At 38.6% G+C, this 60,948-nt stretch overlaps 1 protein-coding gene and 1 pseudogene across 1 annotated transcript; both read left to right on the forward strand.

The window, feature by feature from the left end:
* Window positions 1-598, forward strand: part of LOC101409050 (aldo-keto reductase family 1 member C23-like protein) — a 13,462-nt pseudogene extending 12,864 nt beyond the window's left edge.
* Window positions 599-27,377: 26,779 nt separating this feature from the next.
* LOC147912995 (aldo-keto reductase family 1 member C23-like protein) lies at window positions 27,378-41,247 on the forward strand. The gene is made up of 9 exons (XM_087420915.1): window positions 27,378-27,461; window positions 29,437-29,604; window positions 30,454-30,570; window positions 31,878-31,955; window positions 32,410-32,532; window positions 35,569-35,678; window positions 36,587-36,752; window positions 39,462-39,544; window positions 41,205-41,247. Exons 1-9 carry the CDS (start codon window positions 27,378-27,380, stop codon window positions 41,245-41,247), a joined length of 972 nt encoding a protein of 323 aa, XP_087277041.1.
* Window positions 41,248-60,948: the final 19,701 nt, after the last annotated feature.

Below are 60,948 nucleotides of genomic sequence, written 5' to 3' on the forward strand. Positions count from 1 at the left end.
TAAGCTCCTTGGACATGGGACTCAATTTTTATATGACATTCTTTCCATTCCAGGATCTAACTGGATATGGTGTATGTGGTAGGCAATTAGTGTATAAATAATAAATTTAGAAAATGGAAGTGAAATTGCCTTCAGTAACCTGTATCACCCTAAAGTACTTATTAGTGCCAAGCATGTGGCTGGATTTGTCCAGCTCAAAACAAGGCAGAATCAGTCTCTTCTTCCTCTGAGGATTTGACATAAGAAAGGACAGGGTCTCTTGTTGCTTTATAGACAGATGTACCTAGGGAGAGGAACATATTTGAATATTTGACTCTGCATCTTATGTGCATTAAGTTCTGGGCAGAGAACACAATTTTGATAATTTAATTGTTGTTACTACTTTTTGATTGTCATAAATTCATGGTTGTGAAAGAAACAAAGGCAGACTTCACACTCAGTCAGGAAATAAAATGTTCAACTTTACCCTAATGACAGCTCCATAGAAATCACTTTTCTACCACTCTAGAAACAGAGTCATTGAACACATATGTGCATTGTTCTTTCTCATTTTAGTGCTGCTGACCACCCTGAGTATCCATTTTCTGATGAATATTAACAAGGATACCTTTGTCCTGACTTCTACCAGAAGCTCCACATGTGGATAATGAGGTGGGAAATGTCTCAGATGTTGATGATCAGACAAGTCAGCATGGGTTCTATCCATGCTGGTTAGGAACTCGTACTCAGCTAGACTTAAGTCCACAGCTCAGGAGGAAAGGCACTCCATTTTTGTCACTTTTGGTAAAAATTAAAGATTTTTTCCCCTATAAGTCTCTTACATACTCCAGTCTGTTTTGTATATTTTCTTTCTTTCTGACTCATGAGAGCCAAACACTGATTTGCATAGAGTTTGGGGTAGTGACGGTGGGAGGGGATACAATAACACCAATTTTATAGACATTTCTGTAGTGGGGTGGGTAAAGTTTTCAGACTCTAGGGATGTACTAGTTATCAGGTATTTATCAGTCAGTGTTACTTCAACCCTTCGAGGAACAAGAACACACACTGCATTTGTCAGCAAGGAGAGGCACCTATCACAAGGATGACCAGCAGTGCAAACACTCCTTTCCATCAAAGCTCCAGGAAATCCCGGAATGAAGTACTCATATGCCAGGGCTGGCCCAGGAGGTGGGAGGGGAAGTAGCCTGGAAGGATAATTAGGACTCAGACATACAGATGGTTTAGGAGGAGGAAGTTGAGCTCATATCTGTTTGGGAAACTTTGGAAAATGAATCTTTGCTATTTCTCTCCTGCACATTAAAAAAAAAAAAAAAAAACTTTCCACAGCATTTTACCAAAGGGCCAGAGCTGAGAGTCAGGACTAGACTGCCACATGTGCCCAGGAAACAGTAATGACCTAGTTGGGTTGTAGTTGGACAGGAATTCAAAGAAACAACTGACTGATCAAATCACCCTGAATGTTAACTCCAGGTCTATCAAATTTTCTGAAGTTAAAAAGAGATATTACTTTAGTATAGTTGATCCTTTTATATGTTTCAAACACAAAGCAAGGTACACTCACAAATGCAAAACACAAAATATTCCTAACTGATTAAATATTTTCTGTGAAGCCAATATTAGTATGGCAAATGCATTCAGTAATTCATATTCTCTCAAATTTTCAAACACCCTTTGAAAATATATACACACAAAATAGCACAACATCATTTAACTTTTAGGAACATCATTTATAAAAAAATATACCTTCATTTTCTATAATTTTAGTGGTACAAATTTGGTCATGTGATCATAGAGAAATGAATTTTTATCAGGTCACTTTGGAAAAATAAGGCACTGTCATGGACCAAACAGGGACAATCAAAGAGCTTTGAGACTGACAGTTGTTCTGGACCTGGGTATACATTCTAACACCTGTACCTGCATCTATTGCTTCCTCTCATGAGCACATTAACCTGTCATAACCACAGGGCTTTCTAAAGCCATACTCTTCAGCTAGGAGCAAACCGAAAAGCTGTGTCACCCACAGTCTTTCCTAAAATGATACATCCTTTGAATTAGAGGAGGTCATATATGTTCTCAGATTTTAGTTCACATTTGTATCGCTATAGCAAACCTTATGTTGTTAAGACCTAGTTCATAATCATTGGGATTGAATTCTTTCAACGGGCTGAAATTGCACCCCTTTTTTTTATCATTCCTCCCTGGACTTTTTTTTTATTCAATTGATTAAAATTCAACTTGAATGGTTGCTATTCTTGGAAGATCAGTTTATATGACAAATGTAGCCAAGCGAACTTCCTTAGTCTGCTTCAGTCAGGAAAAAGATAAGAAGACGCAATGGCTCAAGAAACTATATTGTCTAATTCAGAACTGTTCACAAAGGAGGGCCAAATATTAATAATTTTGAAAAAGCTAGACGTCCAGTTTCCAGTCTCAAAGGTAAAGACCTCGGAAGTCAAGTCTTCCACCCTCATAAAAAGAAAAAAGATAAACAAACTAAGAATAAACAACTCTCTTTATATACATCAGAAAATTGAAGTGACGGCAAATTGCAGACCTTAAAATTGGACAGACAGGTGGATACAGAGAATTGTGACTTACTTGGAGCAGGAGAATAATGAACTGAGTGGACTGACATTACTCAATTTCAAGGCTCACTAGAAAGTTTCAGCAATCAAGACAGTGTGTTATTGGTGAAACTGATCAAAGGAACCAAATACAGAGCCCAGAAATAGACCCACTGAAGTAGAGTTAACTGATCTTTGAGAAAAGAGAGAAGGCAATGCAGTGAGGAAAGAAAAGTCTTTTCAGCAAACGGTGCTGGAACAGCTAGACATCCACATGCAAAAAATAAATCTAGATTCAGATCTTACACCTTTCTCCACAGTTAACTCGAAATAGATTATTGACCTAAATATAAAATGCAAGAGTATAAAACTCTATAAGATAACATAGGTGAAAATCTAGGTGATCTTGGGCATTGTGGTGACTTTTTACATACAACCTCAAACACCCAATACATATAAGAAAAAAATTGTTAGACTTCATTAAAAAAAAAATCTGCTCTGTGAAAGACACTGTAAAGGGAATGAAAATACAAACCACAGACTATGAAAAAATACCTATAAAATTCTCTGTAGTAGGATCAATATCTAAATATACAACGAACACATAATACTCCATATTAAGAAAACAAACAACCCAATTTGAAAATGAGCAAAGATCTGTACAGACGCATCATCCAAGAAAATATAGAGATGGCAAATAAGAATATGAAAATTTGCTCAACATCATTTGTTATTATGGAATTGCAAATTAAAAAAAAAGAGAGAGAGAGAGATACCACTACACATCTATTAGATCGCCCAAAATCCAAAACAGTGACAACACCAAATGCCAGTGAGAATGTAGATAACAGGAATTCTCCTTCATTGCAGGTGGGAATACAAAATGGCACAGCCCCTTTAGAAGACAGTTTGGCAGTTTACTACAAAACTAAAAATACTTTAACTATATGGTCCAGCAATTGTTCGCCCTGGTATTTACCCAAAGAAATTGAAAAGTTGTGTCCACGCAAAAGCCTTTACACAGAATTGTATAACAGCTTTTAATACCTGTCAAATTATGTATGGAAGATCTTTGGATATGGATACATAATTGTATCCATTCAGTAGAACCTTATTCAGTGATAAGAAGAAACGAACTATCAAGCCATGAAAAAATATGGAGGAAACTTCAATGCATATTACTAAGTGAAAAAAGCCAGTCTTAAAAGGCTACATACTGTATGATTCCAACTATATCACATTCTGGAAAAAGAAAAACTAGGAGACAGCAGAAAGATCAAGGTTGCCAGGGGTTTGGAGGAAGAGAGAAAGGGAAGGATGGGTAAATGGAGCACAGAGGATTTTTAGGGTGATGAATCTATTCTGTATGTAGACAGTAATGGTGAATACACATCAATATGCATTTTTCAATATTCATAGAGCTGTACAATGCAGAGGAATCCTAATGTAAACCATTGACCTTAATTGATAGTGATATATCAATATTGGCTCATCAGTTGTCACATATCTCTGAGTAGTGGCATGTTTCTAACAATAGGAAAAATGAGGGAGAGGAGACAGGAGGTCAGATGAGAACTCTCCGTACTTCATTTGAAATTTTCTGTAAATCCAAAAATACTCTAAAACACAAAGTCTATTAATAAACATAAAAAATGTCTGGTCCCAATTTTTATTCCTTCTAATAGTTTATTCCCATTAATTAAAAAAAGTTTTTAGGACCTGCTAAGAGTCTGATTTTGTGACTGTCTCATGACACAACCGTTAAAGGATCTGATACTCATGTAGTCAAGATGTCGATGTTTCTGATAATTCTGAGGTCTGTGAAGGTAAACTGGAATAGGAGGTGGGATCATTCTCTGGTAATCACATACATCTTAGTAAACTAGGTTATCAGGTTGCCACTCTTAATCACCTGAGATCATGTGGAGTAGTTTTCATGAAACTGGTGTCCAAGGGGGTATTTCCCTCATAAGGGAAGTAGAATAGACCTCAAGGGACCACCTACCTCTGTGAGTCGGCCTGCTTATCTCTGCAGCTTTGTGACAGCTCTCCTAAGCTAGACATTTCCTGCCTGCACAGCATTTAGAGATGCCAAAATTATTTCATATCCTACACATTAAAGTAATGATTTCATTCCATAATGGCTTGCAGTAACACAAAAGTAAACAGCAGATATTCCCTGGGCCTATGTGAAGATTCAGAGATCAAGCTTGAAACAACGTGGTCTCTGAATGGCACCTATGTCCAAGGTAGACTGCAAAAACAGACTTGTAGTTGTATAACTGAGCCAAGTGGGCAAAGTTCCTAGGTTGGTGATAATTTCTGCATTATATTCTGTGGAATTAAAGCTGTAAGAAATAATCCTTGCCAGTAAAAGTCCATGGGAATTGCAATTCAAAATGCAAAGGAGTTGATAAATCATGGAAGCCCTTGCAGAGATTCAGCTAAGATGCTCCAAGTAAAAGGCCAAAGAGTTATATTAATATTCTTCTATTTGGAATCCAAGTCAGGAAACTTGACACTCAGAAGGAAGGCAACAATTATACTGAATCCTAACCTAAGACCTGGAACCGTGAGAGTTACCACAAGACCCAAAGACATGCAGGAACATGATTATTTCTCAAATCAAAAATAACAAAGCAAACAAGGACATCTACTACCATGAAAAAGAACCAATAGACCCCCAAAATAGGAAAAAAATCACACAAGAATAAATAAAATAATGGAGTCATCTGAGCATGACATGAAAATAATTTGGTTTAGCACTCTTAAAGGAATTAAGAAGGGAAAATCATTTATGAAAGGAGAAGGAAACAAAGCCAGAAAAGACAGATGGGAGAAAGAAATAATTGGAAGTCTTATAAAAATTAATTATTTGAATAAAAAGAGGAAAGGCTCAATGGATGCAAAATAACAGGAGACTAGACACAACAGCTATGAGTTTTTATTTAAATTAGTGATTGCTTTCAGAACCTACTTGATTTCTCTTTATCTACTAAAGCCGAAGACGAAAGTATATTCTGATGACGTCCATATAAAAGAGAATAATTCGTGCTTGTTTCCCAGCAAAAATTATTTTGCTTTTAAAGCTTTTTGGTGTTTGCATTTAATTGTTAAACCGTATTTACAAATATTTAGACCTCACTCTTTGCATAACTGTTTTCAATCTTCATTTCCACACTGTATGCATGGCTACCACTCTCGGCTCCTTCTTCTTCCTGACCCTCCTTCATGAGCCTCCGTTTCTGTTCCATAGTGGAAAGCTGAATCAGTCCAATTCAATTTTAACCAGCTAATTCAGTGATTCAGTCACTTCAGGCTTAAAATTTATCTTTTTCAGGAACATTCCCATTAACAAATTTATTTGAGGGCATCTGCATGCCCCCTCACTCCGTTCTTTACTGGCTCTCTTGTTCTGACCAGAAGATGATGGCAGTCCACAGCCTCTGTTTTTTTCTCACAGGTCACTTTTGTGTTCCCGTCAGAACCCACGGGAACCTTCACTTGTCATGTTCTCACCTGGAATAAGATCAAATCGCTGGCATTGTTGTTGGGACTCATAAAATGGGAGCCTGTGGAAATGCTTCCACCAGAAAAATTGTTAATATGTTCCAATGCCATCTGAGACAAGTTATAGAGGAACAATGTTCCATTATTAATGATCTCCTTGCTAGAAATGTTAAAATTCAAACAATAATTCTCCATTTAATAACCCCCTATGGCCAGTTTTAAAGGCAGACAAAATTGAGTGGTGACTCTCAGTTGACTATTGTAACTTAAATGTGGTTGTCCTGCCAAATATTATTGAAGTCGTCAAGGACATCCAAAGGACTCCAGGTGACTACTTTGCTGACATCAATTTGATTACCCTGTTTTAATCGATACCAAGTTTTCCCTCATGTATGAAGTCACTCAATTGACATTCTCCCAGCCTCCTGTGGGTACCTCAGCCCAGCCGTGTCACACAACCTCTGCCATGAGGACTGAAACACTTAAATATGTCACATTTGGGCATATGCATGAATGATGTCTTTTTGTGTGACCCTGCTTTAGAACAGGTGACCCAAGATCTTAAGTTCTCACAGGTTATTTACAAAATATAGGCTGGGCTATTGCCCCTGATGAGATTCAAGGGCCTGCCAAATCAGTTAGATTCTTTGGTTAAGGTTATGTGGTCCTATGAAAGGCAAACAATTCCTGAGACCACCAAGCAAGTTTTGTTGTTTAGGCCCCCTGGAACCTGAAAACAGGCCCAACACCTGCTGGGTTTGTACACCTTCAGAGACAACATGTATCCTTCTTTTCGATTTTACCACACCAATTTCTCAAATTACTAGAGTCTGCTTCCTTTCAGTTTGGGGACTGCAAAAACAGGCCTTGCTTGTTAATATACTGAAGGAAGTAAATTATATTAAAAATTTAAAAATTAATACCTTAGAGACAGGCACCTCCACACCCTAAGGATTCCTGGTATAAGGGGGAAAGTTTATCGATCCTGACTGACTCTATTCATAGAAGACTCGCCCTAAACTGTTCGGGGAAAATTGAGAACAAGAGAGTGCTCCAGAGGGATAAGTTTGGGAGGGTCGGGGTGGAGGGGGTCCAGATGGGGACGCGTGTGTGTAACCTGATAATTGCTTCGCGCCATAGCAATTCGCGCCATAAAATGTAACTGTTTAAATGTTTTAAATTAGCCAATCATGTAAGACCGCGCCAACCTTTTCCCGCTTTATGCTTCCGAATCCTATAAAAGAGCTTGCCCTTAAGGTTCGGGTTGACCCTCTGTCTCCTGCGAGAGATACGTGTCGACCCGAGCTCCGCTTAATAAAACCTCGTGCATTTGCATCAAGCTCGGTCTCCTGTGTCTGTGGGTCCGCGCCTTCCCGAGACTGGAGTTGGATTTCCTTTTTGGAATCCTACATTTGGGGGCTCGTCCGGGATCTGCGCGGTCACCCCAGACTCCGAAGACCCCTTGGAGGTAAGCCTGAGTGACTGGGTGTGCGAGTGTGTGCGGCGCCGAGAAGCATTGCTTTGGTCTCGGTATCTGGGCAGCCGCCGCTTCGGGCCGAGAGGGCCCAGCGGCTGCAGTGGCAGACGTGCTGGGAACTGCAGGCTGCAACCCTGGGGGACGCCCCAAGGGACAAGGGGAGTCAGGAAAGCCTGACTACCCCCTTTCAGGTAGAAAAAGAAACGGCACTCTTTTTCCCAGGGAGGACACGAAAACCCCTCGCGTCTGAAACTGCCTTCGGTTGGCTTGTACAGACACCAACCGGGCAAAGTTGTTTTTGTCTTGCTGTGTTTTTGATGTTCATTGTTCTGTTTTTGTTGGTTACGTGGACCTCATTTGACGGGATGGGACAGACTATGACGACCCCCCTCTCTTTGACCTTAGACCACTGGACTGAAGTGAGAGCGAGAGCGCACGATTTGTCGGTAGAAATAAAAAAAGGGCGTTGGCAGACTTTTTGCACCTCTGAGTGGCCCTCCCTCAATGTGGGTTGGCCCCCTGAGGGGACGTTTAATCTAACTGTTATCCTCGCGGTGAGGGCTATTGTTTTCCAGGAGAGATCGGGGTCCCATCCTGACCAACGACCATATATTACAGTGTGGCAGGATCTGGTGCAGAACCCACTCCCGTGGGTTAAGCCATGGGTAAAAGCAGAAAAACTAAGCCCCCGAGTCCTGGCACTGCAGGATGCGGAGACACGGCAAAAATCGAAATCAACTCGAACAGCGGAGTCGGAGACCCCTTCGGCCCCGGGTCTACCCTGAGATTGAGCCTCCTCCCAAATGGCCCCCTTTCTCGCCTCCCCTTACCCCTCCCCGCTCCAGGATCGCAATCAGGACGGAGGGCGACTGGCTCGGGTCCCTCCGCTGGAACCCGGCCGCCGCGAGCCACTCCGGACGGGCCTGATACCACGGTGGCGCTCCCGCTAAGAGAGTATGGAGCTCCTGCGAGGCCCAACCAGCTGTCACCCCTCCAGTACTGGCCTTTCTCTTCCTCAGACCTGTATAACTGGAAAAATAACCATCCCCCCTTTTCAGAAAACCCCGCCGGATTAACCGCCCTGATAGAGTCCCTAATGTTTTCCCATCAGCCCACTTGGGATGACTGTCAACAGCTCTTACAGGCACTCTTCACCACGGAGGAGAGAGAAAGAATCACACAGGAAGCAAGAAAGAATATCCGAGGCACCAACGGGCAGCCGGCAACGATAGCTGAGGCGGAAGAAGGGTTTCTGCACAACCGACCCAACTGGGACTATAACACGGCTGAAGGTAGGGGGTCGCTGTCCGCTTACCGCCGGGCTCTAGTGGCGGGTCTCCGGGGAGCCGCAAGGCGGCCCACCAATTTGGCTAAGGTAAGAGAGATTCAGCAAGGACCCACTGAACCCCCCTCCGTTTTTCTAGAACGATTGATGGAGGCTTACCGCAGGTACACACCCTTTGATCCGTCCTCGGAAGGGCAGAAGGCCTCTGTCATTATGGCCTTTATTGGACAGTCAGCCCCAGATATAAAGAGGAGATTACAAAGGCTAGAGGGGCTGCAGGACTACGACCTGCGGGACGTAATAAAGGAGGCTGAAAAGGTGTATCATAAAAGGGAGAGTGAAGAGGAAAAGCGAGAGAGAGAGAGAAGGGAGGCTGAGGAGAGGGAAGACAGGAGAGACAGGAGACGAGAAAAAAAACTAACTAAAATACTGGCCGCAGTGATAAAAGCGACAGGGCCAGATCACAGACAGTCAGGGAACCTGGGCAACGCCCCACGACCAGGCTCACGCAGACGGCAACCCTTGGACAAGGACCAATGTGCCTATTGTAAGGAGAGAGGACACTGGGCAAGGGAATGCCCCAAGAAAAGGGCCACACCCAAGGTGTTGTCTTTAGGAGAGGACGAAGAATAGCGGGACGGGGCTCGGGCCCTCCCGAGCCTAGGGTAACCCTAACTGTTGAGGGACCCCTATGAGTTTTCTGATTGATACTGGGGCTGAATATTCAGTACTGAAGCAACCTTTGGGGAAATTAAAAACTAAAAAGACTCTGGTTGTTGGAGCCACTGGGCAGAAACAATACTCATGGACTACTTCCCGGACAGTGGACTTGGGGAAAGGAAGGGTGTCCCATTCCTTCCTAGTGATTCCTGAATGCCCGACCCGTTGCTAGGTCGAGACCTTTTAACCAAACTGAAAGCTCAAATAGATTTTGCTCAACCTCGGCCTACAGTATCCTGGTCCGCACCTACCACCATGATATTGGCCCTGGAGCTAGAGGAAGAATATCGGCTCCATCAGCAGCCTAAGCCTAGAGCTCGGCTCAATACCGATAAGTGGCTGATCGAATTTCCAACGGCATGGGCTGAAACCGGGGACTAGGGACGGCTACGAGAATTCCCCCAGTCGTGATAGATCTTAAGGCCGGAGCCCTCCCGATAAGGGTGCGTCAATACCCAATAAGCAAAGAGGCCAGAGAAGGAATCCGCCCCCATATCCAGAGGCTGCTCCAACAAGGAATCCTGGTTCCTTGCCAGTCTCCTTGGAACACCCCCTCCTGCCTGTAAAAAAGCCTGGAACTAATGATTATAGGCCGGTCCAGGATTTGAGAGAAGTAAATAAGAGAGTGCAGGATTTACACCCTACCGTGCCAAACCCATATAACCTACTCAGCTCCCTCCCCCCATCACGAAAATGGTACACTGTCTTGGACCTGAAAGATGCATTTTTCTGTCTACGGCTTCACCCAAAAAGCCAATTACTTTTTGCTTTCGAGTGGCGCGACCCTGATATGGGGATCGTTGGACAACTGACTTGGACGAGACTACCTCAAGGTTTTAAAAACTCCCCTACCCTTTTTGATGAAGCCCTCCACAGGGACTTGACTGATTATAGGGTTAAAAATCCTCAAGTGACTCTTTTACAGTATGTAGATGATCTACTGTTGGCGGCGGAAACCCCGGGAGACTGTGAAGAAGGGACCAAGCGCCTCCTGGCCGAGTTGGGTGAGTTGGGATACCGGGCGTCGAAAAAAAAGGCACAGTTGTGCCAGGAAAAAGTAGTCTACTTAGGCTACACACTAAAGGACGGCCAAAGGTGGTTAACTGACGCACGGAAAAAGACTGTGACCCAGATTCCGGCCCCAACCTCCGCTCGCCAGGTAAGGGAATTCCTGGGGACAGCCGGCTTGTGCCGATTGTGGATCCCTGGGTTTGCTACCCTGGCTGCTCCACTGTACCCATTGACTAAGGAAAGTGGGAACTTTGTCTGGACTTTAGAGCACCAGAAGGCTTTTGAGACTCTAAAACGGGCATTATTAGAGGCACCCGCGTTGGCCCTACCAGATTTGACCAAGCCCTTCACCTTGTATGTAGATGAAAGAAAGGGAATCGCCCGGGGAGTCCTAACTCAAGCCCTTGGGCCCTGGAAGCGCCCAGTCGCATATCTATCAAAAAAACTCTATCCGGTAGCCAGTGGATGGCCCTCCTGCTTAAGGGCAATCGCCGCCACTGCCCAGCTGGTAAAAGATGCAGATAAGTTAACTCTGGGCCAACAGATAACCGTAGTAGCCCCCCATGCCTTAGAAAGCATTATCAGACAGCCTCCAGATCGATGGATGACTAACGCCCGGATGACTCACTACCAAAGTCTGCTCCTAACTGAGAGAATTACCTTCGCCCCACCGGCCATCTTAAACCCGGCCACACTACTGCCCGAAGCAGATGATAAAATACCTGTTCACCAATGCGGCGACATCTTGGCATCAGAAACGGGGACCCGACCCGATCTGCCGGATGAGCCATGGGCTGGGGCCCCTAATTGGTACACCGACGGCAGCAGCTTTATGGCAGAAGGTAAGAGGATGGCTGGGGCTGCTGTGGTAGACGGGAAAAAGACTCTGTGGGCAAGCAGCTTGCCGGAAGGGACTTCTGCACAAAAGGCTGAGCTTATCGCCCTGACACAGGCGTTAAGGTTAGCTGAAAATAAGACTGTGTATATATACACGGACAGCAGGTATGCCTTTGCTACTGCCCATGTTCATGGGGCTATTTATAAACAAAGAGGGCTGCTTACCTCGGCCGGAAAAGATATCAAAAATAAAAAAGAGATTCTGGGCCTCCTAGAGGCTATACATTTGCCTAAAAAGGTGGCAATCATCCATTGCCCAGGTCATCAGAAAGGCACCGACCCCATAGCTCAAGGGAACCGCTTAGCAGATTTGGAAGCCAAGCGGGCGGCACTAGGACCTATGGTCCTGACTCTCCAGGGAGCTAAGGTCAACAAAACTGTCTCCGGTGGGGAACTAACTAAAGAAGAGAAAGTCCTTTCCGTTGCAGAAGGGCGAGAATATCTATCACATCTACACCGGCTAACCCACTTGAGCCCTCAGAAACTAATTAAAATTATTGAGGCCTCCCCGTACCAGGTACCAGATTTGAGAAAGGCGGCTGAGGAAATTTATAAGGATTGTAGAGCTTGCGCTCTCACAAATGCTGCAGTTACCAAATACCGCACTGGACATAGACTCCGGGGAGATAGGCCCGGAACCTTTTGGGAGATAGACTTTACTGAAATCAAACCGGCCCGGTATGGAAATAAATATCTTCTAGTATTTGTAGATACCTTCTCGGGATGGGTAGAGGCTTTCCCCACCCGAAAAGAGACTGCCTCTGTAGTAGCCAAGAAGATATTGGAAGAAATCCTCCCGAGATTCGGGATCCCAAAGGTAATTGGATCTGACAACGGTCCTGCATTCGTTGCCCAGGTAAGTCAGGGACTGGCCAGTCAACTGGGGATCAATTGGAAATTACATTGTGCTTATAGACCCCAGAGCTCAGGCCAGGTAGAAAGGATGAATAGAACAATTAAAGAGACCCTAACTAAATTGTCCATAGAGACCGGCGATAGTGATTGGACAGCCCTCCTGCCCTTTGCCCTGTTCCGCGCCCGGAACACCCCACAGGGACCCTTAAAACTTACACCCTTTGAAATCCTCTATGGAACCCCTCCCCCTTTGGCACAAATAGGGATACATGACCCTGACATTATACCTTCTATACCTTTGTCAGCCCGCTTGAAAGCACTCGAGGCCGTCAGGCGCGACATCTGGAACCAGCTAAAAGAGGCCTACCAGCCTGGTGATCTGCTCATCCCGCACCAATTCCAGGTTGGGGACTCTGTCCTTGTGAGACGACATCGGATGGGGTCATTAGAGCCACGTTGGAAGGGGCCCTACGTGGTGCTCCTCACTACGCCCACAGCAGTCAAGGTGGACGGTATAACCTCTTGGGTTCACGCCACACACGTAAAGAAGGCACCCCAGAATGCAGCAGATCTCTGGAAGGTGGAAAAGACTGATAACCCTCTTAAGCTGCGTTTGCGTCATGGGAAGGGCGAGCAGCTCGGCCAATCCTTATCCCCACGCTCCTCACCTGCTCACGTGGCAAGTCGCCTCCCAGGTAGGAGATATAACCTGGTCAATCCAAAAAACTGCTTCCCCTTGGACATGGTGGCCAGACTTACACCCTGACCTTTGTAAACTGGCTATAGGAACCCCCGACTGGGATTTCATGGGTCGACGAAGGGGGGCAAAACAAGCCGGAGGATGCCACTCCCCCCATCGCAAGGGTAAACTAAAGGCATACCCCTTTTACGTGTGCCCCGGTCACCACAGACCTCGTTCAATTGACTCCTGGTGCGGGGGCAAAGAAGACTTCTACTGTAAAAACTGGGGATGTGAAACCAGTGGGACTACTTATTGGGAACCCTCCTCTTCTTGGGATTTAATCAGGGTTAGGGCAAATTATAGCCACCAGATGAGTCGGGGCTCAGAATGCAATACCTGGTGCCACCCCTTAACCATTCAGTTCACAGGGAAGGGAAAAACAATTAAAACCTGGATCGGGAATGGTCATTCATGGGGAATAAGATTGTACAAAGAACGGTACGATGATGGCCTGACCTTCTCTATTAGATTAAAAATAGAACCCCCCGCCAGCAGACCAATAGGGCCAAACGGGATCCTAGCCGATCAGAGACGCCCTCTGTCCCAAAAATCCCCCGCCAGCAGACCGATAGGGTTAAATAGCCCCAAACCCCCCCAGGTAAAATCCATAACCCTAAATGGGGCCGTAGATATGGTCACCAGATCTGCTCTGCGACCACCATCTACGCCACCTCCCGCAGTACCTACTGAGCAAAGATGGCACAGACTGTTTAACTTAGTATGGGGAGCTTACTACGCCTTGAATGATTCCAACCCTGAAATGACTGAATCATGCTGGCTATGCCTAGCGGTCAGCCCCCCTTATTATGAAGGAATTGCCACCATGGGGGTCTATAATAACACCCCAGACGACACGACTTGTCTTTGGGGCAAAGAAGGGCGGCTAACCCTAACGGATGTGTCGGGGACCGGTTCAGGACTATGCTTAGGAAAAATTCCCCCAGGCTACCAGGCTCTATGTAATAAGATTGAAGTCAGCCTTCCGACTACTCCTGGTCATTTTTTGGTACCAGGACCCAATAGGTGGTGGGCCTGCACCACGGGCCTAACCCCCTGCATCTCAACTAGCGTATTCAATTCGTCACAAGATTTTTGCGTGCTTGTGCAGTTGGTACCTAGAATTTATTATCATACTGCCAATAGTTTCGAGGATGAATTTGACCAGAGATCCAGATTATGGAAAAGAGAACCAGTATCCCTCACCCTGGCTGTACTCCTGGGACTGGGAGTTGCCGCGGGCGTAGGGACTGGCACTACGGCCTTAGTCACAGGAGAAAGGGGATTAACTGCCTTGAGCAATGCTATAGATGAAGACCTCAGGACTTTAGAACAGTCCATCTCTAAATTAGAAGAGTCCCTCACCTCCCTGTCTGAAGTAGTGCTCCAGAATAGAAGAGGATTAGACCTGCTGTTTTTAAGAGAGGGAGGACTTTGTGCGGCCCTTAAAGAAGACTGCTGTTTCTATGCAGATCACACAGGGGTAGTCCGAGATTCAATGCAAAGATTAAAGAAAAGATTAGACATGAGGCAGCAAAGCAGGGAGGCGCAACAGAGCTGGTTTGAATCCTGGTTCACTAAGTCCCCCTGGATGACGACCTTACTCTCCTCCCTAGCAGGACCCTTGCTGATTCTTTGTCTACTTTTGGTCTTCGGACCGTGTGTTTTCAATAGAATTACTGCTTTCATAAGAAAAAGGGTCAATGCAGTGCATGCTATGATGCTCCAACGCCATTACCAAGCTCTCCCACACAATGAGCCACTGATAGTAGACACCGAAAACTAAGTTCTAAGATTAGAACTAGGGACAAAAGAAGAAGTGGGGAATGAAGGAAGTAAATTATATTAAAAATTTAAAAATTAATACCTTAGAGACAGGCACCTCCACACCCTAAGGATTCCTGGTATAAGGGGGAACGTTTATCGATCCTGACTGACTCTATTCATAGAAGACTCGCCCTAAACTGTTCAGGGAAAATTGAGAACAAGAGAGTGCTCCAGAGGGATAAGTTTGGGAGGGTCGGGGTGGAGGGGGTCCAGATGGGGACGCGTGTGTGTAACCTGATAATTGCTTCGCGCCATAGCAATTCGCGCCATAAAATGTAACTGTTTAAATGTTTTAAATTAGCCAATCATGTAAGACCGCGCCAACCTTTTCCCGCTTTATGCTTCCGAATCCTATAAAAGAGCTTGCCCCTTAAGGTTCGGGGTCGACCCCTCTGTCTCCCAAGTAGAGATACGTGTCGACCCGGAGCTCCGCTTAATAAAACCTCGTGCATTTGCATCAAGCTCGGTCTCCTGTGTCTGTGGGTCCGCGCCTTCCCGAGACTGGAGTTGGATTTCCTTTTTGGAATCCTACAATACAAGCTGTCCGATAAGCCTGGTCTCTGGTCCTGGGTCCCAAATTTCCAGTGAGGCTCCGGCTACCACACACTATGCCTCTGGGAGCTTATGGACCAAGCATGGCCCCAGGGGCCATCCATGGGTTTTGGGATCAAATGGCTGTTACAAGGCACCTTGCAAAAAAGCCTTACAAAGTCAGATACTTGAGCCTTCTGTCTTGCAGGCTGAAGTTCTGGGCCCCCGTCTGTGGCCTAAGGACTCAGATTCCTCCCCGCCATGAATGAGAGATCTTTCACATGGGCAGCTGGGCCCGGACACAAAGTCTCCTTGGTTACATGGCAATAGCTCCTTCAGGACAGGGCCAAAGTCCAGGAGGATAACTAAGCCTATGCTCACTCCTCACCTGCCTCTGCCTGCCCCCTTGGCAAAATGAGGACCCCTTTGGGATGATGGCAGCGACACCATTGAAACCAAGAACAAAGTAGTTAAAATCTTTCCCAGAGTCAAAACTTCTAGATAAGGTTTGCTAGCTGCAGCTGTGCATGCTCAGCATAATAAACTGTTGATTAAAAGTACCCAGGTCTTTCTGTTCCTCCTCAGTATAGGAGTCAGCTGTTCTTCCCAGGACGTGCAGGTCCAGAATCAAGATTTAGCCTCACAAGTCCAAACGCGGGCTAAAGATGAAAACTAACAAGAAAAGTGCAGACAACCAAGGGAAAAGAAATTCAGTCTTCAAGGCTAAACGTAGGCTTCTGGGAAGATGCCAGCCAGCACGAGCACATGCTCCCCCTCCCATACTTAAGACCCCAGCACATGCTCCCCCTCCCCTACCATAAACCCCAGCACAGGCTTCCCCTCCCCTTCATAAAACCCCAAATAAAGACCTCTACCTTTTTTCACTTCCCTTCAAACAGGCAGTTTTGAATTTTAACTCACTTCTTATTTGGCGACCTTTTTATAATGAACCTCTTTCCTTGCCACAAGTCTGGCATTCTGGTAATTGGCCCTCCGGTGTAGTGGGTAAACAATCCAGTGTTTGTGTTCAGTAACAATTTGGTGAGCCGCCCTGGAGGCTCTTTGCCCAGGGCTCTGTAGCCCTGGATGACTGGGATTTCCTGGGAATTAGTCCAACAGCTGCCTAGGCAATTTGCCTTAGGCACTGTTCACTGTACTTTCCATCAGACCTGGAGACACTGGCACTAAGACCATTTTTCTTTTGGCAAGAAAACGGGCCTTAGATTTTTTATTTGCTTGTTTCTTTCTTTTTGCTTCTGGTTTGGAACGGAATCCTTCTGGTGAGTTTCTTCATTAAAACTGATAGAGTGTTATTTTTCCTTTCATTTACTTGCGTCTGCTTCAAGAGTTTTGTTCCAGGTTGTTGGAGTTTGGTCAGGGCGGGCTCTGATTTTGTTGCAAGGTCTAGATATCTTGCTCAGAGAGAAAACTCTGGGCCCCATTTGTTTTGGTTGAGTTGCCTCATTAAGACTGACTGAGTCTTCTTTCCCTTTTCATTTGTTTGCCCCTGCTTCAGGGGTTCTGTTCTGGGTTGCTGGATTTTGGTCGGTGGGCGGCAATTTTGTTGAAAGGACTAGAGACCTCACTCAGAGAGGACTAACTCTGGGCTCCATTTGCTTTGATACTTGAGTGTGTGTATGTGAATGTAGAGAATGTGCGCGTGGAGGAGACGCCGTGATGGGAAAGTCAGATTTAGTTCTCAGGGGCAGCCCTCTGGGTTACGTATTGCAAAATTGGAATGTTTTTAGGTTAAAACCTATGAAAAAGAAAAAGACGAAATAATCCGATTTGGGGGCTCAACTTCCTCTCATGCTCTTAGAGATCCCAATGAAAACATTAAGTTAACAAAAAATAAAGAGAAGCTGAGAAAAAAATTAAAGGGACTCTTCTCGACAAGGTGAAAAATTTTAAAGGGTTTTTTAGGAAATAAGACAGTGGGTTAAATAAAATAAATACTGAAAAGAGGAAAACCAAAGAGGAATCAGAAAGGGAAGAGTCAAAGGACTCATCCCAGCAGGATGGAAAACTTTAGCTAGTTGTTAAAAAGAAAAATGAAATAAATAAAACAGACAATAATGCGGTTAAAACAGGGTTTTATCAACACAGCCAAAGGTTGGACAGGCTACAGGGACCCCCCACAGGTCCCCCAACTTTAAAGGACCTGAAACAAGCTTGTTGTATTCACCCCACTTTGGGGAAAAAAAGAAATTTAAGCCAGAAAGCAGAAATCACAATGAGAAACCTGACCAACAATTGCTTGGGGCAACAGTTAGGCGGCTAAGGTTGCTAAGATTATAAAAAGTAAGATGTTTGAGCTAATATTATACGAAGAATTCATGTCAACTTTGCCTGAATGTTTTTTGGGAATGGATGTTATGTTTGGCTGGGAATGCATCCCCTGCACAGTATTGTAAAACTGAGACTTGTTGATGGAATTATAATGCAAATTATGATTAGACATATAAGAATTGATAAAATTAAGATGAAATTTTGTATGAAAAAAATGGTATACTTAAATGGACTTTATCTGAAATGATGCCAACTCTTTTGCCTGATTGTATTATAGATTATGTTGTAGGGATAAACATTTTGTTTCACTGGAGAATGTTTCCTCTGCCTGATATTGTAAGACCATATAAATCGACTCTTCAAGAAATTTTAATTAAACATGCTAAAGGAGATCTCACTTTAAAATGGCCAAAATGGGGCAATTTCAGTTTACCCAAACTTGTGTATTTGCATATGTAATTGGAAAAAGCTGGCTATAAAATTAAACAACCAATGGGAAGCCTATTTTATTTGTTTGAGGCTTCCAAATGAAATCAGGGATACCTTACTGCCTCTTTAAAAGGAAATAATTAAATAAAAAACATGTCAGATTCGAGGCTGTCAGCTACCCAGTGGCCTTGATGGGGAAATGAAACCAAATCTGCTGCTCCTCTCTCCTCTCTCGCTGAGCTCCCACACTTCAACTCCCTCAAAACTCCTGATTTAAAACTACTAAACTTAAAAGTTTACTAAGTAAACTTTTGAAATAACTTGGAATTATAATGGACACTCTGGGGAACCTCTGTTTCTGATGAGTCCAACATAGGCTTTTCCTTCAAAGAAAGGATTCAAAACCTCTCAGGGACAATGGAATGCAGTCTTTGATTAATATGTAAAAGCTTCTAAAAGACTAAATGATTTCCAAAACAGCTCTGAAATTGATCCCCTTACAACAAAAAGAAAAGAATCTTAAAAAAAATCTTTGGCAATCTGAACAGGTCCATCTGCCAGAAAAACAGTTTGGATCCAACTATTCTTTTGAGTTTTGTACCTGAGACCTGGTTAAAATGTTGAAGATCTCTGTTTGCGTCCTTCCTTCTCTATATGTATTTACCTGCCTCTGGATGGTATAATTTCTCAAGGAACTCTATATAATTGGCTTATATAAGTAAGTCATTATATAAAGTAATTTTAAATGTGATATAAACCAACCCAAATGTTTTTCAAGTTAACATGATATAAAATGACATTTGGTAAGTGAAAGCTTAAGTTTGTTGATTTGATTAAAATAAATATGTTTTCATAGTTATCAACATTGGATATGATACAGACATGTTATCTCTGTTACAAAACTTGTCAGTAAAAAATAATAACTTAGAGGGCACTGACCCCATGGCCTAGTGGTTAAGTTCAGTGCCCTCCACTTTGGCAGCCAGGGTTCAGTTCCTGGGTAGGAACCTACTCTACTTGTCAGTGGCCATACCATGGTGGTGACCCATACACAAAATACAGGAAGATTGACACAGATGTTAGCTCAGGGCAAATATTCCTCAAGCAAAAATGAGGAAGATTAGCAATACCTGTTAGCTGATGGTGAATCTTCCTCAGAAAATAATAATAATAAAGTAACTTAGAATAATAGCAGATTTTGTTTGATGTCTCACAAGGATTTTGTAGGCAATATAAATATAATTATTGGGAACAGGTAAACTAAATAGATCTGAAAAGGTTAAAGGCTTTTGGGGGAACTTTTTAAAAAGAATTATGTGTTATTCTGTGTGTACTTAAAACAACTTAAGATGATAGCAAACTGCTTTAATGTCACAGACAGTTTTTGTGCGTAATCTAAGCATTATTGTTGGGAAAAAATAATTTGGATAGATAAAAATGGGTAAGAGTATTTGAGTGCAATAATTATGTTTTATTGTATGTTTGCTTACAGGATAGTTTCCAAAATCTATCTGGTAACTTAAAACTTTAGATTTTTGATAAGTAAGATTAAATGATGAAATTTAATTTAATATCAGGAACATTTTCCAAATAAGATAAAACATTAAAAATTTATTACTCAGAATAGATTTGTCTATCTTGGCTTTTTATTTCAGAGTAACTGAAAAATGCTTGAGTTTGTTGATAAACATGTTCTGGATATGCTGAGAAATTTTCTATGAGAAAGCATATATTTCAAGAAAGTCTGTATACAAGGAAAATAAAATGTATATTTTCAGTAAAAAAGGTATAAAAATAGAGGTACTTTTGCAAACAGTTGTTGTTTTACTCTGATGATTTGCAAATAAGTTTGCTCTTCAGAGACATTCATGGAAAGGACTCTGACACATGTGTAAAATACAGGTTTCTGATAAACATTCAGATTATAAAACTGAGCTGGGAAAGAAATTAAAGAACTCTAATGGAGAAACCAATAGTCTCATAAAACTGCTAACAAAAGATAAAAAACTGATTAAATAGGATTAAAGAAATTGATGAGGATAATTATAATTTTTATGACTTTTCATTTAAAATGTAGTTAATTTTTTTGATGTTTTGTTTTTCCAGATTTAAGGAAACTTTTTTCTCTTTTCTCTTATGCTGACTATGACTTATAACAATTTGTAAGCAGAATTGAAGCATTTATTTTTTTCTCCCTACTTGATCCCACCAGAATTTCAAAATTTTTGATGAGTGAGTATTCTTATTTTCATGGCAATATAGTTTTTTGCATAAGTTCAATAAAAATCTGTTCAACTTATGGCAGGACACAATTGGGAACTCTGGTTATATTACCAAGACTTTGAATGGATTGTCATATCAAAGAAACATACATAATTTCAGATATGACCACAGCTTTAAGGAACAAGGATTGAATTTATGGAAGAAATAAAGCCACCTGCATATATTGGCCTCATGCCTTGCTTACACGGTTCCCATCAACCTTACCAGTTGAATAAAGATCACTTCAATACTACTACAATAATGGCCATGCACAGTGTATCTTGCTGTCCACACCTGGTATCCCAACATTTTTTAAAATAAAGCTAAATTAGTTCCATACCTCTGACCCTGACCTTGACTTTTTACAGCATTAGGTAGCTAGACTGGTCTTTGCTCCCATTTCTGAAGATTGAGGAATGATAATAAGACAGTGGGTATTGATATTGAGAATGAAGGAGTTAAAATTTAACTTAGAGCAAATACTTTGAGGTAAGCTTGTTGAACTGCAGCTGTGCATACTCAACATGATCAATTATTGTTAAAAATTAACCATGTCTTTCTGTCCCTTCTTAGTATATGAGTGAATTGTTTGTCCCAGGAAATTAGGTCCAGACAGAAAGATTCAGCCTCATAAGGACAAATGCAAGCTGAAGACGAAATCTAACCAGAAAAGTCCAGATAGTCAAAGAAAAGAAATTCATTCTTTTTTTTTTTTTAATTTTTTGTTTATTGCAGTAACATTGGTTTATAACATTGTAAAAATTTCAGGTGTACATCATTGTACTTCTATTTCTGCATGGACTACATCATGTTCTTGAAGACCAAATACAGGTTGGTGGGAAGGTGCCAACCAACAAGGACACATGCTCCCCCTCTCCTACATAAAGACTTTGTGCATGCTCCTCGTCATCTACCTAAAGCCCCAGAAAAAAATGCCTACTTTTTCCCTTCGAGGATGTGGTTTTGAGTTTTAAATTCCATCTCCTTGTTTGGCTGCCTTTTGATAATAAGCCTCCTTCCTTGCCATGAGCCTGATGTTCCAGTTATTGGACCTCCTGTGTTTATGTTCAATAACACCATTACACAGAATAGAGCTCATAGGCCAGTGGTGGCATTCCACCTACCTCTAACACATCCCTGATCATGATGGGTTATAGGGTTCTTTTAGGTTAGCAGGGTTGAAAGCTGTCCGTTTGGCCCTCCTAAGATGCCCTGAAGAGAGACATACCTGAGGTCCTTGTCTTTATCTATATGTGGGAGGCTGCTAATGGACTTGCCACGTGGCTTGGAAAATGGAAAAGCATATATATATATATATATATATATATATATATATATATATATAATTTCATGTTAAACCTCTTGGGCTGTCCATATTTGGCAGGAATTAGTGGATTTTCTGCTCCCACTTGGGTTGCCCTTCTCTCAGCTCTCACCCTGTATGGTTTGTATAAGGACAGACCAAGAGCTGTAAGAGCCAGGGAGTCTTCCCCAACAACAAAGCTTTTTAAAGGAAAAATGTAGAGAGAGTGAGTGAAACCTTATTTCACTTCAATTTAATTTATTACTTAACCTAATTTGAATATGTAAACTTCTCTGGGAACTGAAAGGATGAAAAGGAAAAAAGAAAGCTCAGTGATTTCAATTCTTGATGAATCAATAACTTGATGGGTTGAAGCATAGTTGGAACCATAGATCAGGGTAGAATGTGTTATTAAAATTAAGACTTCAGAGATGATGCAATTCTAAGAAGTAATTGCGGGAGTAGTGTAGTGTAGGTACAAGTAGAAACTGAGGAATTGAGAATGTCAAAACACTGAGAAACTTGAGTTGCCTCCACGAACAAGGAAGATGTCAACAAATCCTGGGAAGGAAGTATAATCTTCATAAACATATAAATATTGACAATGAAGGGAGTGTGGGGAGATGTGGGTAAGACAGTAGGGTCAAGATGATGTCAGCATTAAAAGAACAGTCATGTGCTTCTCTCTTTCCAAGGATTTAACTTTCCTGTGCAATGGGCTATTGGCTGACCATTCCCTGTCGTAAATTTTGCACCAGTTGCATTGCATTCTGCATATTAGGTTCTTAATAAACATAGGAATGAAACATTGGTTGGGATGAGGTCCTAATCCCACCAATGCAGAACATGATTCTGTAGCAGTGGTGTGTACAGGGTGGGTGAGGGTGCTTTGCCTAATAGGTACAGGCCATGTGTGTCTGACATTGGCATTGACAATGAGAATGGCAGAGCAGCTTCATACTAGTTCCCCCAAAGCCACATCTGTTCTCTTTAAGAGGTTGTCATTTAGGCAATTGAATTTATTTCTTCATCATCATTAATCAGAAATTCTCTCTATCCTAGCCTATTAGAAATTATACCTAATACTATTCTATGATAACTCTTCCAGATAGTTAACTGATATTCATTATTTATAAGGCAGTCCTAAAATATCCTGCTATCATTGTTTAATTGCAGAATCCCACTTATCAATATTGCTAACTTAGAGAAAATCTGCTCTATGCACCCTATAATTCCAGAGAAAATAAAGAAATTAGAAACTTTGATCTTTCTTTCTTTTCAGAAATTAATTAAAAGAACAATCACATCCCTTACTTAAGCATGGAAAACTGACAATGATTCAGATCTTGAAGGAGTAGAGAAAGATAGAAATAATCTTAATATTAATCCAGACACGTTCAATGTATATATTTCAACATTATAATATGTATAGTGTTCATCACATTAGGACTTCATCCCAACCAGCACTCCCTTCCCATGTTTATTCAGAAACTAATACTCAGAATGCAGCGTGACCAGAGCAAAAGTTAAAACAGGGTTATGGTTAAACAGTAACCCCTTCCATTGGAGGATGTTGAATTTCTTAAAAAGGAGAAACAGGTAACCCCAAACTGCTGCGAGTAAAACTATATTTCCCCTTGAGGGTGTCTGGATATTAAAATTTAACAACTTTCTGAAAGGATACGTCATTTGAATGAGTGACTTCAATAGCACTAATGGCAGGAGAGTTGAAGAATCAGAGGGCTGACTAAGGAAGAAAATACAATAGATGAAATTCAAAAAATGTCCACAATCAGTGAGGGCACAATGGAAGGTCACATGGTGAAATTCCAACTAGTATATTCTTGATCTCAGTGTCATCAATTGATGGTCTCTACAATTGAGATCCTGGGGCAAATCCTGAACATCCTCGATTTGAGGTAGTCACCGGGGCCACCTAATTCTGTATAACCTCCTCACTGATAGCTACTTATCCTTGGAATTTCTAACGTAGTGGCTCTCAGTATGCTTATTACATGCAGGTACAAGAGATCCACCGTGAGAAAAGAGGTGATGTACACGGCATTGAGGTATATAAGGAATCCATTGAATCTATAAATTACTTCGGCAAATATTTCCCTCCAAATATGAAGTCTTTCATGTATGAACATCATTGTCTTTCCATATATCGGTGTCTTCTATAATTTCTCTAAGCAATTTTTTATGATTTTGATTGTACAAATCTTTTGCCTCCTTAGTTAAGTTATTCCTGAGTATTTTATTCATTTTCGTGCTATTATAAATGGAATTGATTCCATAAATTTCCTTCTCAGATTGTTCACTGTAAGTGTACATAAATGTAATTGTTTTTTCTGTGTTGCTTTTGTATCCTGCACCTTTACTGAAATTGTTTATTAGTTCCAATAGTTTGTTGTTTGATCTTTAGGGTTTTCTACATCAAAGATCATGTCATCTTGAAACAGACATAACTTTACATTTTCTTTCCCATTTTGGAAGCATAAAATTTATTTTTCTTGTCTTATTACTGTAACTGGAACTTCCCACACCACGCTGACTATGAGAGGCAAAATTAGGCAAATTTTTCATATTATTGACCTTAAGGGGAAATGCTTTCAGTCTTTCAATATCAAATATGATGTTAGTTGTGGGTTTTTCCCTATATGGGCTTCATTATGTTGAGAAAGATTCTTTCTTTGTCTAGATTGTTGAGTGTTTTTTTTAATCGTGAAAGTGTGTTGAGGTGTGTTGCGTTTTGTGAAGTGCTTTCTCACATCAACTGAGATGATCAAGCAGTTTTTACTTTATCCTCTTAATGTGGTGTATTGCATTTACTAATTCTTGTATGTTGAACAACTCTTATATTCCAGGGATGAACCCCACTTGGTCATGGTGTAAAATTTTTTATATTCCTTTTGTTGTATGTCCTTTCATCGAAGCTGAATGACTCCTTTACATTTATTGTAGGGCAGTTCTAGTGAAAATGAACTCTTTAAGCTTTTGTTTATCTGAATTTGTCTTAATTACTCTCTCATTTATAAGGGACAATTTTGCCTGATATAAATTTTTTTTTATAATTTTATTTATTTTCCCCCCAAAGCCTCAGTAGATAGTTGTATGACATAGTTGCACATCCTTCTAGTTGCTGATGTATGTGGGACATGGCCTCACCATGGCCGGAGAAGCAGTACGTCAGTGTGCACCCGGGATCCGAACCCTGGCCACGAGTAGCGGAGTGCGCTCACTCAACCGCTAAGCCACGGGGCTGGCCCTGATATAAAATTCCTGATTGACAGGTTTTTTCTTTTTATTTTTCTTCAGCACTTGAAACATATAATCACAATGTCTTAGGTCCTCCAACGTTTCTGATGAGAAATCTCCTGATATTCTTATCTAAGATCTCTTATCCCTGATGCATCATGTTTCCTTTGCTGATTCAAGATTGTCTCTTGTCTTTGTTTTTCAACAGTTTGAATACACTATATGTGGGTGTGGATATTGTAGAATTTATCCTACTGATAATTCTTTGAATTTCTTGGATTTGTTGATTATTCATGTCTTACATCCAGTTTGGGGAGTTTTTGTTCACTATTTCTTCAGATAATCTCTCTGTCACATTCTCTCTCTCTTCTCCTTCTGGAACTCCAATTAAGTGTCTATTAGTCCACATAATGGTGTCCTATAAGTCCTTTAGGGTCTGTTCACATTGCTTCATATTGTCCTTTCTGTTCCTTCGGATCCATAATTTCTATATCTTTTTTGATATTATCATTTTATTCTTCTAGGTTTACCAGACTTCCTTTAGTTCTTTGTCAAGTTTTTGCTTTAGCAATTTCAGCATATATACGAGAGTTGTTTTAAAACTCTTTGTCTACTAAATCCAATGCCTATGCTTCTTCAGGAACAGTTTAGGCAATTTTTTTTCTTTTTAGTCTATAGTGGTTTGGGGATTTTTTCTGTATGTCTTTGTGGGTGTTTAACTGTGCATTAGAAAAAACAGCCACCTCTCCCACTCTTTGCATATTTGTTCTGTGCACTGATAATCCTTCACTTATTATCTTGACATGCTCCTAATCTTAACATCAGCCCAACATGAAAACTAAAAGTCTATTCAGTTATTTTCTGAGAATGCATCTTGCCTTGTCTGTGTGTGGCTTTTTTAATTACCCCAAATATATGGCTGCTTTTTGAATTTTTTAATACCCCAAAAATACACACCCTAGCTTCTCCTCAGAGGATTATGTGTGCTATTGTATGTCTTCACTTTTAATCTCTTGCCTCTGGCATCTATGCATCTATAGTCTCCCACAGCTACAATGAGCTATTTCAGCTACGTTTCAGTTCAAGCTTAGAGTTAGGCAAAACAGACAACATTGATTCAGGCAGAGCCCAAATACTTTAGAACATTGTAAATAATATCTTCTATGATGGCTTTGGTTTGAGAGAGGTAATTGTGAACCGGGCTGATACCTCCTGCAGACCATGCCTGCCCTGTGCCAGGCAGGAGGTGGGGCAAGTGTAAGTAAAAACATGATGAAATTTCCTACCATTTTGAATATGGCTTTCTCCTAACTGTGTGTTCACTTTGTTGCTGTAGATCTCTGTTTGATTGTTTTCTAGAGCTCCTATAGGGTTATTTCAGCTAGTTTCTGGTTGTTTCCACGGGAGAACTCAGAGCTTGTCAGTCCACCATTCTGCTGACATCGCTCTATGTGTTCAATTTGCAATGGCTTTGTAATACTCCATTATAACAATGCATCATAATTTCCCTAATGTTTCCCAAGTTTATTGAAATTTAAGTTGTTTCCAGATTTTTTGTTCATGAATACTGTTAAAGATAATAAATTATATATAATATTCAACAGTTTCTGGTAGTTACATCATAATAGTTTTCTAATCATTATAACTGAGTGAAAGTTATATACACTCTAAAATTCTGTTTTCAAACTGCAAATGACATCTCAAAACTGTTCAAAATTAATACTCCAATAAACACCTTGGAAAATGTCTCTTCTGAGCATCTATTTCAGCATTGCACCCTTTTAGGGTGAGATATTCATTTTACAAAGCAAAGAAAAAAGAAACAAAAATAATTTTGCTGATTACAAACGTATAAAGGCAAATTTTCTATTTTCTTTTGATTTGAAATTTGAATTCTTTAGGGTCAAATTTTGAAAAACATACATTAATAATTCTTCTAAATTTTATCTTTGTGTGTGTGTGTATTTGTGTGTTTGTACTGTGTAAGATAGTTTATTGTTTCAAATGATGTATGATCAAGAAGGGGCTTCATTATAGCAAAAACAGAAAAACAGATTAATATCTGGAGGTTTCTAGTCTAACATATGGTCAATAATTGCTCAGAAAATCTCTTGTAACAATTTACTATTGTACATGGATCATGAATGAAAAATTTACTATGCAAGAAACTAATGATTTCTTTATCATTATATAATAGTTTATTAAGTTTCTTCTTTGGTAAAACCAAACCAACAAGTAAACTGATTTCCCTTCTCTTCTCACTCTATGGCTTACTACTTTAACCTTGCTCCTCCTACAGTCTGTTTGATAACAGCTGGACTGTGGACCTGGGCATTACCCTGCTGTTATTACCACGTAACCTGTGAGGGTAGAAGAATAAATCAGAGTCTGCTTAGAGAGAGAAGCAACAGGCAATGGATCCCAAAGTCTGGCGTTTGGAACTAAATGATGGCCACTTCATTCCTGTACTGGGATTTGGAACCTATGCACTTGAAGAGGTAAAAATTGCGGTCGTGGGTTAGAGTATTCAAAAGAAAACAGACCTAACATGAGTGGAGGCTGACTTGGGTTGTCAAGACATTGAGTTTCTGTGTGATTCTTAGAGACTCACTTGGTTGTGGTAACCAGGCTAGAACAATTCCTTATACAAAGAGACAAAGTAGTCAGTGTTCACTCTGCATCAGGGTCTGACTGAGTGGTCGCCTACAGAATATTGTGGGGTTTCCTACAGTTTACATCTATTTCCCAGGTTGACAAAAGAAATGAAACTCAGTAGTCAAGAACACTGACTATCAACTGTCTTGCTTTGCAGATGATTACATAGGAGTGGTTTCTTGTTATATGTTTTGCATTCAAAAATTGTTTTCTGCCACAAACAAGACATGATATAGAGAATTATTTGTGGTAAAAGGTCCTGGGGATGAAGTGAATGACAAATGATGGGAGAGAGTTGCTGTTCTGCTGGTTGCCAAGCAATAAATACTCCAGCTGTGGTTTCCCTTGTACTTCTCCTCCTGCTTGGGAATTCTTCTCAAATGGAAAATATAATATCATTTGAGTGAATAATCTACAGTCCTCCAGGGCAAGGTTTCAATTCTCAGTCCTTGTTAATGTATTTTTGAATGAAGCAAATAGGTAGAGTTGGACTTTGGACATAAGAGGGAGCAAAGAGTAAAAGTCACTAGACAGGAAGCCAAAAGTTTGCCTGCCAATTTTGTCTTTAGACTAGTTGTATGACAAGGGAGTAATCCTTAAGCTTTGAGTTTCACTTTCTTATCAATAAAATAGAAAGAAATATTCAAAGAGACATTTTGGAGACAGATGACAGGACTTGTTTACTTTGTGGTGCAATGTGGGATAAAGGGGAGGGAAAGCTCATGGATACCACTGAAGATTCAGCTTCCATAACCCCCTGGATGCCCATGCACTAAGGAAAGAGCATGACCAGCAGAGGGCAGTTAGACCAAATATCTAGCTCCCAGCAACACCACTGAATAAAGAAACTTCTGAAATTCTTAAAAAGAAATGGAATATTATTCAGCCTTAAAACAGAAGGAAATCCTACCATTTGTAGCCATATTGATGAATTTGGAGGACATTATGCTAAGTGAAATAAGCCAGACACAGAAAGACAAATTTTGCATGATCCTACTTATATACGGAATCTAAAAATCTCAAACTCATAGAAGCAGAGAATAGAGTAGTTGTGACCAGTGACTGGAGAAGCCGGCAATGGGAAAAAAATGGGGAGATATTGGTCAAAGGATACAAACTGTCGGTTATAAGATGAATCAGTTCTGGAGAACTAATGTACAGCCTGTGGACTATAGTTAATAATAATGTATTATATTCTTGAGATTTGCTGAGAGTAAATCTTTAGTGTTCTCACAACACGCACAAAGAAGATAGCTATGTGGTGTGATAGGTATTTTAATTAGCTTCGTTGTGGTAATCATTTCACAATGTATACATATATGAAAAGATAACATTGTACAACTTAAACATATAAGTTCTAAATTTATATAAAATTTTTATTTAGCATGATCTGTGTAACTACACTGGTAGACGATTCTGAGGACCTATCACCTTGTTTCTTTAGATTTCCTTCCATGTACCTTTTCCCTTTGTTGATTTTGCTTAGGAACCTCTCACAATATAAATCATATCCATGTCTACAACTTTCTGCTGAATCCTGAGAGTTCTTTCAGCAAATCAGTGAAACTGGGGATGGTCTTGGGACCTTCAATGCTAGTGATGAAACAGTGATTGTCCAGGATTGAAGGGGTCCCTGAAACGCCCCACTTTTATTACTTACCGGGGGATACCAAGACAAACTGCCATGGGTTCCTCATCACACATGCAGAACTAACCTCACACATGAGGAAAAGTTGATTCTTGGGGAGGTCAAAGTTGTGCCTTAGCTCTCTCTCAATCATGTGTATATCCAACTACTACCTTTTGTTGATCATCTAGGTTCCTAAGAGCAAAGCTTTGGAGGACACTAAATTAGGTATAGATGCTGGGTTCCGCCATATCGATTGTGCTCATGTATACGGTAATGAAAAGGAAGTTGGTCTCGCTATCCGAAGTAAAATTGAAGATGGCACTGTGAAGAGGGAAGACATATTCTGCAATTCAAAGGTGCTGTGTATGTGGTGTGTGTGTGTGCACATGTGGGAACATGATTGTGTGGAGTTGAAAATTATATGGTGGGACCAGTAGTTGGTCTGTGAATTGTCCTTATTGGTAAAACTTTTGTCAAACATGATTGTGTGCTAAATTTAGTGTCAAAAAATGATGATAGCTTTCTCAGCAATGCCTTGTTCAAATTTTATGATGTTAAAATAAAGTCAATTTTCTTTTCTGAGCTTCACACCACATCAGTGTGATTTTGCGTGGACTACTGAATGAGGCAGAACTGTGATTAGATTATTGTTTTTCTTATCATCTTGGTGACTTATTAAAATTTCTTAACATTCTGAATCTCACTTCTCACCTCCGTCAATAGGAGACAGCAATATAAGAGGCACTATGTTTATTAAACAAGGTATAGCAATCGTGTCTTGTGTCCAGCAAATATTAATATGTTCAAAGCACTTTTTCCTTACAGTTATCTAAATAAAAGGAATATTACTTATACCCCATAGGATTGACTGTTTGATAGAGTTAGGCTATGTTTGTGAACTGCTTTGTAAACTGCATCAAACAGACTTCAGATGATGGGCATGGTTATTTTTTGATAACACGTTTTATCTCTTGGGTCATTTCCTTCCACTGTTAGTAGATGCACCAATGATAAATCCAAATAAATAATAGCATTTCTATGGGTAAGTCAGATTAATAGAGGACCCGAGAAGGAAAAAAGTATTTTTCCTCTGTGGTCATCAGTTTCCAACCAGTAGAAAAATGTCTAATTCTTAGGTGAAATAAGGGAAACAAAACGGACTGAAGTAGTAATCAAACACAACTTGCATTCTTTATCTTCTGCAGCTTTGGGTAACATTCCTTCAACCAGAGTTGGTCCGACCAGCCTTGGAACAGTCTCTGAAAAATCTTCAACTGGACTATGTCGATCTCTATATCATTCATTATCCAACAGCTCTGAAGGTTAGCAATTTGTATGGTCACACCTCTTTCACTTCTTGTGTCAGAATGTCCGTGAACTTTCATGGATGCCTGAATTAAGATTTTCCTTAAAAGTACGTAGGGATTATTACACTAGAGAATAATCCCCAAAATAATATTTCCTGATTATCTTTTTTATGTACTTTTTTCAATCCTTAATTTCCTTCCCACGCCTCCAGGAGAAGAATTCAACAATCTCAAGTCCTCTGTCTCAAAAACTTGAGGAAATGAAAGGAGGCATGTTCAACATGCAGCCCTGTCTATAATTCTTGAGTCTCTTGGGGATGTCACAAACACAGAGTTTCATACAGCTGTGATGAGCAATGAATCTGCCTTACACTTGCATGTAATGAATAGAGCACCTATCTAACCATTTCAAGTTGAAAGCAGATATAATGGTGTTCCCTCTGGGTGGGTCTAAATCTAGCAGCCTTCATAGAGACTTGCAAAACCTTGCCTATACTATTGGCTAGTTTCACAATGGAATTTTGTAGACTGCACTTAGCTATTAATGATTTTGTTATGTAGAATTCTTGATTTTCAGTTATAGAAAGCTACTCAAGCTATCCTATGCAAAAGAGTTTATTAGCCTATGTAAATGGGAAGTTTACATGGATAGCAATGGATAGGTTTAAGGATTTGGAATAGTCTTCAGAAATATCTCCTTTTCCCTATCCCTTAACTTTGCACTACTATTGGTTTGCTTTATTTTTGTTGCAACATTTTCTGTTGGTGGCAAACATGGCCTCGGGGCTGTTCAAGGGTCCTGGTCATGAACACTTCAGAGTGTCTCTGGATCTTCCAGCATCCATATTAACCAGGAAGAAAACCTTGACTCACTCCGTTTAGTTCATGTGTTTGCCCTTGGACCATCGAATGTTTAGAGAGATAAAGAATAGTGATTGTCCAGCTTGGGTCAAGATTTCAATAGTTGTTCTGGATATAAGTCTGTGTCACTTACTGTCATTCTCAGTGCAAGGGAGGCCTTTTGCAAGAAGAAAATATAGAGGGAAGACAAGGGTAACAGAAGTCACTATTAGTCACCTTTAGGACCTAGGAAAATGGTGTTTATAAAAATTTATAATAAGTGTTAGAGATTAGAGGAAGCTTGTTTCCTCAAGACACACTGTACAAATCCTTATGCAAATCTTTTTGCAAATACTCATGTAGAATGTTATACAACCTAACTCATGATGGTTTAATGTCTTGGCCCTAGAATTCCCTGGCAGCCTGACTAAGTATGGAGAAACTATTTTGTGACATCACTAAAATGGCTGCTTCTCTTCCAGCCAGGGGAGGAACTTTTTCCAGAAGATGAACATGGAAAAGCAATATTTGACACAGTGGATATCTGTGCCACGTGGGAGGTGAGTGCCCGAAGGAGAGACCACAGAGGATAAAGACAGAAGAAGAGGCTTTGGTTCATTTCTTCCACCTGTGAGAATGGGATATCTACCTTCACATTCAGCAATTCATAAACTTTAAAAGAACACGTATGCTGTAGTGGTGTGGAGGAAAACATTACTGAAATGTTTATAGAGAGGAGCCGAGGAGAAAAATTTGGCACAATGAAGATTGGCATCTCTTTCCTTCAATATATAATACTCTCTTATGTTTTTCTAAGGAGAAGACAGTAATTCTTATTCTTCTTGTCAATACATTCTTTCTCTGTTTAATTTACTACTTTTTCTCTTCTTGATAATCATGCCAATTGGCTTCATTGTCATTTCCTGACAGTCCATTTTAAGAGATTTTTCTTGCATTAATTCTTGATCTCTAGCCAACTGCACAAATGATTCTTCACCACCCCTTCCTCCCCAGGCCATGGAGAAGTGTAAGGATGCAGGACTGACCAAGTCCATTGGGGTGTCCAACTTTAACCGCAGGCAGCTGGAAAAGATCCTGAACAAGCCAGGGCTCAAGTACAAGCCCGTCTGCAACCAGGTGAGCCTCCTTGGCCTCCTCTCCTTTCTGTTCTTCATCTCCTCCTTCTTGCACTACTGCCAGATGTCTATTTGGCCTCCCCTACTGTTCATCCTTTTTTTATGGAATAGGTGATTCTAGAGAGCAGAGCCTCTGCCTAGATGGGTGTAAATAGAACCCATAATTGTGTCTCTGCTGTGTAAAGTCAGTGAAAAAAGTGGCAATATCTTAGTATTTACTTGTGCATATAAATTTAGGGAAAGTAGAAAAGGTGATAGAGGCCTGGATTTTTTAGCGGACCTTAGAGGAAAGGTGACATTCCCCTGAGCTCTAGAAGATGTCCAAAGAAGGGACAGTTGAAAGTGATTTGGATGGAATTATGTACAGAAAGGAAGGACATGAAAATGTGGAATGATTAGTAAATAAAGAAGGATTGAAAATAAGATGAAGTAGGTGTCAGGCGTTGGTGTGTGGTTTGGATGCCTGAATCCTTTGTCTTGGTATCTCTGCTCTCAGAGGTCTTTAAATAGGAAGCATAGATACAAGAGAAACGAACTGGAGAAGGGAAAGTCATCCAGGCTAGAGGGATGTTTTATGGTGATACTAATAGTGGGCAAAATCATCACTCAGGAACGTTTAGCAGACCTTGTGATTTACTCAGTCTGTTTCTTCTTGATTTCTACTCTTAAATTAACTCTTTAGACACATTATACTGTGTCTGATTCTGTGCTCTTACATTTTTTCGTTTTATTTTTATTTTATTATGGTAAGAAAACTTAATGTGAGATCTACCCTCTTAACAAATGTTTAAGTATACAATACAGTTGTTAACTATGGGGACAATGTTGTACAGCAGATCTCTAGAACTTATTCATCTTGCAGAATTGAGACTTCATGACCACAATTAACAACTCCTGATTTCTCCCTGCTTCCAGCCCCTGGCAACCACCATTCTGCTTTCTGATTCTATGAGTTTGACTATTTTAGATTCCTCATAAAACCAGTATCATGTAGTACTTGTCCTTCTGTGAATGTCTTATTTCATTTACCATAATGTCCTCAAGATATAATTTGGAGTCAAGGAGTAAGCATCTTTGATTGGAAATTGTGGCTAATAATATTCAAGAATTTGACATATAGTGTTCTAGCACTATTGATTTCCAATTATACATATTAAAACATTCATGTGATTCTACTATTAGTTTTACTCTCAATTTTCATGAAAATTTTCAGACATTCAGAGAAGGTAAGACGGTGATAGAGAACATATATGTTTTCTCTCATATATTCAAAATTTCTCACATTTTGCCACGTTGTCAAATATATGTTTTATATATAGATCTATCAGAATACACATATGTAATATTTTGCTGACCATCTTCAAAGTAAGCTGTAGACATAACAATTTACCCTTACAGAAGTCAGAAAGCTTATGGTCTAGTATCCAATCCACATTCAATCCTCAGTATGGTTTTCCCAATCCCTTTTATAGATCTTCTTTTGTAGTAAGGAACTGACTGTGCCCCACATATTACGTTCAGTTGTGTGTCTTAAGCTTTCTTAACCTAAAATGGTCACTCAACCCTTTTTTTGCCATGACATCCAGACAGATTTTTGTTGAGTATTCTGGGTTTACCCAATGATTATCTTGTGATGTTAATTAACTTGTTTCTCTATTCCTAGTTTCTGTAAATTAGAAGTTAAATATGAATACCTTATTATATTAAGGTTAAACATTTTTGGCAAGAAAATGTCCTTTGCGTGCTGTGCTCCTCAAATTGCACTCCAGTAGGAAGCCTGTCATGACAAGTTGTCCCACTACGGAAGAAGTTAGTTTTCCTCCTGGTTAAGCTAATGGTAGCCATGTCTTTTCTTTGTAAATGTGTATTTTCCCCTTTGAAATTACCTAACAATCTGTTAGGTGATAATTGTCATCAGGGGAAGTCACATTGTCCCCAAGTTCTCATGATGGTTGAGTAGCCATCAATGATTTAACCCTGATTCAGTAATGTCATTGGGATTTGTAAATAATTATTTTAATTTTAAACACTCTCTTATATTGTTTTTACCTGACATTTATTGTAAACAGAAAATTCCCTCATCAACTCAGGATAAAATACAATTATTCCTATAAGGCAGGGTAAAAAATTAATTCTTTCCCTTTAATTATCAATGTTCTGAAAGAGCAGTTACTGTAATAATCTCCCCCACTCTCTCACATCACTATGAACTATGAACTTGTGGATTTTTATTGACTCTATGTGTTACAATTGCTTTTAGCTAGTATTCCCTTTGATGCTCAAATCTAACCAATGTCACCAGTGGGATCCCATCACACTGGTTATTTTGTCCTTCAGAGGTCCCTTCATGAGTCTTCGAGTAATTTCTTCCTTTCTGACTCAAATTGATGTCCAAGGCTCAAACAGTTCTTTTTTTTTTTGTCTCAGGTCTGGAATTAGCCGTGTCTCATTATAGTGTACAATGGTATTGAGTAACCACGATCCGGTCCGTAGAGTCTCTTGTTCTCAGGAATGTCATTTTTTTTTTCCTTTTTTTACTCTCTTAGGGAACACACATATATTTTTTTTAAAAAATCATTACCTAATGTTTCTATTTCCAGTTTAGATGTAATGTTATACAGTTTTTTTTTTTTTTTTTGAGGAAGATCAGCCCTGAGCTAACATCCATGGTAATCCTCCTCTTTTTGCTGAGGAAGACCGGCCCTGAACTAACATCTTTTGCCAATCCTCCTCCTTTTTTTCCCTTTTTCTCCCCAAAGCCCCAGTAGATAGTTGTGTGTTGTAGTTGCACATCCTTCTAGTTGCTGTATGTGGGACGCCACCTCAGCATGGCCGGAGAAGCAGTGCGATGGTGTGTGCCCAGGATCCAAACCCAGGCTGCCAGTAGCAGAGCACACACTCTTAACCACTAAGCCACGGGGCCAGCCCCCATTATACAGTTTTTTTATTCAACTTTTTTTTTCCTTTTAAACTTTCTCTTTCATATAATACTACTATTTCATTTAATCTGACACTTTTCTATCTTGGCATTCTACAGGTGGAATGTCATCCTTATCTCAACCAAAGCAAACTGTTGGATTTCTGCAAATCAAAAGATATCGTCCTAGTTGCCTATGGTGCCTTGGGAACCCAACGTCCAAAACAATGGTAATTAAGACAGCAGGCAGTTTAAGTAAAACAATCTTTTTGATATAATATTTCTAATAATACCATTCTCACTTTTCTGGAATTAACTCTCAACTGGCTTGGAGAGAGAGGGGAGGGATGGATGAAATCCTTCCACTTTATCATTCCATCACACAGCCTATGCTTTTACATTATATGTGTTGGGTTTTAGATTAATCAATAACAAATGTCTGCATTAAAATATATGCAATCCAAAAGTTGAGGCAAAAGATGTAAGCTTAAGTCATGATTTAGATATTTATTAACTAACACATTTCTATTAATAGACTCTCTAAGCCTTATTTAATTTATGTCTAAACTCAGGATAATATTATTTAATTCTCAGATTTATCATGATAGAAAAAATTACAATCTGAAACATTTTTGTAAACTTCTATAGAAATATTGCACACTATAAGTAATGATAAAATGAATAGTTCTCTTTTGGGGACTACTCAATATTTATTAATATCTTAGAAAAGTTAAAATAAAAGGTATCCATGTTTTCCCATTCTCTTTCTTCTCTCGTACTCTGGTTCTTACTTTGAGGGCTATGATCAGAAAAGAAAGACAGCCACTGAGAAGTAAAACAGAAAAAATCCATGATTTGGAAGCACAGGTCTGAACTCAAGCATGCATCAAAATGACTGGGGGGCTTGTAAACCTAGATTGCTGGGTGTTGCACCTGAGTTTCTGAATCAGTTGGTCTTGGGTGAAGCCATGGAATTTGCCTTCCTAACAAATTCCCAGATGATAGCAATGCTTCTGGTTCAGGGACCACATTTTGAGAAGCACTGGTCTAGAGTGTACATACTGCATCTGTTTGGCAAGCCTCCTAACAAAGTGAATACTGAGTCTCTGGTCTTCAGCACTTCTGCATTTCTTTCCAGGGTGGACCAGAGCTCCCCGGTTCTCTTGGAAGATCCAGTTCTTTGTGCCATGGCAAAAAAGTATGAGCGAACTCCAGCTCTGATTGCTCTTCGCTACCAGATACAGCGTGGGGTTGTGGTCCTGGCCAAGAGTATCAATGAGAAGCAGATGAAGGAGAACATGCAGGTGATGAGTGAGGCTGTGAGCATAGGGCTCCTAAAGAATATCCTTCACATGTGTTCTTCTTTGTAAGGCTCTTAAGACATCTTTGGGACCAGATGAGTTACCTGTTATTTCCCAAGCATGCATGCCTTAGGTGTATTCCCACTGGTTTTCTCCTGCTGTGGCAACAGGAGAGGCAGCAAGACTGGAAGGAATTAAGATTTGACAGAAAACAGATTGTAGTTCCCACATTGTCTGCAGGTACTCTATTGCCCTGTGCAAATGACAACTCATTTTCTTCATTCCAAAATGAGGGAACTGAATTAGGTGATTTTCTTAGTTTGTTTGAAATGTTATAAGAAAGTATAACAGATTGTGTGTTTTATGAGAACCAGAAATTATTTTATCACAGTTACAGAGGCTAGAATTTGAGATCAGGGTTCCAGGATGGTGTGTGATGGCTCTCTTCTGGGTCATAGACTTCTCCCTGTTTTCTATCAGAGTAGAAGGGGCAAGGGAGCTCTTTCAGGTCTCTTTTATGAGGGCATTAATCCCATTCAAGAGGGCTTGACCATCACGACCTCATCACAAAAGACCCCCATTTCTAAAACCATCAGAGTGGGGATTAGGTATCCAACATAGGAATTTGGGGGCCACATAAACGTCAGACTATAGCAGAGATCTCCAGTCTCCAAATCTTTGTGGTTTTAGTCTGCATTTCCTTGAATACTAATGTAGTTTCATTTTCATGTAAATGTTCTCCTTGAATTTTCACTTTGTGACATGTCTCATTGAAGTCTGTCCATTTTTATTAACTTGTCTATTTATTTATGTATAGAGAGACTATTATTATATCATTAGCTACAGCTGCACAATGAACTATCCCCAGTTTAGAGGTTTAGAACAAAAGCCATTTATTTAGCTCATGATTCTCTGGTTTGACAACTATCCTGGGCTCAACCAAGCAGTTCTCTTCTTGGCTGGGCTCTCTCATGTATTTGCCGTTAAATGCAGAGCAACCAGGCAGCTCTGCTTTAGGGGGTTGACTTGGCTGCTGTCAGAGGTGTGTAAACTCTGTTCCATATAATTTTTCATATAGTTGGCTAGACTATAGCCAACTAGCCTGTTCTTCATCTCATCACAATGACATGATCCCAAGGCAGTGAGTGGATACTTGCAAAGCCCTTTCATGTTTAGGCTCAGAACAAACTCACCACTACTTCTGGCAAATTGTCTTGTCCAGTGCAAGTTACAGGCCAGGCCAGATTCAAGGAGTAAACAATCTTGCAAAAGAGTCTTTGTCTTTTCATTCATTCAAAAAATCAAAAAATTATTTTTTAGTATGATGTGAAAATGGACCCAAATATGTATATGTTTAAACGGAAATCCAAACGTTCATATTTTCCAAAAGATTTTCATTGTCATCTCTGTCATATATCAAATGACCCTCAGTCCATTTCTGGCCTCTCTCTTCTATTCAACTACTTGCTTTTCTATACTGTCTAATTATAGTGGAAAATAAGTCTTGCTTTTCAAAATGGTAAAATTTGTACTCCATTTCCTTTTCTTCATTAAGAATGTCTTGACTATTCTTCACTAGCTGTTCTTTTATGTAAAATATAGTATCACTTCTCAACATCCATGTAAAGTAAATGTGTAAGTCTTTGGTACATATTGCATTGAAACTGTAGATCAATTTGGAGAAAACTGGCTTCCTTACAATACTGAGACTTCCAATTCAAAATTATGCTATGAATATTTATTTAGATAGGTGTTATTTATATATTTTTAATAAAATTTGTAGATATCTCCACAAAAGTATTTACATAATCCTTTTGTTAGATTTATTCATAGATAACTAGTATGTTTGAGATCATTTTGATAATTTTTCCTAACTTTCCATTGTGAAGTTTTTCAAAGGTACAGGAAAGTTGAAAGAATAACACAATAAATGCCTTACTTGGATTCATCAATTGTGAAATTGTTGACATTGTATCTGCTATCTATCTATCTATCTATCTATCTATCTATCTTTCTATCTATCTATCGATGTATCTATCTATCTATCCATGTACCTATCTACCTATCTGTCTATGGTCTATCTAGATAACTTCTCTATCTTCCACTATCTTGGATTATTAGTATGGATTGACGGATTTACTTGGTTCAACATGTTATCCATTACTGACATTCTTTTTGATACTTAAAGTGTCCCAGATTTAGACAGTGACATCCTCTTCTAGCCAGTTACTACGTCCATTGATCATGACATCATTATTATTTGGACAATTATTGGTTTAAATTATCTTGAAAAAGATTTTTTCCCATACTCACTGTTCATTGATGGCATATAGAAATCCATCTGTATTCATCAAAATTACTAAATTATCTGTTGTATTTTTATAATTTATCTCTAGATTCTTCTGGGTCTTCTAGGTATGTGACCCTAACTCTTTGAATAACGCCAGCTTTGTTCCCTCAGTTTTTTAAAAGTTCTCCTTATTGTCTGTAGTCTTTGAAGTTTCAATATATTATTTCCAGGGATGGATTTCTATTTAATTATGCCCTGACATTATATGACGGGACTATTTTGCTTGACGTCTTTAAAAAATTTGGGAAAATTTAAGACATTTGAATGTTGCCTCTGCACCATTCAGTCTGATTTGCTTGGATGTTCCAGATTGGCAGTCATGCAATCTATAAATCATAAAAATCTTTCTTCTTCTGTGATAGGTTTTTGAATTCCAGTTAACTTCAGAGGACATGAAAGTCCTAGACGGTCTAAACCGCAACCTTCGATATCTTCCTTTGCACATGTAAGTGACTTTGTTAAATATGTTTGCCTCAATTTATTTTCTGATAATGACTGTATGATGACTGTTAAAATTTATATCCATACCAGGAAGACACAGGACAGTTTGAGTCAGGGACGAGACAGGAAATTTCTGGAATCTTGTCCAGACTCAGTCCCAAGCTTTCGTCACTGACACAGCAGGGTGAGAAGACTGGGGTCAGCTTGGATCTACACACATATGTCCCGCCCTCATCAATCCATGTAACTTTCCAAGGATCTCCATATCATTACTGAATCTACATCTTCCACATACACCTCCCATTTCTACAGCAATCTGGTGGATATCACCATTGTAGCCTAATTCAATATTTCCCAAGCGGTTTATCATCTTCTTCTCCCAACTTCTCAATTCATTGTCAATTAAAGGATTCACCATCAAGCTTATGGTCAACATCAGAAATTCCCAACACCCCATATGGGATCTTGATGAGATCACACCAAGTTTATGTCCTTCAATATATCTTCCTTTGCTTTCACTGCATGTTTTTTCAGTACCCAAGCACTGCATTTACCTCAAGAAAGGCTGGCCTTGTAGGGTCCATAAGAATTCTTGATTTAGATTTTCTGAAACATGGAGATCCCAATACAGAGGATAAAGTTTTCAAGAAGAGAGATTTAAACCAAAGGAAGAGTGTAGAGGCAAAAGCACAATTATGGAGAGAATTTATAGCCACCAAAAGATCTTTACTGTTCTTTCATGCTCTAAGATTCTGGAATTTTGAGAAAAGACTTTCATTATATGTGAGGGAAAGGGAGGAATGCACATTCCTTCTGCCTTGGAAAATTTTAATTCATAATAGTGACAAACGTGATAATGTATGGAAAGGGATTAGCATAATGGCAAGTTGTGAATACTCAAAATTTGGTAGATATATTTTTATCCTTGCTAATATATTTATTAATATAGAGACAAATGAAGAATAAGATAGGGAAATAATGCAGAGAGATACAGAGAGTGGTAATCAATTAATAATTCTTACAGTTAGTTAGATATTTTAATACTAACCAAGCATTTTTATATCACTTTATATTTGGCTTAACTGAATAGAGATCTTCTTACTATACAGTAAGCTCCCTGGACATGGGACCCAATTTTTACATGACATTCTTTCCATTTCAGGGTCTAACTGGATATGTTGTATGTTCTAGGCAGTTATTATATAAATAATTAATTTAGAAAATGGAAGTGAAATTGCATTCAGTACCCTGTGTCACCCTAAAGTATTTATTAGTTCCAAGCATGTGACTGGACTTGTCCAGTTCAAAACAAGGCAGAATCAATCTCTTCTTCCACTGAGGATTTGAAATAAGAAATGACAGGCTATCTTGTTCTTCATTGACAGATATATCTTGGGTGGGGGGAACATATTTGAATATTTGACTCTGCATCTTATATGTACTAAGTTCTGGCATGGAATATTATTTTAATAATTTGATTATTATTATTATTTTTAAATTATTATAAAGTCATGTTTGTGAAAGAAAGAAAGGCAGACATCACACCAAGTCAGGAAATAAAAATGTTTAACTTTACCCTAATGACAGCTCCATGGAAGTCACTTCTCTATCACCCTAGAAACTAGTCGTTGAACTCATATGTGCATTGTTCTTTCTCATTTTAGTGCTACTGAGCACCCTGAGTATCCATTTTCTGATGAATATTGACATGGAGGCCTTTGTCCTGACTTCTACCAGAAGCCCTGCCTGTGGATAGTGAGGCGGGAATCATATCAGATGTAGGTGATCAGACATCGCATCGTGGGTCCCATCCATGCTGCTTAGCAGCTCATAGTGAGCTAGACTTAAGTCCACAGGTCAGGAAGGAAAGGCACTCAATTTTTGTCACTTTCTGTAAAAATTAAAGATTTTTTCCCCTAAAGTCTCTTACCTACTCCAGTCTCTATTTTGTATATTTTCTTTCCTTCTGACTCATTAGAGCCAAAACCTGATTTACATAGAGTTTGGGGGGGTGAAATAGAAGACAATAACAGCAATTTTATAGACATTTCTAGAGGAGGTGGGTAGAGTTTTCAGATTCTAGGGAAGTAGTAGTTATCAGGTATGTATCAGTCAGTGTTCCTTTAGAACTTCGAAGAAGAAGAGGACACATTGCATATGGTCTGGAAGGTTAGGCACATATTGAAATGATGACCAGCAATACATAGACCCCCTTACAGCAGCTCAGGGGATCAGAGATCCAGGAAATCCCAGAGTGAGTTATCCCTTTGGCAGGGCTGGCCCAGGAGGTGGGAGAGGAACCAGCCTGGAAGGATGATTAGTATTCAGACATACAGAAAATCTAGGAGGAGGGAGTTGAACATATATCTGTTTGGGGAACTTTGGAAAATACCTCTTTGCTGCTTCTTTTCTGTAGATAAAAAGGAACTTTCCACAGTTTTACCAAAAACCTGAGCTAAGAGTCAGGACTAGACTGCCTTGTGTGCCCAGGAAACAGTAATGAGTTTGCTAGGTTGTAGCTGGGCAGGAATTCAAAGAAACAACTGACTGATCAAATCACCTGAACATTAACTCCATGTCTATCATATTGTCTCAGGTTCAAAAATATTTTAATTTGATATACTTGATCTTTTTAAATGTCTCAAAAACAAAGCAAGGCACACATACTAATACAAAACACAAAATTTTCCTAAGCCAAGTATTTTCTGTAAAGCCAATATAACATGGTGACTATATTTAGAAATTCCAATTCTTCTAAATTTTCAAACATCATTTCAAAATATATTCATGCAAAATAGCACAATGCTTACAATATTTGTTATCTTTTAGGAACCTCTTTTAAAAAATACCTTTATTCTCTGCAATTTTTAGCAGTACAAACTTAATCATATAAATATAAGGAACCAGATTTGCATCTCAGACCACTTTGTTAAAATTTGGGGCAATCAAGAACAAAACAGGGACAATCACAGAATTTTGAGACTGACAGTTGTTCAGGACCCGGGTAGAATTTCTAACACCTCTACCTGCAACTGTTGCTTCCTCTCATGACCACATTCATCTGTCATAACCACTGGGCTTTCCAAAACCATGCTCTTCAGCTGGGAACTAACAAACATGCTGTGCAATCTACAGTCTTTCCTAAGGTGATTCATCCCTTAAATTAGAAGAAGCCATATACGTTCTCAGATTTTACTTCACATTATATGACTGTAGCATAAACTTATGCTGTTAAGAACTCGTCCATAATTATTGGGATTGAATCATTTTGGTAGGCTGCAATTGTACCCTTTTTATTTTTTATAGTGTCCCCTTGAACATTTTTTTAGTCAATTTATTAAAATTCATCTTAAAAAACTGCCCCCAAGGAAGATTAGTGTTTATGACAAAGGTGACCAAGTAAACTGCCTAGGCCTGCTGCAGGCAGGAAAAATAAAAGGAGAACATGCAAAGGCTCAAGAAACTGTATTGTCAAATAAACTCAGAACTGTTCACAAAAGAGAGCCAAATTTTAATAATATTGAAAAAGCTAGAGTGCCAGTTTCTGGTCTCACAAGTAAAGACCTTGGAAGTCAAGGTTTCTATGCTCATAACAAGAAAAAAAGATAAACAAACTAAAAATCAACTCTCCCTATATTCATTAGAAAATTGAAGTCACAGGGCAAAATTCAGACTCAAAAATTGGATAGACAGGTAGATACGGAGAATCAAGACTTATTGGTAGCAGGAGAATAACAAATTGAGAGCACTGACATTACTCAATTTCAAGGATTTCTAGAAAGCTATAGATATCAAGTCAGGGTGCTCTTGGTGAAAGTACAGAAAAATTGGTAAATGGAACAGAATAGGGAGCCCAGACATAGACCCACTCAAATAGAGTTAACTGATCTTTGACAGAAGAGCAAAGGCAATCCAATGGAGAGAGAATAGTCTTTTCACCAAATGGTGCTGGAAAAACTAGACATCCTCATGCAAAAAATTTAACCTAGACTCAAAACCTTCCACATTAAGTTAACCCAAAATAAATTATAGACCTAAATGTAAAATGCAAAACAATAAAATGAGAAGATAAAATAAATGAAAATCTAGATGACATTGGGCATGGTGATGACTTTTAGACACATCAAATGTCCCATCCACATAAGAATCAAACTGTTAGACTTCATGAAAATAAAATAAAATTCTGCTCTGTGAAAGACACTGTACAGAGAATGAAAAGACAAGCCACAGACTGAGAAAATACTTGCAAAACTATATCTAAAAAAGGATCAGTATCCAAAATATTCAATGAACTCTTAAAACTCCAAAGTAATAAAACAAACAACACAATATAAAAATGAGTAAAAGATCTGAACAGACACTTAACCAAAGAAGATGTCCAGACGTCAAATAAACGTATGAAAATTTGCTCAACATCATTTGTCATTACGGAATAGCAAATTTAAAAAAATGAGATAGCATTACACAACTATTAGAATGGGAAATTCAATGTTGGCTCATCAGTTGTCATAAACATCCCACAGTAATGTAAAGTGCTAGTAATAGTGAAAATGAGGGCTGGTGGTGGAGGGAGGAGAGACCCCTAGGGGAATTCTCTGTCCTTTATGTGCAATTTTTCTGTAACTCCAAAACTACTCTAAAAAGTAAATCTTTTCATAAGAATAAAACATATATGTTCCAATATTTATTCCTTCTAACGGTTTATTCCCATTAATTTAAAAAAAGGTTTTAGCGCCTACTAAGAGTCAGATTTTGTGGCTGTCTCATGACATAACTATTAAAGGATCTGATATACATGTAGTCAAGATGTTGGTGCTTCTAACAGTTCTGAGGTCTGTGAAGGTTAACTGGAACAGGATATGAGGTCATTCTCCGGTCAGCACCTACATCTTAGTGAACCAGGTTAGCAGGTTGCCAGGCTTAATCACATGGGATCATGTGGAGTCATTTTGCAGAAACTGGTTTCCAATGTAGTATTTCCTTTATAAGAAAAGTAAAATCAGACCTCAAGGGACCGTCCACCTCTGTGAGTTGACCTGCTTATCTCTGCAGGTTTTCGGCTGCTCTCCTAAACGAGGCAGACATGTTCTCCTAGGCAGACGTTTTCTGCCTGCATGGAATTTGGAGATGCCAAAATTCTTTCATAATCTGCTCAGCAAAGTAATGATTTCATTCCATACTGGCTTGCAGTAGCACAAAGGTAAGGAGCAGATAAATATTCCCTGGGCCTATAGGAAGGTTCAGAGACAGAGCTTGAGACAGTGTGGTCTGTGAATGGCACCTATGCCCAGGGTAGACTGCAAGAACAATCTTGTAGTTGTAGAACTGAGCCAACGGGGCAAAGTGATAATGTCTGCATCGTCTTCTGTGGAATTGAAGCTGTTAAAAATAGTCCATGCCAGTAAGAGCCCATGGAAATTGCAATTCCAAACAGAAACAGGTTGAGAAATCATGGAATTTCTTACAGAGATTCAGTTAAGATACTCAGAATAAAAGGCCAAATAGTTATACCAATATTGGTCTATTTAGCATCAATGTTAGGAAGCTTGGCATTCAGAAGAAAGAGTGTAATCATCCCGAATCCTAACCTAATATCACAAACTACTAGAGTTACCACATGCTTCTCAAATCGAAAATAACAAAGCAAACAAGGAAATCTACCACCACTACAAAGAACCAAAAGACACAACAAATAGGGAAAATCACACAAGAAGAGATAAAAATAATGGAGTCATTTGATCATGGCATGAAAATAATTTGGGTTAGCACTCTCAAAGGAATTAAGAAGAGACAAATATTTATGAAAGGAGAAAGCAACAAAATAAGTAAGAAAATATGGATGGGAGAAAACTAATTGGAAGTCTTATGAAAAATAAACTATTAGAACAAAAAAGGAAAACCTCAATAGATGCAATAAACAGGAGACTAGACACAAGAGCTATGAATTCTTATTTAAATTAGTGATTGCTTTTAGAACCTACTTGATGTCTCTTTATATAGCAAAGCCAATTACAACAGTACATGCTGATGTCTTCCAGGTAAAAAGGGTCAAACAGTGCTATTTTTCCACTAATTTTTTTTTTCCTCTATAGCTTTTCAGTATTTACCTTCAATTGTTAAGCAATATTTACAAATCTATAGGCTTCTTCCTTTACATAACTCTATATAAGTTTCAAGTTTCAATCTCACTCCTTTTATGCATGGCTACCACTCTTGGCTCCTTCTTCTTGACCTTCCTTCATGAGCCTCCATTTCTGCTTCATAGTATAAAGCTAAACCAGATCAATTCAGATTTAACCAGCAAATTCAGTAATTCAGTCACTTCAAGCTTAAAATTTGTCTCTCTCAAGAACTTTCCAATCCACAGAGATATGTGGGAAGGCAACTGCGTGCTCCCTCACTCCTTCCTTTTCTGGCTCTCTGGTTCTGACCAGAGAATAATGGCAGTTCACAGGCTCAGTTTTTTTTCTCAGAGGTCACTTTTGGGTTCACCTCAGAACCCATGGAAACTTTCGTATGTCACGTTCTCACCTGGAATAAGATCAAATCACTGGCATTGTTATTGGGACACACAAAATGGGAGCCTCTGGAATTGCATCTGCCAGGGAAAATTCTTAATACTCTCCAATGGCATCTGAGACAAGGGATGGAGGAACCTATGTCCCATTATTAAAGATCTCTTTGTTGGAAATGTTATAATTCAAACAATAATTCTCCATTTAATAGCCTCTTAGGGGCAGTTTTAAAGGCACACAAAATTTAGTTGTAACTTGAATATGGTCGTCCTGCCAAGTATTATTGAAGTCATCCAGGACATCCAAAGGACTGCAAGTGACTACCTTGCTGGCGTCAATTTGGCTACCATGCTTTACTCAATACCAGTATCTGTTTTGCCCTCATGTATGATGGCATTCATTCAATGTTTTCTCATCCTCCTTTGGGTATCTCAGTAGCCCCACCAAGTCACACAACTTCTGCTATCAGGATTGAAACAGGTAAATAATACCACATTTTGGCATTACATAGACAATATCTTTTTAGGGGGCCATGCTTTAGGACAGATGAGCAAAGATCTTAAGTCATTTACAAGTCTCACAAGTCATTTACAAAATAAAGGCTGAGCCATGGCCCCTCAGAAGATTGAAGGCCTTGCCAAATTGGTCAGATTCCTTGGTTAACTTTATGTGGTTCTCTGACATATGAACAGTTCCTAAGACCACCATGAAACTTTTGTTGCTTAGAGCATCTTGAATATGAAAACAGGCACAACACCTGCTGAAATTCTTCACTTTCTGATAAAATACATATCCTTCTTGTTGATTTTACCACAGCAATTTCTCAAATTACTAGAGTCTGCCTCCTTGCAGTGGGGGGACTGTAAGAGCAGGCCTTGGGTTTAACACATAAGATGTCCTTCAAGCCTGTTTCCTGGTTCTGGCTTCTAACTGTCCGGTGAGGCCCTTGTTACCATGCACTATGCCTCCTGGAGTTTAAGGACCAAGAATGGCCCTAAGGGCCACTCACAGGTTTGGGGATAAAACAGCTATCACAAGACATTTTGCAAGAGAATCTTTAGAAAAACAGATGCTTGAGCACACTTGGCTATCTTTCAGACTGAGGTTCTGGTCCCCAGTTAGTGGCCTAAGGACTCAGATTCCTCTTTGCCACGTGAAAGAGTACTTCACAGGGACGGCTGGGCCCAGATACAGAGCCTCCTTGGTTAAACAGCAATAGCTCCTTCAGGACAGGGCCAAACTCTAGCAAGATGGCTTCCCCATGCTCAGGCCCTCACCTGCAACCATGGGGAAGGTGGATGTGCCCCACTGGCTCCTCCGTTGGCAAAATGAGGAGCCCCTGGGGACAATGGTGGTGACACCATTGAAAGTGGGAACAAAGGAGTAAAAATATTCCCTTGAGCCAAAACTTTGAGACGAACTTTGCTAATTGCAGCTGTGCATACTCAGCATAATCAACTGTTATATAGGACTTTCTGTCCCTCCTCAATATGCGAATTAGCTGTCTTTCCCACAATGTCAAGGTCCAGACGTCAAGATTCGGCATCACACGGCCAAATGTAAGCTAAAGATAAACCTAACCAGAAAAGACCAGACAGTCAATGGAAAAAAAATTCAGTCTTCAAGGCCAAATGTAGGCAGGAGGGAAGGGACCAACCAGCAAGGTCACATGCTCCCTCTGCCCTACCTAAAACCTCAGCACATGCTCCCCCTTGCCTACCTAAAGCCTCAGCATATGCTTCCCCTCCCCCTCATAAAACCCCAATGAAACAGCCCTACCTTTTTCCCTTCCAGGAGATGGTTTTGAATTTTAACTCCCTTCACCTTGTTTGGCTGCCTTTCTATAGTAAACCTCTTTTCTTGAGGTTGGCCTCACAGCGTAGTGGTTGAGTTCGACTTGGCTCCACTTCAGTGGCCTGGGGTTCATGGGTTCGGATCCTGGGTGCAGACTTATATCACTCATCAGCAATGCTGTAGCGGCATCCCACATACAAAATAGAGGAATGTTGGCACAGATATTAGCCCAGGGAAAATCTTCCTAACAACAACAACAAAAAAGATTAAATAAACCTCTCTCCTTGCCACAAGTCTGGTACTCCAGTTATTGGCCCTCATGAGAAGTGGGTAAATGAACTTGTGTGTGTTTGAGTTCAGCAACAATTTGGTGAACCAGCCAAGAGGCTCTTTGCCTATGGCTCAATTGCCTCTGGCAGACTGAGATTTCCTGGGAAGCATTCTATAGCTGCTTAGGCACTTTGCCTTAGGGACTATGCTAGTAATTTCCATCGGACGAAGCACCCCTGGCACAAGGCACGTGTTTCCTGTGGCAAGGAAACAGGCTTTAGATTTTTGTTTGTTTGTTTTTGCTTCTGGTCTGGAATGGACGTCCTTTTGGTGAGTTTCTTCATTAAAACTGACCCAGTTTTATTTTTCCTTTCATTTGTTTGCCTCTGCTTCAGGGATTTTGTTCCAGGTTGAAAGGACTAAAGACCTCATTATGAGAGGACTAAATTTGGACCCCATTTGTTTTGATACTGTTCTGTGTGTATGTGAATGTGCAATTCGTTGGCCTCTGTTTGGGGGATTTTGTTCCAGGTTACTGGAATTTGTTCAGGGGAACACTGATTTGCTGAAAGCATGAATTCTTGGCTCCATTAGTTTAGATACTTGTGTGTGTGCATGTGAATGTATATAATGTGTGTGGGGTGGTGATGCCATGATGGGAAACTCAGATTCAATTACCAGTGGCAGCCCTCTGGGTTATGTGTTGCAACATTGGAATCTTTTCAGTAATAAACCTATGAAAAAAAAAAAGATGAAATAATCAAATTTGGGGTCTCAGCTTCCTCTCATGGTCTTACAGATGCTAATTTAAACTTTACATTGACAAGAAATAAAAAGAAACTGAGAAAAGAATAAAAGGACTCTTCTCAACCATGTGAAAAAATTTAAGGGTATTTTTAGGAAATCAAACAGTGGGGTAAATTAAACAAATATTGAAAAGAGGAAAACCAAAAAGTAATCAGAAAGGGAAGAGTCACAGGCTCATGGAGCAGGATGGAAATCTTTCGCTAGTTATTAAAAAGAAAAAATGTAATAAGTAAAATAGACATTAATGGAGTTAAATCAAAGGTTTTAGTAAAACACTGCCTAAGGTTGGGCAGACTAAAGGGACCCCCGCTGGTCTCCAAACATTAAAGAAACTCAAACAAGCCTGTTGTATTCACTCCAGTTGGGAAAATTTTTAAGATAAAAGTGAGAAGGCGGAAATCACAATGAAAAACCTGACCAACAATTGCTTGGGGCAACAGTTAAGCTGGTAAGTTTGATAAGATTATAAAGATTAAGACATTTGAGCTAATATTATATGAAGAGTTAATGTCAACTATGCCTGAATGTTTTTTGAGAATGAGTGTTATGTCTGGCTGGGAATGCTTCCTCTGCACAGTATTATAAAACGGAGACTTGTTGATGGAATCCTAATGGACACAAAGATTAGAAGTATAAAAATTGATAAAATTAATATAAAATTTTGTAAGAAAAATTAGACTTTATGTGAAATGATAGCATCTCTTTGCCTTGATTGTGTTATAGATTATGTTGTAGGGATAAACATTATGTCTCACTGGGGAACATTTCCCTTGCGTGATATTGTAAGAGAATATAAATTCACCCTTCGGGAAGTGTTAATTAAACATGCTAAAGGAGATCTCACTTTAAAATGGCCAAAATGCAGCAATTTCATTTTAGCCAAACTGGTGTATTTGCATATGCAATTGGAAGAAAGACGACTATAAAATTAAACAACCAATGACAAGCCTATTTCAAGCTTTTGAGGATTCTAAATGAAATCAGGAATACTTTACTGCCTCTTTAAAAGAAAATAATTAAATAAAACCATGCAACGATAGAACTACCATGTGATCCAGCTATTCCACTGCTGGGTATTTATCCAAAGAACTTGAAAATACCAATGCATAAAGATACATGCACCCCTGTGTCCATTGCAGCGTTATTCACAATAGCCAAGACTTGGAAGCAACCTAAGTGCCCATCAAAGGACGAAAGGATAAAGAAGATGTGGTATATATACACAATGGAATACTACTCAGCCATAAGAAACGATGAAATCCAGCCATTTGTGACAACATGGATGGACATTGAGGATATTATGCAAAGTGAAATAAGTCAGAGGGAGAAGGTCAAATACCATATGATTTCCTTCATTAAGTAGTAAATAATAACAACAATAAACAAACACATAGAGACAGAGATTGGATTGGTGGTTACCAGAGGGGAAGGGGGGAGGGAAGAGAGTGAAAGGCATAATTCGGCACATGTGTGTGGTGATGGGTTGTAATTAGTATTTGGGTAGTGAACATGATGTAATCTATGCAGAAATACAAGTATAATGATGTACACCCGAAATGTATACAATGTTATAAACCAATGTTACTGCAATAAACAAAAAATTAAAAAAAAATCGAATAAATAAATAAATAAAACCATGCCATATTGAAGGATGTCAGCTGTACAGTGGCCCTGCTAGGGAAATGAAACCAAATCTGCTGTGCCTCTGTCCTCTCTTGCTGAGCTCCCCCACTTCAACTCTCTCAAAATTCCTGACTAAATTAAGCAAGTGAAAATAAGTAAACTTTTGAGATACTTTGAAATTATAATGGCCATTCTGGGGAACCTCTGTTTCAGATGAGTCCACCTTAAGGATCACCCTTCAAAGACAAGACTCAAAATCTCTCAGAGACAATGGCATGCAGTCTTTGATTAAGATGCAAAAGATACTAGGAGACAAAATTATTTCACAAACAGCTCTAAAAAGGATCCTTAAAGCAAACATTAAAGAATCTTTAATAAAAATCTCTGACCATATGAACATCTGCCAGAAAAACAGTTTGGACCCAATTCTTTTGAGTTTTGTACCTGAGATCTGGAGAAAATTTTGATGATCTCTGCATCTATCTGTCTCTATATGTATTTGTCTGCTTCTGGATGGTATAATTTCTAAAGGATCTCTATTTTATTGGCTGAAGTAAGAGCTAATAAAAACTAGGTTTAAATGTAGTAAAAACTAACATAAATATCTTTCAAGATAACATGATAAAAAATGACCTTTGGTAAATGAAATCTTTTAAATTTGTTGATTTGTTTAAAATAAATATGTTTTCCAAGTTATAAACATTGGATATGATACAGAGATGTTATCACTGTTACAAAATTTGACTGTAAAAAATAATAGAATATTAGCTGATGTTTCATATCTCACATGGTTTTTGTAGGCAATCTAAATGTAATTATGTAGAACAGGTAAATTAAATAGACATGAAAAGGATAAAGATACAGGGGGTAAGTTTTCCACAATAATTGTGTGTTATAGTTATGCACTTAAATCTACTTAAGATGATGGCTAACTGCTTCAATGTCACATGAAGTTTTTGTGAGTAATCTAAACATAATTGTTGGGAATAAATAATTTAGATAGATAAAAATGGGTAAGAGTGTTTGGGTGAAATAATTATGTTTTATGCTATCTGTGCTTAAAAAGTAGCTTCCAAAATCTTTTTGGTAATTTAAAACTTTTGAGATTTTCTAAGTTAAATTAAATGAGGAAATTTCATTGAATGTCTGCATCATTTTCCATGTAGGATAAAATATGAAAAATTGATTACTAAGCATATATTTGTGTATCTTTGGCTTCTTGTTTCAGAGAAACTGAAAAATGCTTGGGTGTGTGGAAAAAACATATTTTATGCATGCTTACAAATTTTTTTTGAGAAAGCATATATTTCAAGAAAGTCTGTACACAAGGAAATTAAAATGTATGTTTTCAGTAAAGATGGTATAAAAATAGAGATACTTTTGTTTGGTTTGTTAAGAAAGATAATTTTATCTTAAAGTACTAGAAAAGAAAAAAAGAAATAAAGCATGGGACAAAGTCTGAATATAAAAAGTAAGTGACAGAAAGTTTGTGGAAGTAAAACTCTGAGGAGTTTTATTGATGGTAACATTGGCTAAGATTGAAATGAATTTAATTAAGTAAATAAGTTTCAATATCAAATGTAAGCTGGTGTGGACCAGCCCTGGAGCCTAAGTTCAGCTCCATGGTTAAGTTCAGCACGCTCACTTTGGGGGCCTGGGTTTGTTTTCCAGGCACAGACCTACACCACTCATCTATCAGCGGCCATGCTGTTGCAGCAGCTCAAATACAAAAAGAAGAAGATTGGCAGTGGATGTGAGCTTATGGTGAATCTTCCTCAGCAAAAAAAAAAATGTCAGCAGGGGCAAAATAAGAATTTGGTTTTCTCTCTCTTAAACAGATAATTTTCTTGAACTTTTGGTCTGCTCTTAATAAAGAGGTTATAAAAAGGTTTTCTATATCTTTATCTATATCTATATCTATATAGATTTAGAAAAACTAAGAGTACGTCTACCTAAAGACAGAAAATCTAATTTAGTTAAAATAATTTCCTATGTTCAAGAAAACCAAGGACTCTCTATTAAGGTTTTTTTTCATATTTTTTTTTTTCTGTTTCTATTGTCACTTTGATTGAATAGATAACTAAGCTTTGTTTCCTATTTGAGCAAGTGTTTGAAAACATTTTGCTATTTTTGACAAACTTGCCACAAAATTAAAGTCTTTCTTTTGACTTAAAAAAGAAACTTGAGGATTTCCAATCAACCCTTGGAAGTCTCAAAGAATTTGTTCTCTCATTCTATAAAGAAAAAAATATTAAATTGATTTGGCTTATTTGGTATGTTAAATTACATGGGAAGCATTGCCAAATAAATGATGATAGACTTTCTTAGGTTATATAGTGTGGGTAAATGTTATTAATAAATTTTTTTTAAATTATATAACATTCCAAAAATTCTACTCTGTTACAGTTTTTATCCATAATTCTAGTTATTATCACAAAGGATTGTATGTCACAAAAATAACCAGGTGTCTTTCTCAATTGCCATTTTTAAGTGTTTTGTTATTCATAGACAGTTATTTTACTTAATGTCTTTGCAAATATGTTTCATCTTCAGAGATATTCATCAAAAAGACTTGATCTTAAATACAAGTTTCTGATAAACTTTCAGATTATAAAACTGAGCTGGGTAAGAAATTGCAGAACTCTAATGGAAAAATGGATGGCCTCATAAAACTTCTAACAAAAGATCAAAAATGGATTACATAGGATTAAATAACTTGATGAGGATGATTATAATTTTTATGAGTTTTCATTAAAATATTGGTGATTTTTTAATATTTTGTTTTTCCAGATTTAAGGAAACCTTTTTCTCTTTGCTCTTAAGCTAACTATGAATTACAGCAATTTGTAAGCAGAATTCAAGCATTTATCTTTTTCTCCCTACTTTATCCCTCCAGAATTTGAAAATTCTGGATGAAAGAGTATTCTTACTTTCATGGCAATATAATTATTTGCATAAGTTCAATAAGAATTTGTTCAACTTAGAGTGTATCACAGTTGAAAACACTGGTTGTATTACAAAGGCTTTGACTGGAATGTCAACAGAGCAACATGAATAGATTCAGCTTTAAGGAATGACCAGGCAGTATTAAGGAAGAAGGATTGACTTTATGGAACAAATAAAGCCACCTGGAAATATTGGCCTCACACCTTGCTTATAGGGTTCCCAGTAACCTTACCAAATGAATAAAGAAAATCACTTCCCTGGCAGGTGCAAAACCTAAGGATAATTTGAGGACCACAAGAAAAGAGGAATTCATGCAAATTTGTAAGTTTTGCAGACAGAGTCTGATGACAAGTCCTTGGCTTGGCTTTCCTGGCCTTGAGAGGCCTTTAAAGTTCAATCTGAGATTCCTTATAAAAAGTTTCAGCAAAGCAGTTTTAAAAGAGCACATATGATCAATTGCTATACTTGTTGTACTTATGTAAATAATCGGTCCCAATTTACTGAAACTAGACTTATTTTTCAAACAGATGAGTCTTAATTTGGCTTTTTTGGGCAAAAATGATCATGATTTTAGAGGGGAAAACTGTGTTTTAATAGAAAATATACAGCATATATGTGGATGTTGGATTCTGGTTCTGTTAATTGTCTTTGAGGTTTTTGTTTTCTATTTACAAACTGGACTGGGTCCTGAATTCTTCTACTTTCCTCATATAGTGGGTCCAAACTAACTGTTTCAATTTTTTCCATCCTTTTCATTTAGAATCATTGAGAACAGGGACCACCTTACCTTTTTTCTTGAAGCCACGACTACTGAAGCAGGACAGGTTGTTGTAAACTTAAGATACAGCACCATGATGGCCCAAGTTTGGATAATCTTCATGCCTATTTCTGTAAATTTCTGTTAAATACCTAGTTACTTACTTACACAATATAGGCCTAACTTTGGCAGACACATACTATGTTCTAAAGATGATCCAAAAGACCTTGGGGAGGCTCTGAATGGACAAATAAAGCCCTGAGAGACCACAAGCAGCATTCAGAAGATGATCTAAAGATAAGGAACGAATGACTCCCAGGTTCTTAGCTTACTGTTGGGTTATTAGATGGCAGGCTACGTGGCTATGTCAGATTTCACCTGAGGTTCTAGGCACTAACTTTGATTCATTTACAGGCCTCTTCTCATAGGTTCTGCAAGATTTCAGATCCATTATGAGGGAGATACTAAAATTTAGGCTGTGTATTTTGCTATCTTTATGGTCATCTATGTAATTATAAAATGTGGACTTAAGCTTTCTTCCAAAGCCATTGATCAGAGTACTAAAATAATAGTCATGTAAGCATATCTTTCTCTCCCCACGAGGTACCCCAAAATATTTTAAAACAAAGGTAAAGCAGTTTCATTCCTCTGACCCTGATCTTTGCCCTTTTACAGTATGAGGTAGCTAGAGCAGTCTGTGCCCCCATTTCCCAAGATTAAGGTATGATCATAAGACAGTGGATATTTCAACTGAGAATCAAAGAATTAAAAACTTCCCTAGAGCAAATACTTAGAGATAAGCTTTTGTAACTGTAGCTGTGCATACTCAGCATGATCAAATGTTGTTTAAAATTAAGCAGGTCTTTCTTTCTCTCCCTAGTATATGAGTGAATTGTTTTTCCCAGGAAATCAAGGTACAGACAGCAATATTCAGCCTCATAAGGGGCTGAAGATGAAATTTAACCAGGAAAGTCCAGATAGTCAATGGGAAGAAATTCAGTCTTGAAGGCCAAATGCAGGCTGATGGGAAGGCACCAACCAGGAAGGCCACGTGATCCCTCTCCCCTCCATAAAACCCCTGATGAAAACCTCTAACTTTTTCCCTTCAAGGAGGTGGTTTTGAGTTTCAACTCCCATCTCCTTGTCTGACTGCCTTTTGTTATTGAGCTCTTCCTTGGCACTAACATAGATTTCCAGTTATTGGCCCTCCTGTGCGGCAGGTAAACAAACTTGTGTTTGTATTCAGTAGCACCATTACACAGAATGGAGTTCACAGGCCAGTGGTGGCATTCCACCTACCTCTAGCACACTCTTGATTCTGTGGGATATAGGGCTCTTTTAGGTTAACAGCATTGAAAGCTGTCCATTTGGCCCTTCTAAGATGTCCTGAAGAGAGGATGACTGCTAATTGTCTTGCCACATGGCATGGAAAGTGGAAAAGCATAATTTTTTATTTCAAGGGAAACCACTTTGGGCGGTCCACATTTGGCAGGCATTGGTGGATTTTCTCCTCTTGTTTGAGCTACCCATGTCTCAGTTCTCACCCTGTATGGTTTGTATAAGGACAGACTAAGAGGTGAAAAAAGCCAAGAGGCCTCACCCAGCAGCAAATCTGTTTAAAGGAGAAATGTAGAGAGAATGAGTGGAGTCTGATATAACTTCAATTTAACTTATTACTTAACCTAATTTAAAAATATAAACTTCTATGGGAACTGAAAGAATAAAAAGAATAAAAAAAGATGCAGTGATTATGATTCTTGATGAATCAAGAGCCTGATGGATTGAGGTGTAACAGAAACCATGGAGTAAGAAAGTTGGTCAGGGTGTGATGTGTCAAATTTAAGATTTTAGAGATGAAGCGGTTCTAAGAAGTAAAAATGGGAGTAGTTATCTCATGTAGTGTAGGTACAAGTAGAAACTCTCAGGAGGTGAGAACATCAAAACACTGAATAACTTGAGTTGTCTGTGTGAACAAGGATGATGTCAACATATCCTGGGAAGGAATTATAAGTTTTATAAATATATAAACATTATAAAGACAAAGAAGGGGGTATAGGGAGAAGTGGGTAAGATAGTAGGGTCAAGATGATATCAGCATTAAAGGACAGTCACCTGCTTCTCCCGTTCTATGGAATTTAACATCCCTGATGAAATGGCCTATTGTCTGACCATTCCCTGTTCTAACCTTTGCCTCAGTCACACTACATTATGAGTATTAGGTTCTGAATAAACATAGGAAGGGAATAACGATTGGGATGAGGTCCTAACCTTACAGATTCAGAACATGGTTCTGTAGCACTGAGGTGTAGGGGATAGGTGGGGGTACTTTACTTAGTTGGTGCCATCTGGATATCTCTGACCTTTGCACTGACAGTGATAATGGCAGAGCAGCTTTCCCCTATTTCCCCCAAAGCCACATCTGTTCTCTTTCAGAGACTGAACTTCAGGAAACTGAAATTATTTCTTCATCTTCATTAAAGCTGTAATCAGAAATTCTCTCTATTCTATTCCATTAGAAATTATACCTAGTACTATTCTATTCTAGCTCTCTCACAAAGTTAACTGACATTCATTGTTTATAAGGCAGTCCTAAAATATCCTATGGTCTATATTTAATGTTGGAAACCCAATTATCAATATTACTAACTAGTAGCAAATTTTCTCTACCCACAGTATATTTCCACAGAGAATAAATAGATTAGAAACTTTGATCTTTCTTTCTCCTCAGATAGTAGTTAAAAGAACAATCACCATCTCTTCTCAAAGCATCAAAAACTGATAATGACTCAGGTCAGTGAAGGTGTAGAGAAAAATAGAAATGATTTTCATATTAATAGACACATACAATAATACATATATCAACATTATAATAAATATAGTGTTCATCATATTAGGACCTCATCCCAACTAGTGCTTCCTTTTTATGTTTATTCAGAAGCTAATACTCAGAAAGCATTGTTAGTGCAGCAAAGATTAGAATAGGGAATGATCAGACAATAGCCCATTGCATACGGGATGTTAAATTCCTTAGAGCGAAGCAGGTAACCCCAAACCTCTACTATTAACTCTATAATTCCCCTGGAGAGTGTCTAGATATTAAAATTTAACAATATTCTGACAAGACACCTACCATTTCAATGAATGACTTCAGCGGACAGAGGACAAGGGAGTTGAATAATTAGAGAGCTGACTAAGGAAAAGTTTTTAGCAGGTGAAATTCAAATAACATCCACAATCAGAGAGGGCACAAGGGAAGGTCAGGGTGTGGAATACCAGCTAGTATATTCTTCACTTCTTTGTCATCCATTTGTGGTCTTTACAATTGAGATTATAAGGCAAATCCTGGACTTCCTTGAATTAGTTTTGAAATTGAATTTGAGTTAGTTACTCGGGCCACCCTATTCTGGACAACCTCCACACTGATCATGAACGATCGTTGGAACTTCTAACCTGGTGGCTCTCAGTATGGTCATTACATGTGTGTGCAGGAGATCCACTGTGAGAAGACAGGACCTACACCTGTCTGTTGGGATATATAAGGAATCCTCTTGAATGTGTAAATACTTTAGATAGTATTGCCACCCAAATATTAAGTCCTCCATTTATGAACATGACTGTCTTTGCATATATTTGCACCATCTTTAATTTCTTTAAATATGTTTGTAATTTTAGTTATGCAAGACTTCTGCCTCCTTGGTTGAGTTACTCCTAAGTATTTTATTCTTTTTTATGGTATGATAAATGAAATTGTTTTTTTAATTAGCCTCTTGCAATATTCATTGTTAGTGTATAGACACATAATTGATTTCTCTGTGTGGATTTTGTATCCTGCACCTTTGTTGAAATTCTTTATTTGTTTCAAATTTTGTTGTTTGGTCTTTAGGTTTTTCTACATATAAGATGATGTCATCTTGGAACAGAGATAATTTTACTTCTTCCCACCCATTTTGGATGCATATTCTTTTTGTTGTGTTATTCCTGTAACTGGAATTTCCAATTCTATGTTGACTATGAGTGGCAAAATCAGGCAAATTTTTCATATTATTGACCTTGGAAATGCTTTCATTGTTTCACATTGAGTATGATGTTAGCTGTGGATTCTACATATGTGGGCATCAATATGTTGAGGAAGATTCTTTCTCTTTCTAGTTTGTTGAGTGTTTTTTTTAATCATAAAAGCATGTTGAGTTTTGTCAAGTGCTTTTTCCAGACCAACTGAGATGATCATGTAGTTTTTCCTTCATCCTGTTTATGTGGTTTATTGAACTTACTAATTTTGGTATATTGAACAATCCTTGTATTCCAGGAGTGAATCCCACTTGGTCATGGTGTAAAAATTTTAGCATGCTACTGAATTCAGTTTTTTAGTATTTTTTGAGAATTTTTAATTCTCAAACAATATAGAATATTTCTCTTTAGTTGATTTTCTTGTAGTATGTTTGGCTCTGTATCAAGGCAATGTTGGCCTCATAGAGTGAGTTAGGAAGTGTTCTCTCCTCTTCAGTTTTTCGCAAGAGTTAAGATTGATTGTTGTTAATTCTGTTTTAAAGGCTTGGTGAAATTCACTAGTAAAGTAGTCTTGCCCTGGGTTTTTCTTTTTAGGGAGATTTTAATTTACTGATTCAATGCCCTTGATAGTTATAGGTCTACTCAGGTTTCACATTCCTTCATGATTCATTTTTTTGGTTATATGTTTCTTAGAATTTTCCATTTCCACAGGATTTCTCAATTTGTTGGCATAAAATTGCTCCCAGTACTCTCTTTTCTGTTTCTTCGTTGATCTTCGGTCTGGTTGTTTTATCCATTATTAAAGTGGGGTATTGAAGTTTCCAACTAGTTTTATAGTGGTGTCTATTTCTCCCTTCAATGCTGCCATTGTGGGTTTCACGTCTTTTGGAGCTCTGATGTTTGGTACATATATGTCTATAATTGTTCTACATTCTGTGTGTATTGACACTTTTTATCAAAATATAATACCCTTTTGTCTATTGTCACAATTTTTGTCCTAAAAATGCTTTTTTATCTGTTACTGGAATAGCCAGGCAAGTTTTCTTTTGGTTTCTACATACATAGAATGTCTTTTACCATCTTTCCCTTTCAAATTATTTCTGTCCTTAGATGCACAGTGAGTCTCTTATAGAGAACATATGCTTGATCCTGTTTTTTTTAAATCCATTGCACCAATCTCTATCTTTTAATTGGGGGAGTTTATTTAAATTTAAAATAATTAGAGATCGGGAAACATGTAAATATATTTTTTCTATACAGTGTAAATCCCTTATTTCCTCCATTACTACCTTCCTTTGTGTTTAGATATTTTTTTCACAGTTACATGCATTGCTGTCCTTCATATTTTTAATTATGGATATTGTATTGTTATTTTCTTTTTGATTAACATGGGGATGACACATAATATTGTAAAGTTATAACAATCTATTTTCAATTGATACCAACTTAATTGCAACGCCATACAAAAACTCTAATCATATACAACTTTGTTCTCCTCTCCCAATTAATGATATTGATGTCACTAATTTCATCTTTATACATTTTGCACTTATTAACATAGATGCATAATTATTTCCATGCCTTGATCTTTTAAATTTACAGAAATGAAAAAGTAGAGTTATCAACCAAAATTATTAAAATATGAGATTTTATATTTGCCCATATATTTACCTTCACTGGAGGTCTTTATATCTTCATATGGATTTGAGTTACTATCCAGTTTTCTTTCCTTTGAACTTAAATGACCCCCTGTACATTTCCTTTAGAGTAGTTCTAATTGTAATGAACTCTTTCAGCTTCTGTTTATCTAAGATTACTTTAATTACTGTCTCATTTTTGAAGGACATTTTTGCTTGATATAGATTTCTTGGTTAACAATTTTTTTGTTTCTACAATTTAAATACATCATCCCACTGACTACTGTCCTCCAAGGTTTTTGATGAGAAATATGTTAATAATCTTATCTAGGATCCCTTGTACCTGATGAGTAATGTTTCCTTTGTTGCTTTCAAGATAGTTTTTTGTCTTTGTTTTCTATCAGTTTGAATATAATGTAAGTGGGTGAGGGTACCTTTGAGTTTATCCTACCTGTAATTATTTGAGCTTCTTGTATTTGATGATTACTCATGTTTTACATCCAGTTTGATGAGTTTTTGTTCACTATTTCTTCAGATAATCTCTGTACCATTCTTTCCCTAACCTCCTTCTGGGACTCTGATAATGTGTATATTAGTTCACATGATGGTGTCTTATAAGTCCTTTAGGGTCTGTTCCTATTTCTCCATTTTTTCTTCTTTCCGTTATTAAGAAACCATAATTTTTATATCTTTTTCGATATTATAATTTTATTCTTATATGTTATTCCTGATTTCCTTTAATTCTTTGTCAAATTTTGCTCAGTAATTTCAGCATATATAAGACAGTGGCTTTAAAACTATTTGTCTACTAAGTCCAAGGCCTGTGCTTGTTCAGGAATAGTTTCTGCCATGTATTTTCTTCTTTTTAATGAATCATGTTTGCTTTTTTGTTTTTTTGTGAAATTTTTTTGCAAATGTGTATGTGTTTAATTAAGCATTTGAAAAAACAGCTACCTCTCCCACTCTTTACGGATTTGTTCCCTGTTCTGCCACTCCTTCACTTATTATTTTGACATGCTCCTAGTCTTGAGATCAGTCCGATATGAAATAT

The sequence above is a fragment of the Ceratotherium simum genome, chromosome 32 (genome assembly GCF_057802395.1).
Source record: "Ceratotherium simum simum isolate JZ-2026a chromosome 32, ASM5780239v1, whole genome shotgun sequence".
Lineage (NCBI taxonomy): Eukaryota > Metazoa > Chordata > Mammalia > Perissodactyla > Rhinocerotidae > Ceratotherium > Ceratotherium simum.

Excerpts from the sequence above, each read along its gene's own strand:
- LOC147912995 (XM_087420915.1), top strand. The coding sequence starts at position 27,378 with ATGGATCCCAAAGTCTGGCGTTTGGAACTAAATGATGGCCACTTCATT. Across the intron at positions 27,462-29,436 it reads GAACCTATGCACTTGAAGAG|GTTCCTAAGAGCAAAGCTTT; the intron begins GTAAAAATTGCG and ends TTGATCATCTAG. Across the intron at positions 31,956-32,409 it reads ATATCTGTGCCACGTGGGAG|GCCATGGAGAAGTGTAAGGA; the intron begins GTGAGTGCCCGA and ends CTTCCTCCCCAG.